Source organism: Manacus candei, unplaced genomic scaffold, assembly GCF_025592945.1.
Source record: "Manacus candei isolate 608988 ecotype Guabito, Panama unplaced genomic scaffold, ASM2559294v1 h1tg000054l, whole genome shotgun sequence".
NCBI classification, from domain to species: Eukaryota; Metazoa; Chordata; class Aves; order Passeriformes; family Pipridae; genus Manacus; species Manacus candei.
Window position 1 is genome coordinate 1,263,920 of NW_026138102.1, and position 70,946 is coordinate 1,334,865.

A 70,946-nucleotide genomic window follows, 5' to 3' on the forward strand; every position below is an offset into this window, starting at 1 on the left:
GAGAGATAGGGGCTGTCCCTGTTGTAATGCCAAGCTACCTCCTACGTACGTTCCTAGGGATGAAGCAGCACCTATTTTAGCAGCAGGACAGACTTAGGCAGGAAGGGAATGGTGACCTGCCCAGCAGGGTGCTCTAATACAAGGTCAGGCCTTTTCATCAGCCCAATTTCTCACTTTTCCCAACAAACACACACCCTTCGACCATTGCTGCCTTCTCCACGAGTCATGGGAACCAACAGCCTGGGACAAGGCAGGAGAAAACTCAAGGGACTAAGGGCTGTCCTACAATGTGGAAGCTTGGACAGGCCCAAGGTGTGTGACATGACAACTCCAGAGCCACGTGTGGAGGGTCCCCACCTCACTTGGCACCACAGCCTATCCCATGGGATGGCCATCCCTGATGTGCAGGGGGGCTGGCTCCCCCATCAGGACAGAAGTGGTGCTGGAAACTGCTACGAACACCTTCTCTGCCCACCCACATCATGGTACAAAGCTATCCCCTGCCCTTCTGCAGGTACTGAAGGTGTCTCCCCAGCCTTCCTCACCACCTATCCCAAGGGATGAACCCTCTGAAGCAAATGTCTCTGGATATCTGCATTTCAGAAGGCACACAAACCTTTGGAGACACCCAACACAGGGCACTGAAGGCATTACAAGCTGGGCAGCCTAAAACCACACAAGGTGGATGACCAGCCCTCCTTGCCCAACAACTGGGATCCTTTGCAGTTGAGGGTGAGCAGCAGCAAGTCCAAAGGATACCTGGAGCTTCCATTGGGGCACACGTGTGCCCTGGTGACAGCGGATGGCAGCCAGCTGGGACCTGGTGCTGGGGATCAGTCTGGGGGACCATGGGTCACCTCCTGGGCTCCACTGGGCAGTGATGGGAGAAAGAAGGGCCAGAGGACGTGCGGAAGACAAACAGGGTATTTTTTAGAGTTCTTTTTTTTCCTTTAATTAGCAAATTTCTTTTCATCCTTGTTAAAACAAAAAAAAAACCACCACACCCCCTGTGTGCTCACTGCTCCAGCTGCTGCAAGCGTTCAAAGGCAGAAAGTTGAGAGATGTTGAATGTCCCAGCTAAGGGGCAGCTCTGAGTCCACCCCACCAGGGCAGACACTGGGGGGTTTCGGGGTGTCAGGCGCCTCGTTACAGATATGGAAAAGGCAGGTGCAAAATTTGGTGATGTGCTCTTGCCAGGCACACACAAAATCCCCTAGGAAGGATGCAGCCCAGCCACTTGGCCAGCAAACGCAGTGGTGGAGGACATGGATGTGCCCTGAGATGCACATTGTGTCCTCAGGGCATTGCTCCCAGAACTGGCATTTGTGCCGTGACTCAGGGACGGGGACATGACAGCAGAGAACCCACCGCCCTGTGCATTGAATTTGGAAGTTATAAGTAAGAGCATCCAACACTTTGGGGGATTCAGTGCTGACCCTACACTGATCCTGGTAAAGCTGGTGCTTCGAAGCCCTGACATGACCCCAAGGTCCCCAGTGGCTCTGCCTTCACTGCAGCAAACCCCCAGTGAGCCCCATCTGCAGCATCCCAGCTGGCATTGAGGCAACAGGGGGATGGTGAAGTGGCAGAGGAGCCAGGAGAAAGGGAACAGTGCTGGGGATCTTAGTTCAGCCCTTCCCATGATCACAAGGCCAGCACTGAGCTAAGAGCCCCTGTCACCTCTCCCTGCCATCACCACCTTCCCCTGAGGCCACCACGCCATCCCCACCTCCCTCCCTGCTGCTGCAGCCCTTATTTATAGGAAGAGGTGGGGAAGAGTTTTTCCAGGGGTGCTCTGGCCCTCCTGCTCCCCCATCCCTTCTAAGCTGGCACAGCCCTGCCTGCATCACCCCAAACCAAGCACCCTTCACCTGCCCCTCTCAGTGCAACGGGGAGGTGAGAGGGAGGAGGAGGAAGGTGATGAAGAACTGTCGCACGAGCTCATTGCCTGCTAATGCCAAGAGTCAATGGGCAGAGCTGCCTTCCTTCCTCGGGGCTGCAGCTGGAGAGAACAGCCTTTTCTGGGGCTGTGCTGTGGGTGCTGGAACACACTGATGATGCTCCGTGTCCCCCACCCCAGCCCTGGTGGTGGCGGGGGGAGCGCAGGGCTGGGCGAGGGGGTGACGGGGTGGGATGTGTGCGAGTGCCCGGGTGTCTGTGTGCACGGGTTTTGGCAAGAGGTCATTGAGGTTACATGATGCAGCATTTGTTCTTGTGGTTGTGAGGGTCCTTAAATCGGAGTCTCTGCTTTGGTCGGTATTTTTCCAAGTACGTCAGCTGCTTGCTGTTGATGGCTCCTCTGCGCTTCCTGCGGGGACAGAGAAGGGCCAGCATGGTCAGTGGGGTGGCAGGAGACCTCCCCATCCCAAACCACCCCTGTCAGGGTGCTGAACTCGCCCTGCCTGGAGCAGGAAGGGATTTTGGAGGATGAGGACACGTGCATCCTTCAAGGATGGAGAACAGGCACTGCCCCCAGCAGCTTTTCTCTCTCATCCGCCCTGGAAGTCTCAGGACAATGGAGAGACTCTCATGGAGAGTTGGGGAGGAAACACGTGGGGCAGAAGTGGTGACTGCCAGAAGCCCCCCAGGGAGGCTCCCAGCTGCTGCCACAGCCTCCTGCAGCCCTGATCCAAAGGTACAGAGTGCTGAATACAAACACCTCCCTTTTCTTCCCCCGAAAGGAGAGAAAAACAAAAACCCCAAAAAAACCCCCTGGGACACATCAGATCTCTCTGTTTCCTCACAGAGGGGCTGTTTTCTCTCCCAGCAATGAAACACCACCCGACTTACTGTCGGATGAACTGGATGGCATCTTCATACTTCATCCCGCTCTCGATCAAGGCCAGTGCAACAAGGACAGGAGCACTGAAAGGCAAAGATGATGGTCACTCCTCAGCCACACTGACATCACATCATCTAAACTCCAAGGAGAAGCTCAGGCAGCTCAGATCCTGTCCTGTATTCCAACACCTATTCCCACTCAGGTTTCACAAAACCCTGCTCAGAGGGGGACTGGGGAAGGGAAGGAGCAGTGCAGGCATGGTTTCAATAAGGTTTCACAAAACTCTGCTCAAAGGGGGACTGGGGAAGGGAAGGAGGAGGGCAGGCATGGTTTTCCCTCTTCTCTCTGCACGGGTGGGGCGGCAGGAGGGATGTTCAGCTCGGACTCACCGCCCTAGCCCAGCCACACAGTGCACGGCCACGCAGCACCCGGGGTCCTCGCAGAACTTGGTCTTCAGCAAGTTGAGCCAGTCTTCTACTATCTTGCTGGGAGGAGGTGCTCCATCATCAAAGGGCCAATCCTGCAAGGTCAGGGGAAGAGAGAAACACTGTCAATACTCTCAGGGGCTGTTTTTTACTCAGGGTAACAGTGTTTGGGCCCTTGGATGACTGTGTCAGGAACTGGGCTCACAGTGCAGCTCTGTGGGGCTCTGTGGCACCATCCAGCACACAGGAACTCCCTGGCTGCATTAGCTCAGGGTTTGAAGCCATGCAAGTCCAGGTCTGGGGTCTTCCCATCTCCTATGGACACGTTCAGTTTTTGGGAGCACCCACAGGATCTACAACACGGTCCCCACGACCCCCCTGCCTCTGCAGACCAGGATGGCCACACCCTGCACCCTCCCTATTCAGGTGACCTCACTGAGCTTTGGGGCCACGTGCCTCCCACCCTCCCCCCCTCCTGTCAGTTCCCATCTAATTCCAGCACTTGGGAGTGCAAAGACACGTTGTAGGGAATTTGAGCAAAGGCAGCTTGGAGATGGCTGAAATCTCAGAGCCTGATGTAGTGCCAAAATTCAGCTTCCTGAAACACATGTATGGGAAGGGGAACACCCAAGTCCCAAAAGAATGGTCTGGGAACCCCCTAACACAGCCCTAGAAACAGTGACAGGGAGACAGACCCCTCCAAATGAGGCCATTTAAACATAAACCTTCAGGAAAGGCTTTTAAGGGACAAAAAAAAAAAAAAGCCCATCTTCTTCCAAACTTCATCCTCAACCTGCAGGGGCTCAAAATTCGAGTTTGGTGAGGAAGTGGATAGAACCAAGTGTTCCAAAACAGGGATTTTTGCCCCCAGAATAAGATCTGGCAGAAGGAGCATGGCCACTGGCTATGCAGCAGCGGGAGAGGGACAGGCAAGGCAGCATCTCCTGGAGGGCTTGGTGAGCCCTGAAGGGTGGGAGGCCAGGGGCCTTAATCCTAGTTTTTCAGGAATAAGTCACTGAGTTGTTGTGCTGGAGTCATCCTTGGTGTGAGATGGCAAAATAAGCTGCTTCATTTCATTGTTTGAACAGCTAATGTGATTTCTGCTGGGATTTGCTAGGAGAGGAGCATGCTGGGCTTCAGGGTACTGTAATGCTTGAGCCAGCCCACCCTGCACAGCCTGTGCCTGTCCTGCAAGGCCACCTCCTCCCCACAGTGCCAGCAAAGCACCACTTCAGCCACGAGTGCAGGTCACGAGGCTTGCACTGGGGAGGACGCACCACACCACAAAATCATTGTGTGATAGAATGGGTTGGGTTGGAAGAGACCTCCAAATATCACCTAGTCCAACCTCCTGCCATGGGCAGGAACACCTTCCACTTAGACCAGGTTGCTCAAAGTTCCATTCAACCTGGTCTTGAACGCTTCCAGGAATGGAGCATCCATCATTTCTCTGGACAGCCTGTGCCAGTGCCTCATCACCCTCATGACAAAAACTTTCTTCCTTATGTCTATCTAAACCTGCCCTCTGTCAGTTTAAAGCTGTTCTCCCTTGTCCTGTCACTCAGTCTCCATGTCAAAAGTCCCTCTCCAGCTGTCTTGCAGCTTTAGGCACTGGAAGGTGCTCTAAGGTCTCCCTGGAGCCTTCTCACCTCCAGGCTGAACACTCCCAGCTCTCTCAGCCTGTCTCCATAGCAGAGGTGCTCCTGCTCTCTGGTCATTTTTGTGGTCTCCTCTGGACCTGCTCCATCATTCCAGCATGACTTGGTGACTGCCACCAGCTTTAGAAGCTGCTTGGGATTCCCTGTGGCACATGGAGGAGCTACAAGCACAGGAAGCATCCAACCACTCAGTGAGTGTGCCTGGGACAGGATCCCTGTACATGTGGGGTGACTGTGGCTGTGGGTGCTGGCACACAGGCATGCTACAGCAGTCAGGCCTCAGCTGGCTTGTGCTCTATTCCCTGAAGAAAGGAATGGGATATATAGGCATAGTCTAAATATAGAATCACAGAATCATTAAGGTTGGAAAAGCCCTCTGAGATCATCAGTTCCAACCATTAATCCAGCACTGCCAAGTCCACCCCTAAACCATGTCCCTAAGTGCCACATCTACGTCTCTTAAATCCCTCCAGGGATGGTGATTCCACCACTTGCCTGGGCAGTCTGTTCCAGTGGTTGACAAGCCCTTCAGTGAAGAAATTTTTCATAATATCCAATTTAAACCTCCCCTGGTGCAGGGGGCCATTTCCTCTTCTCCTATTGCTTGCTACCTGGGAGAAGAGACAGGACCCCACCCAGCAAAAACGTCTTTCAGGGTGTTGTAGAGAGTGAGAAGGTTTCCCCTGAGCCTCCTTTTCTCCAGGCTAAACACCCTCTGCTCCCTCAACTGTCCTCATAATTCTTGTGTTCCAATATATATAGATATAGAGATATATATGTGTCAAATACATATACCAAGATACATATATATAAAAAAATTATATATAGATACACCAAAAATGTATATGCCAAGATATACATATCTCGAATATGTATACAGATATATATGATATAGTTAAATATAGAGATATATCTGTAGCTACATAGATACATCTGGCTATAGATAGCTAGGATATAGATATCTCTCTATATGATTTGCCTTATATGGTTTCTATATGGTTATAGAAACTTTGATATACAAGCTATTTAGTTTCTATACAGTATCTTATATAGTTTCTCTAACTCCCTGTATAAAACATATCCTAGACACAGATATATCTCTGTGTAAGAGATGTATAGGATACATATATCCTAGATATAGAAACTCTGACTGGAGGACTCCAGTTAGAAATGGGGTAAAAGGCAGAAAATTTGGCGTGTAAGTGAGCAGATATGATCTCCACCATATGAATTCTGTAAGTAGGATACAGCTATCTTTATAAGATATCTTCTATAGAGATAGTGCATCTATACCTAGAGACATCTGTATCTGCAGAATCTGTATCTACAGAGATATAGGATAATCCCTGAGAATCTAGGATATAGTTTGCTCTCTCTCTAGGATATAGATTATGCAGAGAGAGCTATATAAAGAGGACCTACACAGAGCAGACCACCCCAGGAGACATGAGGCACTTCCAAACCCTTCCCTAAATAATGAGCAGAGCCTTACTTTCCAGCTGGAGCTGAACTCCCTGGCAGGGCAATCACGCCTGACATCATCTCCAATTACTTATCAGCCAAGATGCAGCCCAGGCAGCTGCCTGCTCTGCCTTTCCCAGCCTGCTGCCTGCTCCCTTTCATCCCTGCAGCTGCACCAGCCTGCTGCTGGGAGAGCAGAGAACCCTCACACCACCCCCCCAGGATAAGATAACGCCGGGGGTAATGGGAACCACGCGCATCTTCCATGTGGGATCAGGCACTCTCATCCCTGGATGCTTTAGAGCCTGAGCAACAGGCAGGGAAGGCAGCTGCCGACTCAGCCAGATGAGTCACAGTTTCGGGTGTGTGGGCAGCACTTCTTTTTTTAAAGCACCAGCCTCATCTCGGCTCAGCTGGCCTTCAAACTCTGCTCCTGGGCGAGCGTGATGCTGCTTTGGTCTCTCAGGGTGTTCAGCAGCCTCGAGAGATGAGATATTTAAGCACCCTCCTGCTGCCCACCCACCATGACAGTGATGCCATCCTTCTCCAGGGGGGTCTTGTCATAGGTCACTTCACACACTCGCACGACTGTGGTGGCACCGTATTTCTTCAGGTCCTGGGGAGGGAAGGAGAAGGAGAGGTCTGAATAAACACTGCCAGTTGCACCCCAGTTAACCCCAACATATCCCAGCCCTGCTATGACCACACAGACAACTATGGACCTTAAAGTTATACCATGCCCCATCTCTGGACCCTAGAGTAAGCCCCCTATGGTTCATCCAGCCTGAGAGGCACAAGGAAACATGAAATCCCAGGACACCAAACTCAAGTGGCCACAGTAGGATTTTCAACCAGCACGTTCATGACTCCTTGGAGTCATGAGTGCCAGTGGGGCAATTTATTTTTAAGCCCTGACAGCCACACCAGTAGAGACATCACACCCCAGGCAAAGAAGCATCCCCAACACGAGTGCAAGTTCCCTGAAGGAGGAATTATTTGTGCCTGTTGATGTCACACTCCTGCTGCAGAAATGGCAGAAATGCAGGTGGGAGGTGGCTGGGGGGTCATAGGACACCCTGCCGATCACACTCAGCATCTCACAGATGGCTCAGGGCCTCCTTCCCAGCCTCGCTGCTGTATCCCATCATCGCTCCAACACCCTGCAGGCTCAGGCGTGGGATTTGGGCTGTTTCCAGCATGGCTTGTTGCCCGGCACAAGGATTGCCCCCAGATTACGTGCCGGTGTACCGACCTCGCACCATGAGATCATCCCTGTCCATGATCCACCCCCTTTGTTCCCCGTGTGAGCTCACCAGACCGTGCTGAACCCCCCGCACGCTCGGCAGCTCAGCCAAAAATCTGAGCAGCCGGAGGAAAGGGGAATTTTTCTCCCTTCCCACTGGTGTGGTCCCCACAGTGTGCAGGGTATGGGGTAGCTGTCCCCAAACCACAACCACCTTCCCATGGCTCTCTGAGCCAGTGGCACTCACACAGATGCTGAGCTCCCAGGCAGGACACCATTGCTGGCTCATGCAACAACAAACTCTCCAGCACTACCCAACATACTCTGGGCATTGGAAATACACTGGGATACTTCGGATGAAAAGTCATTACTGAGGTGCTGGGAGATGCTGGGGATTGTGTGTGTGCATCTACATGCATTGCTGCAAAGCCCCATGACATGATGTCCCAGTGGACTTGGCAGGGGTTGCAACAGGAATGGGGAAACTTTCTCCATCTCTACAGTGCCCAAACATGATGCTTGGGGTCCTCCAAAACATCCCCCCCCAAAAAGCTGGCAGTGATTACACCCACTGCCTCAGGATGCCACCAGGGGCTGTGGTACCAAAGGGGAAGTGCCACTGCCTCATTTACACAGGATTGATCCTGGTTGCATCTCAGCATCAGCTTTTAGCCCCAAAAGGTACAGCTGGACCCTGGTCCCCCTGTTCCAGCCTCCCCTCCTTACCTCCAAGAAAGTGTTGAGTGTGGCATTGGTGGGGTTGTGGGTGATGAGGAACCTCATGTTTTTGTAGCAGACCTCCACTGGCGCAGGGCGGTTCATCCGGGCCATGGTGGGACAGGGGGAGGGTGAGGTGCTGCTGACAGCGGCGGGGGAAAAGCCCCAAAAAAGTGTGGCTTGGAGGGGCAAAAAACCCCAACCCCCCCCCCCCAGCAACCCCTTAGCGCTTCAAAAATAAAAATAAAACAGGATCGAGAACTCAATATACAGACGTTGTGCAAATAATCCCAGCTTGTGGGAGCGCGCCGGCTTCCTGACACACCGCAAGCCCCCTCCCCAGGGAGGAGGGAAAAGCCAGGCAGGAAAAAAAAATAATATTAATGATAATAATAATAATAATAATTAAAAAAAAAAAAAAAATGCCTTTGCTGTAGTGTCGGTGTCCTCGGCGTGTGTGTGCGACGGCGAGTGGCTGCCGCCTTCGGCGCTGCGCGCTCCCGGGCGCTCTAGAAAGGCCTCTGCATATGGGGGGTGGTGGTGGCGGGAGGGTGGCCTCCGTCACGTTACCCCATCGGGGTATGTGGAGTACTTGGGGGTGGCACGGGGGGCCGGGAGCCTACGGGGCGGCGTCGGCGGCGTCCGGCAGCGGTGCCTCGCTGGGGCGATCCATGCACGGGAGCCGTGAATGGTTGAGTCGGAGGGTCGGGATGCCGGGCGGGACGAGGTGAGGGCGGCCGGGCACTGCTTCACAGGGCGCGCTGCCGGGGGCTGCGGGGATCACAGCTGCTCCTCAGCACCTCCATAAATCCCAGCGGGGAGCGAGGCTGCAGAGGAGGGAAAGGGAAACACTGTGGTGAGAGTGTGCTCCTCAAGGAAGCCCCTGCTTGGTAGGGGTACCTCTGAAGGCACCATCACCCACCACAGCCCATACCAGTATCACTGATTGCAGAATCACAGAATCAATTAGGTTGGAAAAGATCTCTGAGATCATCAAGTCCTGCCTTTGACCCAACACCACCTTGTCAACTAGACCATGGCACTAAGTGCCACATCCAGTCTCTTCTTAAACACCTTCAGGGATAGTGAATCCACCACCTCCCTAGGCAGCCCATTCCAATGTCTGATCACTCCCTCTGTAAAGAATTTCTTCCCTATATCCAACCTAAACCTCCCCTGGCAGAGCTTAAGACTGTGCCCTCTTGTCCTACTGCTGGTCGCCTGGGAGAAGAGATGGACTCCCTACCTGGCTATAACCTCCTTTCAGGGAGTTGTAGAGAGTGAGAAGGTCTCCCCTGAGCCTCCTCTTCCCCAGGCTAAACAACCCCAGCTCCCTCAGCCACTCCTCAAAGGGCTTGTGCTCCAGTCCCTTCACCAGCCTTGTTCATCCTCATCTTCGCAGAAGATCACAGATTAGAAAGCGAGGTGGTATTTAAAAATAAAACTGAAATATCATCTGAAGAGCTGAAATAGCACTGGAAAGCCAGAGGAGGTAACTCACAGTTAGACAGAACGGAAAAGCACATGGCAGGGAAGGGCTTGTTCTCTCTCCTGTGCCACCCAATATCTACATCCACTGGAGGATTTAAGCATCCAAGCCACGCGAGCCGACCCTGACACCCACCCTGTCCCCCCAGACCTCACCTTTGTGTCCCTGGAAAGCACAGAGAGTATTTCCACCCCAAATGCCTGCTGTGTCCGAAACCAGCTGCCACTGCCTCTAATCGGCCACATGCTCCCGGCACTGCTCGAGCGGCTCATGTCTACCAAATGCACCTCTAATGCTCTTAGGAGAACTAAGCCGCCTGCAAATGAGCTTTCTTGGGGAGGGGAGGCAGAGGAGGGAGTCACATGTGTATGATTTCACTAGCTTTAGCGGTGGATGTGTCTCCCTGCTTGCTCATCTGCATCACCATACCGCCGGCACATCGCTCCCTATAAAGTACTCCAGCTCTGTACCTGTGGCATCTTTGCCTTCAAGGATGGCAACAGGAGGAAATAAAAAAAAAGAATAAATCAATTCCCACTGCGGAAACGCCAAAATCCAAGAGATGATGGGCCCTGGGTGGAGGTGAGGGTTCTGCCAGCCCCACTCAGAGTTGAGGGAAAGCTGGTGCCTCCCCAGGTTGTTACCCACCGGACTCTTGTTTTGAAGCTGCTCCTTCCCCTGGTCAGAGGCTGCTTAGAGTCGCCTGGCCAGAGCCTCAAAATAGAACATAAGCACATAAGTAACTCGAGCCAGGCCAGCAGGCACCCCCTCACCTCTCCTCATGATGCCCCAGCAGACAGAAACTTTCCCTCTGGATTGTTTTACTCTGATGTAACGAGACAGGTGGGATCAGGGAGGTGAGCTGAGCACTGACCAGCTCATCACAGCACCTGGGTGCTGACAATGGTATCCTCCACGCCTGAGCAGCATTTACAACCTGCTCGCCAGCTTCTGCTTCTCCTGTGGCACCCAGGAATTAAAAAGTCAAATAGCAAAGGGGGAAAAAAGCCAGGTGAGGATTCAGAGGAAGCAGGGCTGCTCTGCTGAATGTGCCCAGTCTGGCTGCTAAAATCATGGACTTTTCCCATCAACCATGTTCCATCACTCCTGACTAATTTTTTTTTGCCCAGAAAAAATGGGGTAATGCTACTCCAGAGCCCTGCAGGGATATTCTTGCAAAGTTCAAACCCTACTTAGGCTGCAGGGGATGAGTGGGACATTCTCGGGGCAAATTTCCAGTTCCCATTGAGGAAATCAGATTTTAGCAGCTGATGGAGGCAGAAAGCTTGGCTGAAGGACGGGAGCAAGGCAGGACCTGGCTTCCAGCAGCACTTTAGGTGTGATTCAGAGCAGACAATGCTGAAACTCCCAAGGTAGCTGACCCTCCCTACCTGGACCACAGCAGCTGGAATCTTTGCTCAAACTTTGCAACAATCCTGCATGATGGGCTGGGAAACCTGCTCTTCCCCTGGTGTTCGCCACGCTTTTCCAGTGATGATCCCACCCATCACTTTTGTTTGTGGGGTCTGCTTCCCCCTGAGATGATCTCACCATGGCTGGATAAGACTCCATATGGTATTTCTGGAGGGTAATTTTGGGCTAGTTTTGGCTATGTGGCTCCTACAGGTCCAGCTGCTGAGCTGTGGGCCAGCACAACCATGAAAAGAACCAGCCGCCCAGCTAGTGGATGTTTCCCAAAGAAAACCTGCTGGCAAACCCCTCAGCAAGGTTCATCTTTTTCACTTAAAGGAAAACAGAGGTTAAAACCCTCCAGAGGGATGGGAGGTGGGAGGGATGGGCAGCCACAGGTGCCTGCTCAAAGGGAAGAGCTGATGCAAAGCAGGTATAGCCCCAGAACATCCCCTTGCAAACCCAGTTTCTCAAACAAAGGACTCAAGGATCTTTTGCTTTTCCTTTTAAAGCCTTTGGCTCTTGGCTCTTCCAACTTCCCCTTTGCCTAATGATATCTTGCCTTCTGCCCCTTCAGATATGACACACTACATCAGAGGTGCTGAAGGAACAACAGCAAATTCTCCTTCCAAACAACCCCATACCTTGTTTTAAGTGGCTGCAGAGACACGTTGATATGAACTGTGCCCATGTTTAACTGTGTCCTGGATTAATCCCACCCGTTGAGCAACCCTGTGGGACTGGGAGCTGCTGTGAGCACCAGTGTCCACCAGGAGCAGTGGCTCACTCCCTGCCACCCATCCAACACACAGTTCATGCTCCATCAGCGCTCCGGATCCCACACAGTTTTTTACTGGCTTGGGTGTGCTTGCTGCCAGTAACAGAGGTTCAGTGGGAACCGCCTGCGTACGGGAACAGCCAGTGCTCCTTTCCCACAAGGTCTCTTCTCTCCAGTGGAAGCGTTTCAAGTATTTTGGCACTTGCACGTCTCAGCAATTCAGCCCCGAAGCCCATAAATCCCTAATGGATATTCAATCGCAAATCATCCCCTGCGCTACAGGCTGAGGCGCTGATCTCCATATTAAGCACTGCAGAACAATGTGGAAAAGGGAATTTCAGCTAATATTAATAACCTGCCAAGCATACATAAATCCTTCTTATTTGAGCGCTATGGGGGATCCAGAGGAAGCATGTGAGGACACAGTGAGCAAGCCCTGGATGAGGATGCTCAGCAGTGCAGTGCTGGTCTGTCAGGCTCACACCCATCAGGGGGAAGCCTGAGGAAAGGAGGTTGTAGCCAGGTGGAGGTCAGTCTCTTCTCCCAAGTAACAAAGTGACAGGGCGAGAAGAAGCAGCCACAAATTGTGCTAGGGAAGGTTTAGATTGGATATTAGGAAAAATTTCTTCCCTGAAAGGGTGGTAAGGCACTTGAACAGGCTGCCCAGGGAAGTGGTGGAATCACCATACCTGGGATGATCAAAAGGTACATGGATGTGGCAATTAGTGGTGGACCTGGCAGTGCTGGGTTAGTGGTTGGACTCAATGATCTCAGGTTTTCAACCTTAGTGATTCTATAATTCTTTTTGCACCAGGACTGTGGAAGTTTCTGCTTCTTCCACAAGAACCTGAGCAGCCAAGAGCCCTGTGAGGATTCAGTGAACACACTTTGGTGTGGCAAGGGAACAATGAAGGATGCTGTTCTGGAGATGGGGACCACTGAGCCATCATCTCCTTGTCTTACACCCCAAATGAGAGGGGATCACAGGGGTCTCCAAAATACTCCTTTGCAGTGTGGCAGCTCCATTACACACATGTCTTGGCCTTGTCCCAGCTGTCCAGGGACAGATCCTGCAACAGCAGGGATGAGGCTGCTCTTCCTCATGGCAACCAGACGCAAAACGAAGGTCAGGTCTTCTTCACACAGTTAATGGAAGAGCTTGGCTGGAGCAGTGAACAAGTGCCAGACCTGAAGGCTGTGCTGCGGGTACATGGGGTAGCGGGATGCAGTTGCTGGAGTCAGGTTCTTCTAAACACAGCAACTCCCCAAGCAAAGGAAAAGGAAGCTTTGCAGAGCCAAACTGTTGCTCCATGTGGGCTTTAGCAGCGGGACTCGGAACAAAGACTCTTGCTCACCCAAAGAATATGTATCTCACCCGTATATAAATATAGCTGTCTCTGAGTGAGCACATCCCCCATTCAAAGCTCACCTTCAGAGAAATACAACAAAACACCCATCGGTGTTGCATTTCCTTGACCTCTCTCCTGGTTCCAGCCCCTGTAGCAAGACATCAACCAGCCTTTTCCCCTTAAGGCTGATCAAGTCCTGCTCTCCCTGCTCCCAATCCCACCTCTGCAGTAAGTACTTCCACCACCCTGAAAACTGAATGCACGTTTCTGAGCAGTCCCAGTTATTACCACGTAGCAGTTCTGCACAGGACTGCTGTCACTGGTATGTGTGACCATGGGCAGCAGGTCTGTGAGGCTTGGCTGCACACTAGATCAGCACCACCACCAGCACCACCACCACTGCCCACCAGCACCACTACTGTCACCACTGCCACCAGCATGAGCAGCACCACCACTGCCACAAATGCCACCAGCATGAGCAGCACCACTGACACCACTGCCATCAGTATCAGCAGTACCACCACTGTCACCAGCACCACTGCCACCAGTACCAGCAGTACCACCACTGCCATCACCGCCACTACTGCCACCAGCAACACCACTGCCACCACTGCCACTACTGCCACTGCTACCACCAGCATGAGCAGCACCAGCAGTCACCACTGCCACCACCAGCACCAGCATGACTGCCACCACAGTGACCATTGCCAGCAACTGCTACTACTGCCACCATTGCCACCAGTGTCACCCAACTCTCACCGGTGTCACCACCAGCACCACCACTGCTGCCATTGCCACCAGTGTCACCACTGCCACCATTGCCATCACTGCCACGGAGGACAGGTCCCAGGACGCAGAGAGCCACAGTGCTGTCCCCAGCCTGTGACCGCAGCTGGGACACAGCCAGAGGAAAGCCAAGTCGCTGAGATTTCCTCTGGTCGCATCTGCACAGAAGGAAACAGGAAAGGTCTGGGAGGAGAGCGACGGAAACAAAACCCCCGGCAGGAGCCGCATCTGGGGGCAGAGGCATCAGCAGCCACCGGCACGTCCCGCTCCAGGTGCAGAGCTGGACAGAGCACAGGGGGATGCCCCAGAAAAGCTGTGGTGGATGTGGGGTATCTGCTACCAGGAGCGGAGCAGTGCCCGGCACCATCTGCCAGGGAACCATGGTGGGGTTTTCCCTCCAAGGGGTCATTGTTTTTTCTCGTTGTTTCTTTTGCTGCAGGTGATGTTTTCTGAGCAAAGCAGCAAGGAGGATTAAAACTGCAGAGGGAGAGGAAGCCCACCAAAACACACCTGCAAGATAAACCAGGTCATGCATATTCCTCCTTTTTGGTGGTAAATGCTGGCTGACATGTGATTTTGCAGAAGAGAGCTGTACAGCTTCTGATTTTATAGCTCCAGTTGGATTTGAATAGTTTGGTAGTATTCAGGCAGCAGGGAAAGGTGCCAGCATGATGCTGGTATGGAGATTTGCAAGTAGTAGGCACTCGGGAGACCACGAAAAAGGGAGGAATAGGGAAGCTGAGGCAGCGAGCCAGCCAGACTGATAAAAAGAAGAGCACAGTCTTCCCAGCACTGTGCAAGCTGGGAATGCACCAGAGGCCCTGGTAACATGATCGACCCTTTCTTATCTTTTATTTGCACCTCTTTTCTTTGAAGAGAGGCTGAGGCACAGTGTGGAGAGTGCCTGTAAAGGTTGTTTGGGAGTTGTTTTTGCCTCTCACCCACTTTGGTGCTGGTACACAACCCCAATGGGACATGGACCCTGTGCTGACATGAGGATTCCTGTGATGCCACTGGTGTTGGGGCTGCATCTCCTGTCCAGAGCTCGTGAGGCAATTCCCCAGAGGAAACAAAAGGTGCTCCAGGCATCCCTTCAACATCTCCCAGCTCCTTAGCTGGAATTCCAGCTTTTCCCCTCACATGCAGACCCCAAGCATCTCCAATTTGCAGTCTCCATGGATGGCTTTTTCTAACCTAACTCCTTCTTGAACCGTGAGAGATCCAGCTACCAGAAGAATATCATAAAAACCTCAGAGAGGCACCAAACCTTCAGCACTGAGGGGGAAAAGGAACCCCCCCAGCTGAACACAGCCCTCACACCCTGTCCCTGGTAGCAGATGACTCATGGGCAACAGGCAGTGGCATTGCTTGCAGAGAGATCCTGGTTTTATGACTCAAGATATCCCCTCCACCACCTTCCTCAGCAGCCATGAGGAGCTTGGTGCCGACTCAGAGGCTTTTCCTGGCTTGGATTTGAAGGGAAAAGAAAGAAAAAAAAATTTAAAAAAAAAGGGAGATGGAAGAGAGGCCAACTCCACAGGGAAAAGTAATAACAGGCTTGGGGCTGGCTGCTTCCCAAATCTGCAGAGGGTGTGCCCTGGAGGGTTTTTTGGTGGGGGGGGTGAAAAGCTTGGTCATTTGGGGACGGACAGTCCCCATGCTCCGGCGCCTGATGCACAGGGAAGTCAGGCACCGCAAATACTGGGGTCACCTCCCCCCCATCCTTCAGGGATTTCTTCCAGCTAGAGGAATCAGGGGGAAAAAAAGCAATTCTGCATCTGACTGGGCATTTCCAGGATTCCTGCCTTGCCCAAGAGCATCCTTGGAAAGAAATGAATCCCAAAGCAGCATCCTTGTCCCAAAACATGCACGGGGGGGGCAAGCTGACCCCAGTGGTCCCTTACAACAACTGTCACTGCCACTTGTCTCTCCATCCCGAATATCTGATGTGGCTGAACACCTGTTCATCTTTTCTTGTGGTTTCTCACAGCATTTTGAGTGAATTTAGTACTTGTGGCACGTGTCTGAATGGCAAAATTTGGGGGTGGGGGCAGAACAATGCCTCTTTCAGGGTAAACAGGTAGCAGCACCCTGCTGGGGAGGGCATGGAGGGGATGTCATGACCTCCCCTCGGAAGTATGACTTCAGCCTGTGCTGGGGTGGCTGGTTTTGGGAGAAGTGCAGCCTGCATTAAGTGTTTTCCACTGCTTATCCCAGGACCACTATTTTGTCCCCTGGTCTTCAAACCCTCTGTGTTCCACCAGACTCGGACTTTGCTCTTCGGCGTGTTCCCGCTCAGTGGTGACATTCTGATGGGAAGATGTCCCCACACCACCTGGTCCTACCTCCTCCTCAGGTCAGCAGCAGCCCTGACCAAAGGCCATCATGGCCCTGTCTGCGTCATCGGTGTCCCTTGCACAACCCCCAACGCTGCCGGGCTGCGGTGGCTTTGATGGACATCTGCTGATGAAGAATAGGGGCTCCGGGGGACTCAGTCTACCCAACAGGTGGATTTTGACCTGCAGACAGTGTTGAAATAGTGCTCCATGACATGCTGGGGATGCAACGTGGGACAGAACATTCTCTGCCTGTGATAAACCCCATGGACGCATCGTCTCTGGTGGCATCCAGCTATGCCAGCATTGTCCAGAAAAGCCACGCTCTAGAGAAAAGCCTCTCTTCCAAGCCAATGCCACCAGGTTTTAGATGGAGTTTGTGGGTCACTGAGCTTCCTCCACCATCCAGACCTTGTGCTCTAAAGGGCTGTCCTCCCAAACCATCTCACTCTTCCTCTGCACTATTTGGTCTACACATTTCACCTGATGGAGATGGGGTCACACATATCATGACAGGATGCTGGGGGATGGCAATGCAACTGGCCCTCTCCCTTATTGTGGTGGACACCGAAGCACTTCTGAAGGCAGCCACCATCCTGCATGGAAAACCCTGAATTGGCTCCTCCTCATCCTCACCAGCCCTGACCTTAACAGCAGAAACCACCGCTTGAAACAGCCCTTCCAGGGATGTCCCTTTTCCAGCAGGATGGGACAGAGATGCTGAATGCAAATGTCCCCTCAGGGATACTAATAATATGGAGAGACATCGTGTGGGGGGAAACATGATGGGTGTCAGCCAGGACAGTTAAAAGCCATGGAGCAAACAGAGGGAGATGGGAAAACAGCCTGCTCCTGGGTGGGATGCAGTGAGATCTGGCAGGGGCCAGGCTTGCTGTAGATCCTCAGCACACTGGGCTCTTGGCTCATCCCACTGAGCCCAGGTTCTGCAGAGATGATTTGCCCAGAAACCTTCTTTCAGGAAACTCCTTAGCTCCAGCAAAAAGCCATAGCACAGCTCCCTAGTTGCCACAGGACAAACGCTCTGCAAAAGCAACACGTCAGCAAAGCTCTAGGGACAAAGGTGGGTACCTCTGAGCTGCCAGTTTTGGATGCATGACTGTGGCACAGTCTGATCCTGTGCCCTCTCCCACCCTCCTGCACCCAGCCACCCCCAGCAACAGGGACAAAATCCTTTGGTCCTGCCGCCCTTGGGCAAAAACCCGGAGCCAAAGGATGCTGTGCCAAGAGCTGACCCCCACCCGTGGGAGCTTGCAGAGCAAATAAAGGTGGTTTTTCTTTCAAATAAAAGATCAAAGGGGATGAAATGCTGAAAGCTGCAGCTGTTCTCGCTGGTGGGACATCAGTGTCTCCACTCGATCTGCAGAGCCTGCCTGGTGTGTAAAGCACTGCCCCATGTCCTCAGCCCAATTCACACCAGGGCAGATGGGGGACCAAACCAGAAGGAGGAGAAGGAAGAATCGAGCATTACTTCAGAGGAAGGAGATTAAGGCAGTGCAGAGCTCAGATTGCTCAGCATCTGCAAATTAGAACCACAGAATTGTGGAATCATTCAGGTTGGAAAAGACTTCTAAGATCATCAAGTCCAACCTTTGACCAAATACTACCATGTCCACCAAACCGTATCACAGAGTGACATGTCTACTTGTTTGTTTGAACACTTCCAGAGATGGTGCTGTTCCAGTGCTTAACCATTCTTTCAGTGAAGAAATTTTTCCCAATATCCAACCTGAACTTCCCCTGGCGCAACTTGAGGCCATTTTCCAGCTATGGAGCTCCTGAAATTCAAAGGCCCTGGAAATGCACCTTGCAGCTGGGCTCATAGGGGCTTAAAAAGTTGAGGATGCAGCTGTGGCTCTTCCTCCAGCTCAGGAATTGGTGGCCAGGGAGATCTTATTGTGGCCTTTCAATACAGTAAAGGGAGCTTATAATGAAGACAGAGAAGAATTGTTTACTATGGCCTGTCATAGTACAAGAACCAACAGTTTTGAATTGAAAAAGGGCAGGTTCATATTGAACATAAGGAGAAATTTGCTATGGGAGTGATGAGACGCTGGAACAGGTTGCCCAGAGAAGCTGTGGATGCTGCATCCCTGAAAGTGTTCAAAGTCAGGCTGGATGGGGCTTGGAGGCAGCAATCTGCTCTAATGCAATCTGCTCTAATGCAAGGTGTCCCTGCCCATGGTATAGGGTCTGGAACAACACCATCTTTAAAGGTTCTCTCCATCTCAAACCACTCCCTGATTCTATGAGTGACTGACAGTCAGGGTGGTCAGGTGGCACCGTGACCCCTACCCAAGGTTCTCCACATCAGCTTCCACCCAGCTCCCAGCCTGCCTCTTCATCAAGTGGAATCCAAACTGGATTCAAGTTTAATCAAAGTATTAAAAAACCTCGCTGGAACAGGACTCTCTGAAAATCGGAAAAAAGGGCTGAAAAATCCTTAGGACCAGAGTCCTACAATGCTGTAGCTTGGGACGTGGTCTCAGACTGCCAAAATGGGCTCCCCAATTACTAGCAAGCCAGTTCCCTTCTGGTCTGAACACCAGAAGCAGAAAGCAGCTGCTGGTGCTCCAGACAATCATGTTTTAAATCACATCCTCACTCGTCAGGCAGTGATGCTCTGGCATGCCAAGGCTGCTCCCAGCCGCTGTTTGAGGCGAAACCAGCTAAAAAAAGAATGGCAAACTATACAGATTCTGATGCTTCTTGCACTTGAATGAACTGTCTTTCAATACAGAAGATGAAAAGTCATCCAATCCTATTTCTGTCATTCGCAGGAAGGATTTCCAGCAGCGGCTTTGTAAGAGCCAGCAAACGCCCTGGCTTCTCAGGAAGGGAAATTGCAATGATCTGCATGAGCAAAAATCTCATGTCAAAGCTGCCGTGGGATGATGATCCTTTCTCCTCTTTCTATCCTGGCAGGGAAAGCAAGGAGAAGGCTGTGCAGCACAGCCCAGCTGGCTGCATGGACTGTGCCTGGGTGATTTTGGAGAAGGACCACATTCTCAAGGGAATGGTAGGACAAGGAGGAAATCCATCCTGTCCACAGTGCTACTGTGGAACATCACCCGAACAACACAACAAGTGGGGATGTCACACCCCATGGAAAGCAAAGCAATTCCAACAACAGGGGTGTTTCAACCCCAAAACATCGTTTCAGACTCTTGGGACAATATGGAAGTGAAGTGATCATCACACAGTAGTATTTTGGGGCCAGAGGAGCAGTTGGCATCGCCATGCTGCTTCTCCTCAAAATGCCCAAAGGTCAGAAAGAGAGCGTCTGACTGCTCCAGAAGTGCCCAGGAATGCTTACTCATGAGCACGCTTTGGCTTTGACTCTCTTTCATCTGGATATTTGCATAAATCCGGTTGCTGCCCTTAGGGAGATGCAAATTCCCTGTAGAAAGGGAAGCGTTTGAACGTGCTGGCTGCTCAGACAGCGCCAGGCAGGGAAGCGAAGCTTTTATCACCTGAACATTAAATAAAGGCTGAGATGTGAAGCCTCCCCACCCTGCTAAGCAGGAAAACTTCCTCGGCTCTTACGGCCAGATCCAGCAGGGATGGGACAGGCAGGATGCAGTGTTTCATCCGTGCTCTGCACATCCTCCCCAGCCCCAGGGGTGAGCTTTAATGGCCTGGAGACATGCAAGCTGCTCCAGCTCCGCTTGGCTCCCGGATGGTTTCAGAGGCATTTTGACACCCCGGCGTGGGTGGCATTTCCCAGCCACCCTTGCTGCACTGGAGCAGGCTCTAATCAAGCTGAAAGCAAATGAGCTTCCCTGGGTAAATTAAGCTGTAAGCCCAAATTCATCATTTATGATGAAGCCAACTGGTGATAGTAAGTGTTTTTGGAGATGCACACGCACACATTCTGCCTCTCGGCAGGGAAAAAGGCAAAGGAGGTGAATGAAAAAGCAACACCAGTAACAAGCATAAAGCTGTTCATCCATCTGGGTTAAATATTGGCTTTGAGATCTGGTCAGAATGGTCCTTACCCTCTGTTCCTGGGGGCACACAAGAGGGTTTCAGCCTGGGCAAGGAGGCAAGCAGCCATCCTCAATCCTGCATGTCATGGGTGCATCCCAGGAATCTCTTTCTCATGTTGTTTCCTAAAGAGCCAGAATGCAGCGAGCAGAAAATGCAACACCAAGAAACACCTATGGAGGCCTTGCAGAACATCCAGTGCTGACTTAAGGCTCAATTACAAGCTCCTGTGGTACAGAGAGGAAGCTAAATGAGAGCGTGTACCTGGCTCCCTGCCAAAATCCATACTATTGCAACTATCTTGGCAGAAAAACCCTATAGGTACAGATGTGCACACAGTACTCCCAGCAGTAAGCACAAAGGGTATTTTGATATTTCACAAATAATTTAAATTTGGCATCACACATGACAACCAACAGCAAAACCAGCCCAGGGATGGGCTGGATCGCAGTGGGACATCCCAAGGGATACTCAAGATGTCCCCTCCAGCCACAGGACATGGGGTTCATGTGCTCCAGTGCAAAGCCAGCAGGTATCCGGTTAGACTCGGCCCTGCCAGCAGGAGGTCATCGTGACATCAATGGCCATCTTGGCAGAGGCACCATGGAGTCAATCTTGCCTTGGGGGAATTAAAAAATAAATTTAAAAAAGTTTATTTTCAGTTTAATCCGTTCCCAGCTCATCTCCCTGCAAACAGGCAGTGGTGGCACGGCACTGAGGGCAGCACTGGGACAGGCAGCCAAGGGTTGCTAAATGAGCCCTGTAATTCAATGCCGAGGCACGGGGTGAAACTCTGCTGCGTGTTCCCATGTGGGAATTTCCCTGGCATTCTCTTTTATCAGCTGGTCGATAAAATATCCCCACCCATCCAGATCTACTGTAAGTGTCGATCATCAAACAGATGGAGCACATACTCTGCTGTCATTAGAAGTCCTGGGCTGGCATTTACTGGAAACACAGCAGAAGGACTTCCTTCAAGCTCTACTGGATGGTGGCACCTGAAGGTCTCTGGGAACCTCAGCAAGGGGCTTCCCTGCACAGTCTGGAGATGCCAACTGACCTCTCCCATGAAGTTGTACCTGCAGCCTCCCTGGAGGGCTGGCACAGTGTAGGAACAGGAGATTTTAAACACTAAGGATCAACTCTAAGCTCACCCACTTCACTGGCACAACCACGGAGAGGGGCTGGGTAGGACCATCATCGCAGTGTCCCTGCCTCCAAACTGGTGATGCACCATCAGCTCCTCACCAGGAGCACATCCCAGCCACCCTTCCAGCTTGCAGCCACAACACCAAGGACGAGGATGATTCCCAGTATCCAGGACTGCTGCTGCATCCCTTTGATGCCAGGGTGCTGATAAAGCCCTGGTTCTTGACCTGTCCGCTTCAATAAAACAAACAACAGCTCCATGAATTCCCAGCTAACTTTAGCAGATGCCAATTTTAGCACCTCGTGGGAGGGAACTGCTGCCCAGCTGCCTGCATGACGCCTATGCTGCGTTTTTATCCCCAGCTTCAGGCAGATATTCTGGGTTCTGTAAAGCCTGAAGGCAGTTTTGGGGAAAATACAGCCATTTTTAAAGCAACAGCAAAAATAAATCAGTATTTTAAAGGGAAACAGAGTGGGAAAAAAAGCCTTGCTCTGGAACAGCATTGGCAAAAAACCCTGCAGTAGTAAGATCTGCTGACAAAAACTGCCCCCACATGTGGTCCATTCCTATTCCAACCCCCACTCCAAAGCTGTGCCCTGAAATCACAAAGCTGGACCATGGGCTGCCCCACTTGCCCACAGTTCACTGACAGCCTGGGCTTGTTATCTTGGGAGGAATAGAATTAGATTACATGGCTGTCCTGTGCAAAAGCTTTTTGCACATTTGTCATCATTCAAATGGGCTTAAAATCTGATTATTTTTTTCAACTTCCATTTTTGGAAGTGATTTATCATGCCCCTACATTTCAGTAAAGAGCAGTAAATGCATGGAGGATGCTCAAGAGCAGGTCTGAGACACACAGAAGATATCTTCATGTCACATTAACCCAGCTTTGTAAAATCTGAGAATTTGAGACAAACTTTTTCTCCAAATCACGCCTTTTTCAATGAGATCATTTTCAGGAATCTGTCCACTCGCCTCAAAAAATGTTTGTCTCTGGCTCACGTCCACGAAACCAGATAATTGGGAGTTTATAAGTTCATAACTTGAACTGAAGTCAGAAAGTTTCGTCTTTCGTTTTCCAGAGCTGATTCACGGCCAGCCTGGACTGAAACATGGGCTTGCTTCTAATTTGCTGTCATTTCAGGGTTCACTTGCAGTTTAAGTGATTCTCTGCTGCTGCCTGATGTCTCCTGTGCTGTCATCCCAGCTCAGTGTCGGCACAGCTCATATCTGCACTCCCCAAAGCCTGTCTGGGCCCACTTTTTGACCTTGATCAAGTGAAATGCCCCTGGATTTGCTTCTTTGCTAGAACTTCAGAGGGATGTCAAGCAAGGATTTTGTTCCTGGGGCTGCCCAAGTGATCATCCCCAATGCTGAGCACAGTCAGAGAGCACCACCTTGGACTTGTATTTTTATCTCCAAAGAGACATTTGAGCTTTTCAAAATTGAGCCTTTTTTCCCTCTCTGCTACACCAACACAAGAATTAGAGCTTCATTATTTCACTGAACCCAGCTGTATTTCTGGTCCTGCAAAGTCAACAAAGAGGAGCAGCCAGTTTTTTTGGCTCCCTTGGAAACTCTGCAGTCCAAGAAAATCAGACGAAACATTTGAATACACTCAAGCTTGTTCGTCAACAGTCTGATTTCTGAGGGACCTGACCCTGCGTTCGGGCCGACCAGCGTTGCACTCAGCAATATTTTTGGGTCCTGTGTGAAATACTCCTGCAATGGTCCTGCTGCCAAGTCTTGCAGAAGTTCCCAGGCTGAGGGGCTGCTGCTGCTGGATGTGAGGAAGGAGCCTCCCCTGCAGGGTTCGTGTGAGTTGCTGAAACATCTCAGGTCACCAGGGAAGGGTCAGGAGTGGGGAAGGACGTGCACAATGTTAACTACAACTTTAGAAAAGCACCAAAGTAAATACAGGCAAGTGTCTGACATCTCACATCGACTGTCACAGAAGGGTTGAGGTTGGAAGGGACCACCTTCAACCTCCCCAATGGCTGAAGCATCACTATGAACCATCAATGCTTTCATTGGCATCCTGCAGGTAAGATGGTCTGCAGTCACACATCACCACTATGTCTTGATGGATGGATGAGATTCCTTGTGCTGGCTACTTGGATTGTGCTCCTCCGAGAAATTTAGCATCTAATGAGGTCTAGGGTTAAAGGACATAATTTCCTCCCTTTGCCCCACCCAAGGTCACTGGAGAACATGGACCTACATAGAGAGCATCCTAACCCATTTCTGAGACACAGATCTCCCTTCACAGATACCTCCTCTCAGCTCCAAGCAGCACCAAACTCTTCCCTTAGGGTCCTTCAGAGATGGGAAAAGCACCCCTGAGCCCCAAAATGCTGCCATCACCCTGAACCCTCCAAGGAGGCTTGTCCACAAAGCCCATCTGAGGCCTGGTGCCTGGCCATGGCCCGGGGATGAGGCATCTGGCGGAGCCCACAAGGTGGAAAGTTCAAGTGGCTGCTGTTTATTTGGCTTTGCAGAGAGCAGTCGCCCAGCCTGAACGTGGGCCAAGCACCTTCCCATCGCAGGAAGCGCTGCCGGAGTCTTTAAATAACCACCAGTGGTCAGGGCTTTGGTTTACAGCTTTGCTGGATGGAAAACCACCCCTCACAGCACGCCTGCTTCAGCCCTCTCCTGGGTGTAACAGCATCTGCTCACCTCCCCACCTCCTAGGTCTTCAGGTCCCAGCCCCACGAGCTTCATGGAAGCTTGACAGAGGCAGAAAAAGATCTCCCAGCATAGGCATAAAAACACGTACAGGCTTCTCGTCCCTTGTGAGAGATGAACTTCATGTCCTACAGTCAAAGTTTCGCTTTGCTTTCTTGTAAATTAGTTGTTCCTTGGGGCTCTCCTCACCCTCCCCATCCTGCTGTTAAGGTCTATACACATCTCACCATACTCCAACATCGACCTGCACCACCATAAAGTGCTCCTCACCTTCCTGCTGTTGGACTGGTGTGTTACCAGTTCATATGGTTCAAACCGAGAATAAAATCCTTCCTCCAGGGCAAGCAGAAAATGCCAAGATCCCCCCACAAAGGCTTTCTCAAGAATTTCCCTGGGGGACTTGAAATCAGAAACCTTGCCAAGAACCTGGACCGAGCGGGTCACCCAGCAAATCCTGCTTTACTGATGGAAAGTTCCCAAAAGCTTTTTCACTGGGAAGCCTGGCTAGTTTGGGATTTTGGCAATGCAGGCTTGCCAGGACTCTGGGGAATATAAATGATTTTTTTTTACCTATAGCTGTCATTAACATATTAACCTAAAATGATGACTGGAGAGAGGAAGCTCCATAAACAAGCAAAATAGCATTTTACAGTTGGAAAATAAGACCTTGCCCTGACCTCCTCTTGGGCAGATCCACTGGTGCACAGCAAACCAGTATTTTATTTTAAATTGCTCTTGTAAAAAGTAAAAAAAAGCTGCTTCCTTGACACTTAAGTCAGGTAAGGACACAGCAGGCCAATCTGCCTTATAAATAAGTCTGCTCTTGTATACACATGTTTTAAAATAGGTTTATGAAATGTAAACACATGGGCTTTAACAAAAAATAATTCAGCCTCACTGAAACCATTTAAGCAGGGCTGAGCCAGGCTTCCTGAGCCAGGCCTCAAAGATCTGCTTGAAGACCCAATAGACCCTTAGAGGCATTCTCATAAACACAGAAAAAGGAGCAAAATTCAGCATATTTTTTAAGGATCATCCCTGGAGCTGCAGCCCTGCCTTTGTTTTGAAGCATGAGGTTATAGGAAGAGATTAGGGTGGGAAGGGTTTCTTCTAAACTGTCTCTAACGTGGGCATGTTCCATGCTGCCCACCTTCTCTGTACCATTTAGACAGACAATTTTTCTATTTGTCCCCAACCTCTCTGCCCCAGGAGAGGAGCTAACTACCAGGAAACCTAGGCTTTAAAAATAAAATGCAGTCTTGGCTTCAGAGTGGCAGGTGCAAGGAGAAAAGCTATTTTTAACCCTCATTCTGCAAGAGGGGAATGCTGGGACCCCTCTGAGCAGGGCTTGTCCGAGTTTAGGAGATTTATTTGGAGGCAGTGAAGGGGTCTGACTGGTGGTTAATCCTGGGGCTGGGCGCTGGGAAGAGGACATCAAAGCATTCCTGCATCTGCTGGGGAAATGGGAGAGGCAACAGACAGAGGCTCTGCCTCCTCCCTGGGCGGCTGCTGGGGCGACAGGCGGCACAGACCTGGTGCTTGTGGCTCTCTCCATGACCCAGAAAAGCTGTGGAGATGTCTGAGTAAAGTCCTGAGGATGGATCTTCCCACTTGATTTGTTGGGTTTCCACCCTGCTGCAAGCACAAGCCAGGTAAACTGCAAGGAGAGGTGTTCCAGCTCTCTGATCATTTCTGTGGCTTCCTCTGGACCTGCTTTAACAGATTCATGGCTTTCTTGTGCTTAAAGACCCCAGACCTGGACACAGTACTCCAGGTGGGCTCTCATGAGGGCAGATTCTATGATTCCATGAAGATGAGTTCCCAGTAAGCTCAAGACACCACTGGCTGGTGTCCCTGTGTCCTATCCATCCTGGGATCCACAGTGGAAGCTTTTCCTACCGCAGATAAGAGGATGGCTCAAACCTCTCGTGAGCTGGTGTGGCAGCAATCCAAGAGTTAACATCCGCAGATGAAGAGCACGCTAAGGATTTAGCAGGACCTGACATCTCACAAAGGGTGGCTAAGGTAACTTTGTCAAAGGCTGGCATTCAGGACTTCTCCACCCAAGGAGCCAAACAGCCTCAGGCAGGCTGTCTCGGGGGACTTCTGGGTACACTGCATAAATCTCCAATCTTATTAAAGCTCCGAAGACCAGAATCCAGCCCCTGACCTTCTCTGGAGCAGAAAACGACAAAACGTTTCCTGTTATTTATAGCAGCTGGAGAGCCTGATGGGAAAACCCCACTTGTGAAACGTGGGCTGCCTGCCACGGCTGCTCTGCAGAGAACGGTCAGGCTGCTCCGAACTCCAGCCTCGATGGACCCTCCACCCCTGCAGCCACTTCACCCCGGGCAAGACCATGTCCAGAGGCAGCCCAGCAGAAACAGGCATATGGATCTCGCTCCCACTGGCTCTTCCAACTTGAAACAGGCAAGGCTGAGCATCCCAGAAGAGGGGGCTTCACCTGTGGGCTACAGGGACCTGGCAGCCCTTGAGGTGCAGAGTTCACCCATACAAGGCTCCACCTAAACGTGGCTGACCTTACCTAGGAGGTGACTGTCAGCTTTCAGGGAAACTGAGGAGAGGGCACAGCCCCTTTGCCCACCTCCACCAGATGCTATCCCCCTCCTCAAAGCACATCAGGACACGCACTGGCACGTTTTGTGCGCTGACAGCTGAATTTCCATCACCCTGGCACGCACCAAGGGTGCTTTCTGGCACACTCAGCCACACAGGTGCAGGAAACCTCACAGTCCAAGGTGAGCTCTTCCTGCACCGGTATGGGCTTTACCTCAAAGAGAGCCTCCCAGCTCCGGCCCTGTTCGAGAGGATCTTTTGCTGTCACGCTGTCGAGGAGGATTCCCACAGCTTCTGCGCTGGGCCCGCGCCAGCGCGGGTGTTCCGCTCGCTCCCAGGCCGAGGGAAGCAAGCTGCTCGTCACGCACTGCCGTGAGAGGCTGTGAAGGAACTTGCCAGCCGTGACAGGAGCAGCCGGCTCTGGAGCTGCCACGGTGGCGGCTCCTCTCCGGTTTGAAATGCTGCGATGGCACCCAGGGACATGTACAGACCATGGCCCTGCCACGGTCTAAAATAAGCCACCAGGGTGACAGGGAGTGTCATGGATGTCAACGCAGCAGTGAACAGCTGCTGGGGTTTAGGACCATGCTGGGAGCAGCACAGGTCACACTCCTGAACTTCACCTTCACCATGAAGCTGTTGCTCCTGCCCAGGCAATGATGCTGTGGGTAGGACTCAGCTTGAGAGCAGAAACCTCAATTTAGGGACCCAGAAGCCTTGTTAGAGTCATAAAAATCACAGAATGGTTTAGGTTGGAAAGGACCTTTAAATGTCATTTAGTCTGCCCTCCCTGCAATGAGCAGGGACACCTTCCACTAGATCAACAGAGACCTTTTAGACTTGCTCTAAATGAGTCACCTGATGTCACCTGGTGGCCTCCTCCTCTGTTACAGCTCTGCTGCCAGTGAATCCCTACAGTCCCATGGCCACTGTGGGAGACTGACACACCTTATCCTCAGCAACAAAACCCCAGATCAGAGCCATGGCCAAGCCCGAGGCGCATCTCCGAAGAGCCCAGCCAGATATTCTCCCAGGGAGATTTTGGCCCTCGTGATGGAAAAGTTCCTTCTAAATATCCCCAGGCAGTTTGCCTGCAACTCCAATTAATAACACTGTATTTTGTCAACAAAGTCGGGTCAGCGGCAATTCATAGACTTCACGCTGGTTAACCTTTTTCCACCAAACAAGCCCAGGGATATTTTGACTCTCTGCCCTTGAGAAGTTTATTTGTGTGGGATCTGTCCACTTACCAGCTTCCGGCAATGAAAAGACACACAAAAAGTGCAACCGCTTTCTAAAAGTCAGGGAAAGACTTGATGGTTGTGGCCAGGGCTCCCCAGCACTGGAGCCAGAGAAGTAGAGTTGCCAAAGCCACCTAAGAGAGGCCAAGAGGCTTGTAATTAGCCTGGGAGAGAAACCAGAGTGCAACAGCCTGACCATCATCCCCATATGCAACAAGATCTTCTGCAGAGAACTTGTAGGTGTTCTATTGCTGGAGGCAAAACACAGGGACTGGGATTGTGGAGCCCCAAAAGAAGACTCAACAGGGAAGTTACATCGGAGAAACCCATCCCCACTTTCAGCCTTGTCCATGTCCCATCACCCAGGAAATGACTCAACATCAAACCAGTTCAAGCTTCCCCAGCACTTTCCACTGCCCAGGACCACACTTCATCATCTGATGCTCACAGCATTTTGTAGCAACAGCAGATGCAAAGAGTAGGATCAGGGAAATGGAATACCTTAGCCTTGGCCTGGCGAGGATTTCATGCCTTTCAGAAGCAGAAGAACCAAGGAGAAAGATTTCTCCACCTTCCTCCTGAGACGTGTGGGATGTATCTCTCACCCTGGGACCACGGGCTGTTGCAGCCCACAGATGTTTGTGCTCTGGGTAGCACAGAAACCTTCACCGTGATTAGAAAGGATTGGCCAAAAGGGATTCAGCTTGAGACTCCTACACTGCCTGGGCTCTCCTGGCAAATGATTTACAGATGCTGCAACTGGCTGGCGTGCTCTTCACCCAGACAGAACAGCATCTGGCAGGCCCATTACTGCCTTGTGTGGAGGGTGTGCCCTGGAGAGCCTGGAGATTTATTGTCCAGATATAAAGTGACTGAGATCTGTCCCAGGAGCAGCTCCAGGGAAAAGCAAAGAGCTTCTTCATAAAAGAGCCTGCTTATCACAGTTGCAATTATTTGCACATAAAGGGGAGGCCAGGAGGGCAAACGAACTCCAGGGTGGTATGGGGAGGTGAAACTGTGCTGGCTCCAGCGGGTGCTGCCAGCTGGAGGAGGGTGTCTGGTGTGGTGGAGGAATGGTTGACCCAGAGAGGGGCAGGGAAAGCTGTGCCTTTTAACAGCAGTTGGGATATTTTCTCCAGCACATTCCTCTCCCTCCAATAATCTTGTGGGAGCCTGGAATTGTGAAATGCAATTCCTCCCTACTGGCAGCTCTGTGGGGATGCCAGAAGCCAGAGCAGCTTTGCATGGGGGAGGACCAGTGTCCATCACATTGCAGACACGAGACACCAATAATTACACTGTGAGGTGAGGAGAAAGCCTTTCCCACCACATACCTCCTCCCTGGCCTGGCTTGTCCTTGCAGCAGGGCAGAGCATCTCAGACTGGGGCAAAGGATACAGCACGCTCAGTGTGATGCAATATTTACCTCTTCTTGAGATCTGAGTGAGGTCATGCATTTGGATCACTTTGGGCTGTATTTGCTCAGGGATAGAAAGTTAAACCCTTCAGATTTCAGCGTAAATCCCAGCAGGGAGCAGCAGCTGGGAGAAAAGCCTGGTGGGATGCACGGGCTCCCGGGTGGCTCCTCCAGGCCACATGGGACCTTGGGTGGTGCCTGATATCTCCATCTATCCCATGGATGGCAGGACACTAGGTTGCATCTGGCAGTCGTTTGTGAGGCCCCTGGTCACAGCCATGTGCTGGGCTGAGCCGTGCAAACCATGGTGCACGTCTGTGAGACGTGCCTTCACCCACCTCTGCTTTCAATTAAAGCCACTAATGATTTTAGCAAGGAAAACCCTGAACCAAGCACACTCCGTGGCGGGCTCGCTAATGCTGGCCAGATGTGCTGCTCCTGGCAGGTGCCGTGGTGGCCACAAGTGTGCAGGTGGCAGAAGGAAAATAAGAAAAAACAAGTTATGGGTCACTGCCATCAAACCAACTCTTCTGGGCTCAGGAAAACTGAACAGAGCCGGTCCTGGATGCTTTGCGGTCTGGGCTTGGGTGAGGCCCCAAGGCTGCAATGGTTTTATTTAGGGCATGCAATAACCTTTGGCTCCTATTGTACTTGTGTTTGCCAGAAAGGCAGTTGGTCTGGCTGGATTAAAGCTGGCAGTAATTACATGCCAATGCCTCCTCTGTAGCGAGGAGGGGTAAAACCTAAAAAGAAAACCACGTGGGCATCCCCCTACTCGCCACTTTGCATGGAGATGGCTCCTCACCCTCCCGCAAGCAGAAATCCAGCTCATGCCCAGAGTTAACACTTTGGAAAGTTATTGACAATGCAGTCCAAAAGGGAGAGGAGATGTGGAAATTGCTCCTGGTGTCAAATGTGTTTCGTAAGCCACCAGCTGTATCCCCTGAAGGACACTCTTCCTCGCCCAGCCACCAACCCAGCGAGCAGCCTTCCAGCCTTCCCTGCTTCCCCAAGTACCAAACACAAACCAGATGCTCCAAAATGCCTGGTTGAAGACATTCCCTTTCATCTGGTAAGTGCTGCTTCCGAGGGAGAAGATCATAAGGAGTCCTCAAACCCTCTTGAATGACCCAGTCGCCTATTTTTGTCCTTTTTGGGCTTCAGAGTGTCTTTGGCTTTGGCATCTGAACCACCCTGCTGCTCCTCATCCCCTCTTCCTGGCAGCTGATGGCCAGACTCAGCCTCCTTGACACGATTTGGACCCTTGGGACTGGTTTATGGTCACCCACTTGCCATCAGCCACATGCAATCCCACTGCAAGAGGTGCCATGATGTCACTAAAATGGGCACCTCTGCTCCCCCAGCGTCAGACAGGCACGGTGCAGGAAAGCCAGCCTGGGGGGTGCAAAACTGAGGTGCAAAAGGCAAAAAACTAAGATGCTTTTTGCAGTAATGGCAGTGATAACAGCTCCATCTAAAACTGGAGCAGGAGGAAATCCACAGCCCCCAAAATTTGACCTACACGAGCCTAAACTTAAATGAGGTACGTCTGCAGCGAGGATTTCCTCTTGCCCTCTTCAGTCACTGCATTTCTAGTTTTGACTAATAAAACAGCCAGTCCTCAAACCTCGAGCTCTTTATTGCTTGTGGTTCCTTCCCCTTCGTTTCTAAGAAATGAATAACAGGAGCAGAAGGTTGCAAAACACACAGTGGACTCTCCTGGCTTTAAATACAGTGAGAAACCAAATAAACGGGGAGAGAGGAACAAGGAAAATCGATTCCAGAGAGAAAACGCCCAGCTGCACCCACTGTAAGTGTTGGAGGCTGTGGATGCTGGTTTAGGCAGTGAGAAAACACGACGCAAAAAGCAACAGCAGCGATACCGCCGGCGAGCGCAGGATGCTGCAGCTGCAAAGGAGCCCACGGGCTGCTCAGAAAAGATTCAGGATGGAAAGTTAATGCCCAGCGTGATGTACTAAACAACCATGGCCTGGAGAAGAGGAGCTTGGGGTCAAAAAATCACTTAACATGGAAAGATATGATGGGGTCTGCTGGTTTCCTGCTTGTATCTGCTGCTGATGCTCAGTGCTGCATCAGTATCGCTCTCCCCAAAAGCCCAGATGAGCATTAGGGGGAATTTTGTTACAATAGCCCAGCAGTTTTGCTGGAAACTGGGAAAGATAAGAATAATCCTGCTAATAACTGCAGAGCCCAGCTCCTCCTCAATGATGCCAATTTATGTGTGGTTTAATGAGGGCATGGAATGATGAAAGGACACTGCAGGGGGATATAAAATCCTGCCTCAAATGGACACACGCTGATACAGTTTAGATTAGGCAGGATGAAAAAAAAAGTAAACAAAAATATATTTGTAACTAGAGGAAAACTTGGAGGAAATAAGGAGCTGGTGAATGATGGCACCTGGAGCATCGTTCCTTCCATCAAAGGAACCAGCTGAATTCTGCCTGCCAAAGACAAGGAAGGGGTCTAAATCAAGATGGATAAACCAGCACCTCAGCATCACTGGGAATAAGCACAGAGCTTCAAAAGAAAGCACATAAAAGGCATCAACCTGCAAAGAAAATTCATGGCAAAGATGTAGCTGCAAAAAGTATGGGGGAAATGAGTCCCCAAAGTGGGAAATTACCATCCTGGGGGGAGAGCAAACACCTCACAGCTCTTCCCATACCATCCTGGATGGTCCAACACCCCCAAAAGGGGACCAGTAGTAAGGAGCCATGTGTGTATTTTGCACTGATGAACTTTAATGTTGTAAATCCACTTCAGCCTCTGAGCAAAGTGCCTGGCACACCCGTACACTGGAAACCTCTGCTCCACAAGACCAGGGCTGAGATTAGCACGAGATTCGCACAAGATTAGCACAGGCAGGAGTGTGAGCCCCAGTGCTACCCAAAACAAGAGGGAAGGGTGTTGCCGAAGGCTGTATCAGGAAAAAACTCTGATCTTCTGCCCAGACAGCTTTTGCTCCACAAAAGAGAAGTGTGCTACTGAAATTAGATGATGTGTTCAAATCTGAGAGCCTTTGTTAGTAGTGCAAGTCCTTCTGCAGGTTGGGACTGTGCCTGGTGAAGATGTCCAGAGGCAGCACGGTGGATTTTCCCCTGTCAGTGGGAGGGTGGGCTCCAGATGGAGTTGCTGGGGCTGTCTCCACTGCTGAAATGAGGAAGCCTAGATGCCCTTACACCCCCTCCATCCACCCTCAACCAGGAACTCTGAGGTTATTTAGGTTGGCAGACCCAGGGCTCTTGGCACAGCCTGCCAGAGGATAAACACCAGAGCAGGGAAAAGAGCCATCCGAGCTAAAAGCCAGTGCGGGTACAAGAAGAACAAGGCCAAATGGGTACGAGTCATCCACAAATAAATTTCAGCTGGAAACGAGAGCAGTTTGTATCTGTGTGAGCAGCAAGGCTCTGGCAACAGCTTTCCCGGAGGACTTGCCAGGGTCAAACGGCTCATTAGTTTGAAGAAGGAAACTGGCAGGGGGTTTGTGTTGAGGCTGCTTATAACGGTAGGGGGGGGACCAGCCAAAAATCGGTGGTGGTTTTGGGGCTGGATTCAGCAGGACATGGGTCTTCTGCCACAGCCATCCCATGTGGCAGCTGTACCTGTGCTGGTAAGGTACAGAGGGGTGCAAACCACATCTACTTGCTCTTGGAGAGAGCGGCATGGGGAGGAAAATAAAAAGGCACCGTTGTTCCAGCTGACAGGAGCTTAAACACCGGCTGGGAATTGGGCTCGGGGCCCTGTGTGAAATTAAACTTGGCTTGTCTTAAGACAGCGGCTCTACTCCCCGAGCACCCTACGAGCATTTGGGTAATAGCAGGGGGAATCAGACCTACTTGTCAAGCGTGTTGCTATTTGTGCAAACGCTGCGTACCGGAGGGAAGCTTGAAGAACAAGTCCCCTTTTTATAGCGCGTTGGATGCTGGCAGCGAGCCTGCAAATTAGAAGGAATTCAGAGAGGAGCAACAACAACAACAACAAAAAAAAAGCCTAAGGGGTTGGAGGGATTAGTTTTGGAGGAAAGGAAGAAAAAAGGGAGCTAAGTGTGTGGTCCAGTGGACATGACTTTGGGCTGGGTCTGCACCCGGTGTTGTCCCATCCACAGCAAACCTCCTTGTGCCATGTACAGGTTTCCCAACCCGACCTTAAGAAGCAAGATGTATTTCCTGCCACCTCAGGAGACAGCTCTGTCATGTCCACAACAGAAAAGAGAAATATTTTAAAATCACATACACGATAGAAAGTTCATTAAGAAGCTGTCAGAGCAAAGGACAGCCCACAAACAAAATGGGTTTGAGCTGGGAACAACTTAGCTTTGGCAATGAAGGGTGTGTGGGGACAAACTCCCCGCTGCAATGGGTTTTCTAGGGTGGTTTTACACTAAACTACTCAGTTAATTCCTAAGCTCCTTGAATGAGCTCATAGAGGTGTAATATCCCTGCCTGGATGCAGTCCTGCTATCAGCATTCCTATCGTTTGGGGCACTGAGAGGGGCAGGAGTGACCTGGATCATGGGTTTAATTACCAGCCTTCAGCCTGGCTGCTCTTGCACTGGTGCCAGGGCCCAGTGGAGAGGGGACTTGGGCAGGAGCCCAGCACTGTCCCTGCTGGGAAAAGCTTGGCTGTCCCCTGCTCGGGGTACCCAGTCTCATGGGGACATCCCTGGGACCAGCGTTGCACCAGACATGCAGCACCCTGGGGAGCATCAGCTCAGGCACATCCAGGGCCTTTCAGGCATGAGACTAATTTTCCTGTTTGTTGACCAAACCTCCCCGTTTTTAGTGCCTGTCACACAAGCACAGATGAAGCTGTAATTTGCCATGACGGGATGTAAGGAGAGGAGGGGACACAGAGGCTGAGACAAGCCTTCCCTTAAATGCCCCCTAACGCCACCTTAAAAAATAATGAACCGGGGGCAGAGGAGGTTACTGGTTTGGTATGAGAATTTTCATAAGCATGAGAAAAAAAAAAGACCACATTGCTCCAAAGTTGGTGTTGTTTTTTTTTTTTAAGCAAGCTTCAGGGGCTCTGGGAGAGTAAAGCTTGCTGCAAAGTTTGTTTTCTGTTGTGCCCACGTTACCAAGCAAAGTCGGATGAGGAATGTGCGGCGAAGGGCACTTGGTTGGGCTGCACCCCTAGGTAAGCACTGGTGGTCAGGTATGATGGCACAGTGAGGGTCCCTGGGCATTGCCTCCAGCCCAGGACACTGCTTAGCCACCCACCTTCCCAATTTAAAGCAAACTTAGCTTCCAGCAGCGTGCCATTTCCAACCATTGTGTTGCACACGCAGCTAATAAACAAACATCATACAGACATTAAAAAAAGTGTTTTCTAGATGTTGGGATAATGAGGGCAATTTCCCTGGCGCCTTTCCCCGGCATGCCAGGGTGCAGCGTGGTAGCCAGCAGCTCCCAAACCCTTCTCCGGAAAAGTTCAAACCCTCAAATACTTGGAATTGCTCTTTGAGGGAATTTATTTTAAAGCCGCTTTAACGGCAGCTGGGAATTACCAGGGAGGCACTTTGCTCTGCAATTTCCCAGCTGCTGACCCCGTTCACATGAAGGGGGCCCTGGGTAGCCACCCAGCTTGGGGACATGTGCCGAGCCAGCACAGCCTGGAGTTGCACCCGAAATTCCCCTTGTCCCAGGTTGCAGCAAAAGCACAGAGAGGGGCTGTTCTGCATGGCAGGAGCAAGAAAAATTAACTCCCACATCCAGCAGTGTGAGGGCGTGAGCTGGGATGTGGTAGGGTTATTTTTTAAGACCCTGTTCCCACGAGGGATGAAAATTGCATCCAACCATGTTGCTTCTTCCCTGGAACAAAAGCTGAGCTGAGAGGCTGTGAACCTCTCAAAAACCAAGTCAACATCCCAATGTGCCGGTGGCATGTTGTTTTTTAAGAAGCATTTTGGTCTTAAAAAGAAAAGAGTTATTAAGCAAAATCACTGACAGGAAGTCAGCATTTAAGTGTTGGCAGGACTGTGAGCCACAGGTCCTGCTGGAAGGTTGGAAAATGCCACCACCAGAGCTGTGGTTGCTTTATCTGCAAACTCTCTATGTCCCCATTGCCCTGAGAGCGTTATGGAGCCCTTCCCCTTTCCACACCTCCATGGGGACATCTTGGTCACCGTGCCTGGGCTACTTGACTCAAGCCCCGGAGATGAGGTGGTAGCCCTAGAAGAGATGCAGGCAGGTGGGATGGGTCTGGTGGCAGACAGAAGCAGCTCCAAGCCCAACTGCTGCCAGATGTGAACCCACATGCAGCTGCCAAGTCACCCAAAACGAAGGGGCCCCCAAAGCCACAAGCAAGGGTTGGGCTGACAGGCATCAGCCCCCCATGGCGTGGCACCCGTGGCCCTGTGCCAGCTTTCTTCTCCTTGCTGTCATGCTCAAAAGACATTTGTGGAAAAACACAGCAGAAATGAGAGGGTTTGAGTGGCAGTTTGGAGAAGGAGATGGGGGAAGAAAACAACTTGGCAAGGAAGGAGGGGCTGAAGGACACAAGTGTTCCCATTTTGGTTTATAACTCCCAAGGGTGCTGCTCGGAGCATTTATTGACCAACTCGCCCGCTCTCGATGAGCTGGCCTGGCAAACTGTGGCAGCAGGGAGGGAGGCTATTCCTGGTCAAGGCGTGTCCAACAGCAATGCTTTCTTAACTTAAAATCAACTAGTGACATGAATGGGACTCAAAATGCACAGTCAAGGACTTTCCTCAAGAGGCTCTGGCTCTGCAGCCACTGCACCTGTAGCATCATCTCAATGTCACCACAAAAAAGTCATCAAGTGCCCTCATGAAATGTTTCAGGGGTCCCCAAAAAGGGGGGAAAAAAGAGCCAAAGCCCAGCCAGGCAGACACAATCTGCTCAATAAAATCAAGGTGGACCCTTGACTCCAACAATGCAGCAGACAGAGAGGACTGATTTGCCTCTCTCAGTATTAGAAGGGAAATAATAATCATGGTCATAATAAAAAAGAGTGAGATGCAGCCAGGTCAGGTTCATTAAGGGTGAAAGGCAGTGGTTTGACTCCAAACCCAGCTGTTCTCCACAGCATTGATATGATCTTCCCTAGCACAAGTCTGTGCGGGAACTCGTCATCCCCAGTGTTCCTTGCAACATGATAACACGCCACATCGCCCCCAGCTCCCAAGTTAAACATCTTATTAACTGAAGTGACGTAAAAGAGGAAATCTCTGAGAACTATCGCAGAGATGAGAGGGAACACATTTACCATCAATAGGTGATGGTACCTCTGCAGAGAGATCTGCACATAAACCAGCATCCAGCCCCTCCTTCCCCTCCCTCCTCTAATCACTCCATGTCATGGGAAACTAAACCTGACATCCAAACAGCTCCGATGTGAGAAACTTGCTGTAAAAATATTTTTAAGACTGAAAAACAACAACAACAACAACAAAAAAACTTGCCTTCCAGGAACCCATTTGGATACAAACCCTGTGCAGCTGCAGCCACCCTCCGTGTCCGCGTTCATCCCTCCTGCTTCGGCTTGGAAATCAGGCAGGGCGGGGAAGCGGAAAGGAAATACAAAGACCAAAAAAAAAAAAAAAAAAAAAGGAAGCAGGATGGTGGTGGTGGGAAAAGCAGCGATATCGCAGGCGATGAGCCGCGAGATGCTGTTGGCAGAGCGGTCCAGCAATCCCCTGAAATTCAGACGGTCACGTGCGCTGCCTGTCTGCAGCTCCCGCGCAGCCCGGGCTCAGCACTTCACTTCGCCCAACTGCACACGCAGCACTTCCCCGCGGAGAGCTCTCCCGCCCCACCCCCGCACGCCTCCCAGCCCATGCCCCATCCCAACCGTACCCAGCAGGTTTTGGCACTGCAAGGTGACCTAGGGCTCCACGCCGAAGCTGCTCTGGCTACAGAGGTTGAAAAGCATCGCCGTGCTGCAAAACCACCCTCCCTGGCAGCTTCTCCATCTAAATCCCAGCCCTGCAGGTAGTGCTGTCTTCTCCACCAGGATGTGCACAGTGGCCACCTCCCCATGGCATCCATCTGGGGCTGGTGGGGGTTCCCACTGGCATGGAGGAGTGCCAAGAACATTCTGTACCCAGCCTGTCCCTGGGCAACCCTGGGCATGTCCAAAACCAGCCCCTGAGCTCCCTGGGCAGTTGAGGTTGCATCAGAGAACAGCGGGTGAGCCCAGACACCTCTGGGGCAAGGTGGCAGCCAGCTTCTTTCTTTATTTATTTTTTTTCCCCTTTAATTTTCACCTGGGACATGCTTTGTACCAAAGGGATGCTTTAGACTCCATCCTACACTGCCCCGCAGCAGCTCCTGGGGACTAACTGCGACCAAGCAACCACCAAAGGTCCCTCTGCAAAGGCCGTGAGGCTGCAAAGACCCAACCTCACCACCCCAACTCCAAAAACCTCCAGGACAACTAAACCGAATTTTTTTTCTCTGCTTGCACCCATTCCTCACGTAAATTAGCAAGAGGAATTAGGAGACTGAATGTTCCATGCTGCCTCGACTTCACTACCCTGCCAGAGATGCATCGCATGGCACTAAAGTCAGGCAGATACAGCGAGACTAAAAAAAGAGTGTGGTTGCTTTTTTTTTCTTGTAAAGCTGGACTGCCTTTCACGGCGACTGTATTTATAGGTAGAGCTGTTGAAATTTTAAGGGCTCCTTGCCACAGGAATCCGGCCGTGTCTCACGTTCGCAAAGTGGCGTAACTTGGCAAAAATGAACATACAACCGATGGCCGATGGGTGCTGCTTCCCTCCCTCAATTTTGGGTTAAATCAGAAGGGGAAAAGAGAAGATGCAAAAATGAGCCATGCACGCCACTGCCATGTGCCACAATATGTATTTTCCAGATTCAGAGCGTAATGAACACGGGACTTCACGCCCGCCTCTGCACCGGCACTTTCCTTTTCTGTCAACGACCAAAAAAAAAAAACCAGCTTTCACGGGTGTTTATTTTTGCTTTCGGTTTGGCTACCCATGGCACACATAAAGCCTCCTCTTCACTTTGTTTTAGGGCTGAAAAACTCTGGCAGGGTTCAGCCCCAGAGCGGTAAAACTCGCTCTCCCCATCCAAAGCCGCCCGGGAACACCATCCACCAACACACCACAGCACATGATGCCCAGAAACCACGCGGTCTCAGCCCAAAAGTTGGCAATTTTCTTACACAACAGCACTGCTACATAGCTAAAACCCTTTTTAATTTTAATTTATGCTATAAAAGTACACTACGCCCTGTCCAAAGACGCTACCACCCCGCTGAGCACGTCTGGATGCTAAACTTTGATTCCCTATGGCAACGTGCGTCTATTTAAGACAAACCCCAAACCATAATTTAAGACAAACCCCAAGTTATTGATAGGAGCCCATGTTTACTGTTTGCTATTTTAATATCAAGTGCTGTTGGCTTTCAAGCCACTCATTTCCATGGCTTGCAGGGGAGGATGAAGCTGGAAACATGCCTAAACGTCGGGGTTTTTGACGTTTCCATGGGCACTTCTGCTGTCAAATCAAAGAAATGCACTTAACAGGCCGATCCCAGCGGATGCTTCTCATCCAGGATTGCCTTGACTGGAAGCCGGCAAGTGATTTTTGAGCTATCAAGGCACACACAAAAATAAAACAGCTGTAACAAAAGCTTTTTGCTTCTGCAAGCAGCCCTCTCCATAGGCAGAGCCAACAGGGTGATGGCTCGTGGCACGCTGATGACACGATTATTTCCAGCCTTGTGGAAGTTAATGTTCCCAAAAGGAACAAATTTCAGATTGCAGCACTTACCAAAGGTTAAAGTCTCTTGCTTCCCTTGCCCAAGTGTCAAATTTGGTCTTTGCTACTAGCACCTGACATCCCCAAAAAGCAGCTGTGGGGGACTGTACCCCTACTAGCCAGCACCTGGAAGGTTAATTCTGAAGCCTAGTGACAACTCAGTGTATATACATCCTGGATGTATATAAATATTGGTGCAGAATATTGGTGGGTCCACAAAGCCCTGAGCTTCAAATCCACCTGCAACATTTTAAACATACACTATGACAAAAAAATTAGTAATTGTTGTAACAGTGGGATTTAAATCCAGCTCATAACAGGGGAGATTCATGATATTTCGTATTCAAACAAGTCACCAGCCCCGTTTATCCCCACTACTCTTTTTCCATTGTTGTGGAATAAATACACGACTTCATGAAGGCTCAGTTTTCTTGCTGATCCTCCTTGAGCCAGAAGGATGCACATAAACCCAACCCAGCAGCTCTAGATGCGAGATCAACTCATTTATGTTTCAGCTCCTTTCCACAGAAAGATGAAGCTGTAACTGAATTAACTGGAAATTGGCAGCGGCACAAACTTGCCAGATTCCAGCTAATTGTCTGGATTAGTAATTCCTGTTGTATGCAAAAATGCACCTTACCTACGGCAGAGAAAGGCATGGGGTGTCCTCCTGATAGGTGACCTGCCTGCTCTGGGAATGGGAACTACTGGCATTCCCAAGCCCCCACCAGCGAAAGGCTCATCAGCCTAACGAGACATGCTCAAATATCGAATCACTGAATCATTAAGGGCGGAAAAGACCTCCCAGATCACCAAGTCCAACCCTCAGCGCAGCAGCACCACCACGTTCACCACTGAACCATGTCCCCAAGTGCCACATCCACACGCTTTCCGAACACTCCCAGGGATAGTGATTCCACCACTTCCCTTGGAAGCCTGTCCCGAACATGCCCCGGGAGAGGCCGTCCCTGCCGCAGCTGATGCAGCCAGCGCAGCCCCATCCGTCTGACGCGGAGAGGTGGGAAACATCCATGGGGATAGCGAGTCCAGACAGCCTGGATGGAGCATGGAAGTTCCCCCCTGGGGCCCCTTGTGACACCGAGTGCTGCGTCCGGCGCCGGGAGGGGTGGAGAGGCCCCGCGGAGCCCCCTCAGCGCCCGCGCCGTATCCCACCCACGGGGCTGGGATGGGGGTCTGTGGGATGCTCCGAGTGGTACCACAAGGCGGGGGACTGCGGCATCGCGCGTGGCCTCCCCACGGGGGTATGCCGGGCGAGCAGCAGCGTGCGTGACCCCCCTCCCCCCGCGCTGTAGCTTCCCTCCTTTAATTTTGAGTTAAATCAGACGGGAAATAGGAAAGGTGGGGGTCACGGTGCGGGGAGGGGGGTCACGCACGCTGTTGTCCCGCCGCCATAGCCACGAGATGGCTGCACCGGGGCCACCGCCGCCCAGCCTGCCCAGCCCCGCTGCGGTGGCCCCGCGGCCGGCAGCGCTCGGACCCCTCCCGCCCGCATTGTTGCGCGGGTGGACCCACGTGCCGCCACCGCCGGCGCTTCCCCCTCTCCCGCAGCCCCGTCCCCAGCCTCCTCCGCCGCGCACTGACCTGCCCGCTGCCTGGGCTCGGCTCGGCTGTGCTGTGCTCGGCTCGGCTCGGCTCGGCTGGGCTCTGCTGCACTGGCCCCCGCCCGGCTCCGCTCGCCCCCCGCCCGCACGTGCGGCCGCTCCCGCTCCCGCCGCCGCCCCGCGCGCGCCCCCACGGCCCCCGGCCCCGCCCCCGCGCGCGCCCCCGCGCCCTCACGTGCCGCCCCGCACAGCCAATGGGGACGGGGGGGAGCGGAGCGAGGAGGGGGCGGGGCCGGGAAAGGGGCGGAGCTAAGGAGGAGGGGGCGGGAATGGGGGCGAGGGGTGTGAGGGGAGGGGGAGAGGGAATGGAAAAGGAAAAGGAAATGAAAAAGGAAAGGAAAAAAGGAAAGGAAAAAGAAAAAGAAAAAGAAAAAGAAAAAGAAAAAGAAAAAGAAAAAGAAAAAGAAAAAGAAAAAGAAAAAGAAAAAGAAAAAGAAAAAGAAAAAGAAAAAGAAAAAGAAAAAGGAAAAAGAAATGAAAAAAGAAAAAGAAAAGGAAAAAGAAAAAGAAAAAGAAAAAGGAAAAGGAAAAAGAAATGAAAAAAGAAAAAGAAAAGGAAAAACGAAAAAGAAAGAAAAATATAAAGAAAAAGAAGAAGAAAAAGAAAAAGGAATGAAAAAGAAAAAGAAAAAGAAAAAGAAAAAGAAAAAGAAAAAGAAATGAAAAAAGAAAAAGAAAAAGAAAATGAAAAAAGAAAAAGAAAAAGAAAAAGAAAAAGAAAAAGAAAAAGAAAAAGAAAAAGAAAAAGAAAAAGAAAAAGAAAAAGAAAAAGAAAAAGAAAAAGAAAAAGGAAAAAGAAATGAAAAAAGAAAAAGAAAAGGAAAAAAGAAAAAGAAAGAAAAATATAAAGAAAAAGAAGAAGAAAAAGAAAAAAGAAAAATAAAGGTAATAAGAAAAAGGAACAGGAAAAGAAAAAGGAAATGAGAAATGGAAGACAGAACAAGAAGGGCTAGAGCCCTCTGCTATGAAGACAGGCTGGTAGAGTTGGGGTTGTTCAGTCTGGAGAGAAGGCTCAGGGAAGACCTTAGAGTCCCTTCCAATGCCCAGAAGTGTTCCAAGAGACCTGGAGAGAGACTTTGGACAAGGGCATGGAGAGACAGGACGGGGGAAAATGACCTTAAGCTGAAGGAGGGTAGATATTATGAAGAAATTCTTCCCTGTGAGGGTGGTGAGGCCCTGGCACAGGTTGCCCAGAGAAGCTGTGGCTGCCCCAGCCCTGGAAGTGTCCAAGGCCAGGTTGGACAGAGCTTGGAGCAACCTGGTCTAGTTGAAGGCGGGGCGGCCCATGGCAGGGGGATGAAACGAGATGATCTTTAAGGTCCCTTCCAACCCAAACCATTCTGTGATTCTAAGAAGAAAATGAAGATGATAAGAAGGAAGAGGAGGAGGAAGAAGAAAGGAGAAGAATGTGATGATGACAAGGAGGAAGAGGAGGAGGAAAAGGGGGAAATAAGAAGAAGGAATGACAAAGAGAAAGATGAGGAAGGCAAAGAGGAGGCCTTGAGGAGGGACAGGGGCAGCAACACAGGCCAAACTCAGTGCAGCATTGACCGTGAGCAGATATCCATGGTTTCCCAAAGGCCAGGCTGGATGCAGGGAGGAGGCTGCCCATTCCAGGAGCTATAAAGGATATATTTAACATCTCTCATTACTGGTGCTGCGTACACTACAGCAGTGGTGTGAGGCACAGCAGGGTCACCCAGTGGGTCACTCCCTCAGGATTTGGAGTGATTCAGGAGCTGCTGCTTTACAGCCAAGGGTCTCACCTTGGTTTGTTGACCTTTCTGTCTATAAACTCCTGTCTAGATCTGTGGTGTAAAGAACTACCATAAATTCAAAGGAGTAGGAACAGAACACCTGACGTCATCACAGGTTACCTTTTTCATTTATTTCTGATTTATTGTGGACTTTCTTAGCAGAAATCACCACAGAGACAGCCAAGGGCATTAAAAGAATCATAGAGGTTTTGGGGTGACAGGCACTGAGGGATGAGGTGATTCCTCAGGAGACACACACAAATACGTAGAGATGAAGATCAGGAGATCCTCAGATGTTCTTGCATTTCAAGGATATTTTTTACTCTTCCCTGAAAGGCACTAAACCAGTGCCCTCTAAGCAAGAACAGTCTGACAGTGCTTCATGTTTCTGAGAACATTGTTAAAAGTTTGCACAGCTCTTCTTTGGTTAAGGAGCAACCTGGAATCATAGAATCACTGAATACCCTGAGCTGGAAGAGACCCACAAGGATCAATGAAGCCCAGCTGCTGGCCCTGCACAGCACAGCCCCAAGAATCCCACCAAGTACTTGAGAGTGTTGTCCAAACACTTCCTAAACTGTCCCAATGCCTGTTCCAAATGTTGGTGCTGTGACCACTTCCCTGGGCAGTCTGTTTGGGTGACCAGCCACCCTTTGGGTGAAGAACCTTTCCCTAATATCCAACCTAAACCTCCCCTGATGCATGTTATGTCATTACATGACGCAGCTGTGACCTGTCACACGACCTGTCATGACCTACAGAAAGTCCTCCAGCAGAACTTGAGAAAGGCTGGTTTGGTATATGATGGTTTCCAACAGAAAAAAAAGAGGGGAAAAGAAAAAAGGAAACGAATGGTTCGGAATTTCTTAATACACTAAAAAAAAAACCAAAGCCACAAACACCACAAACAACAACAACAACAACAACAAACACCAAAAAACACCCCCAAAACAACAACAACAAAAGTTAATTTTACCAGTGTTTCTTAATGCGATGAATGTTATGGAACTACAGTGTATGCGCGTAAATATATAAAATGGATCCTTGGATAAAACTTTGGAATGTGTTGATTGATTCCAAAGGATATTCAAGACATTTGGTGTCTGCAAGTTTGAAACCCAGAACTGGATGAAAGGTATTTTCATTCTCTCCTTCCCCTTCCCCTCTCCAGGCAGAGACAAAGCATAAGCTTAACCTTGGTTAGACATCAGCAAATTCACACCTCGAAAAGACATCTACTGAGAACAGAAATAAAACCTGTGACTTCCCTCGCTGCTGACATTTAGGCTCTGCTGTCTGAGTCCCTGCTCCTTTTTCAAAGGGAGAAAATTATCTGTTATTCACATCAAAGATTTTAATGAAATACTCAGAGTGTGACTTTTGGTGGTGTTAGAATCAGTCTAGCAAAGTCTAGGGAAAGCTCTGGAGGGCAGAAGTCTTCCTGCTAAAGCTGGTGATGGTAGGACAAATGGAGAAGCCTGCCTGAGACTGCTTTCTTTAAAAGCCAAAATATTGAAAACTGAAACAAACAAACAAAAAGAACCAAAGAAAAACAACTTTGCAGCTGCTGTGCTTGGTTGGGTATTTTTGGTCAAATCTTTTCTTGTTAAAACAGCATGACCCCTTTCCCTTCCACGGGGATTCCCAGGCATGATGGGGAACTGCGTTTGGCTCCGAGGGAATACGTTTGTTTTTCTGTATCCTTTACTGTTTGTAAAAATGACAGGCCCGCCTCTCCTTCAGACACAGCAAATGCCAGCAACCTGGTTTTATTTAGCAGAGAACCTGAGAGCAGTGGTTGGCAGAGCTGTTCTTTGCTTCCCATCTGAAATGTCACATGGCAAAAATTGCAGCACTCAAGCACAATCTCAGCTTGACAGGTCTGGCAGAAGAAAAAGGGGCAACAGCATGAGGCTCCACCACATTCCCTCAGAAGTACTGTCAAACCCCAGCTTAATCCCTCTTGCATGGGTGAGGCTGAAGGGTTGCTGTGCTTGAGAGCATGGCTTCTTGGCCAGGAGTGTAAATTCATACCAGTTTTACTGCTGCTCTTTGGGTACCAAAGAATCAGAGAATATCCTGAGCAGGGGAACTTCTATCCACTGTAAGCTTGAGTGGGGGATGTAGGCATTAAAAATTGATAGGCAATGCAATTGAGGAACACCTTCAGGTCTCCTGGCAAGACTTAATCCATCTTCACCCTGCTTCACTTCTCTGTATTTTAGAGAAAAAGCAGAGAGAAGTGTTTCCACAATCAGGTCACTGCCTTAAGAGGATCAAGTAGGCATCATGTTAGCTGTAATTTCTGAATTTGAATGGATTTTCAGCACAAATATCGACAATCTCCTGTGCACATGAGCATCCTTGAGCATGTTTTTCAGCCTAATGCACTGAAAAGCAATGTGGAAGAATTGTAACCTCTGCAGAGATGCTAATCCCACCAGGCTGTGTTAGTGGAAAGCCTGACTATGTTTTAATGTGTGCTTGTCAAAGTGCTTGTATTACAGCTGGGACACTTTCCAGGATGAAGCCCTCCATGTTTGCAGAAAGGATGGAAATGAAATCCATACACCTGCTTTGTCTGAGTTTCTGTAATCTTTTTTTTCCCATGGTCCTTCCCTGCCCCTTCTGTCATTTCCATTTCAGCCAAACTCAGCTTTCTTCAAGCCAAGACACTGAGGGAAAAAATGATTCTGCTTTTGCCACCTGCAGACAACACCTCTCACGGCTGCTGTGTTAGAGGAGGAAGCAGTAGAAAAGTGATAATTCTCGTCTGGAAAGGTTGCAGGAGGAACTCACTCCTCCAGGGTAGGAAGTGAAACATGAATTCTTGAGATGTCAGTGTTAATGTTCCACGTTGATGCCTCCTGCCCATCCACTAGCTGTTCAAATTGTACAAGTCCTCCACTGAATTTCTCAGCCACTGGAGCTTGTGTATTGACTCTACACCAGGTACTTCTGCTCCTTTGGTGAAGTAGTTATCACATCATGTTCCTCTGGGACTGCAACATCTGAATGAGATTTCCTGACACAGACATCACATTCATAGCATGAAAAGCAAACTGGATTTCTCCAGCTTGCAGAAGTCCCAGAAGCTGCTGTGTATTGACTAGTGGATGCTGTTTCTTTCTGGGAGACAAAAAAAGGCTTAAAAAAGCCCCCAAGCCCCCAAAACAACATACACAAAAAAACCCCAACACCCCCCCAACCCAAAATCTATGCAATAGTTCTGATTCAAATTTTATTTTATTTTTTGAATTTAGCTTTTCCTCCAGGAGAGACTCAAAATGGAGCACTTAGCTCCATTAGAAGAGTCATTTAATAACTGGACCAGCACTTGGAATTCACTTGAAGGCACTGACTAATTCAGCACATGAGCGAAACTGAAGTTCACTCATACATGGTAACGCCTTTCTTTTTCCCACACTCATCAAAACCTTGTTTGCCTACTTCACAGGTTCCTCAGGTATTAATAGCCAGCGAAGACTTCAGAACAGAAAGAGCTGGGTCCAGAGACTCAGAGGTTGCATTTGCATGTCAAAGAGACGGGGGAGGCTGTGAAGGGAACTCTACCGCTGCTGCAGATATCCTGGCTTCTTGCAGCTGCCCTCCTACACAGCTGAAGCTCAGTCCTGCTTTCTCAGGCACACGGCGCAGTCCAGGGCTTTCCTCTGGGCTGAGAACGTGGTTAAATCCTTGCAACGTGGAATGGCATTTTAACCACATCAGGGAAGGTAGGATGGGTCTCCCAGGGCAGGGCTCCTTCACATGCGGTCCCTGCACTACTGGTGGTCCCTGGTGTGCCTGAAGGTGGTCTGCAGAATGATTGCAATCAAGAAAATGAAACCATACACGCTGCATTCCCACGCATGCAAGCCAGCAATCAGAAAGGAGATGAAGTAACCTTAAGAGAAAAACCTTTTGAGTTTTAGGTCCTGGTGATGGTCCTTTCAGTGATGTGGTCCTCAAATTTTGTGCTTTTTTTGTAAGAGAAGGTGAGTTGATAATTCGATTTAAGGAGGTTGGTGTGGGGCAGCTGGTTGCCCCACTTCATCTGGCACTGGAAACCTGGGATGGTACATGCTGTAAGAACTCTGCTGGCTGCCAGGAGTTACCTGCAGCCAACCCCACATACCTATTCAAAGCGCCTTCAGTTTTCCTCATTAAAGGACATTCTTGCATAATCTTCCTTGTATGATAAGGAACAGTGCCTACTTTCTATCTCACACCCAGGCCTCCAGACTTAGCCAGGCCTAAGGAAAGGACTATTCTGCGTAACCAGCTCTGCCTGGGAGTGTAGACACATCCTAAGGGACATGATACTATCAGAGTGAGGGGAGAGGGTGTTGCCCCAGGCATCCAGCAAAGACTGGGCACTGGGGCTGACAAGCTGGTGTGGAGACAGCAGTTGGAAAAGGGTGAGAAACATGCCACTCAGAAATTTCTCTGTGCCTCAGAGGAATTTGATCTCTTGGTCCCATGAGAAAAAACCCCACAGTGCTTAATTTCTTTTGTTTGGGTGACTTTGCTGTTTCCTCTGGGAGGATTTTCAAATTTTGCTGCTAAAAATTGACTGAGGGAAGGGAGCTTGCCCACCTTCATCTTAACCTCAATAATGAAGTGTCTGGATTACCAGGTGAACCTCAAATGACATGACCCGACACCATTCAAACCGGTAGAGTCCTGAGACTGTACGTGGAGTAGATCCCTGGCCCCAGCTCCGATTTGCTCCCCTATGAGATCCATGGGATCTCACTTGGCTGGTCATGCATTCATCCCTGTGTGGATGTTCTTAGTATAGATAAAAGCATCTTCGACGGGGTTTAACTTAGACTACTCTGGTGAAACCCAGAACTTTGGTAAATAAACAGCACCTGAAGCAGGCTCTACCCCTTCCAAGGAGGTTTGTTTGCATTCAGCGACGAATGTGAAGGAAACTCATGTTTCCCAGGATGGTCAAGGCAGGGGATGAATGAATCAGTTTGCAGTTGGGAGCATGGGGGGTAACAGGGCTGTTTTCCACTTGCAGAAGTGCTTCTGGTGATCCACCACAGGTCTGCACTGTTCCAGGGGACAATAGCGACTGGTCCTTAAGCTAAACTGAAAAGAATCTTACTTTCAGTCCTCACGGGCCATGATTTAACATTGGTGGTGGCAGCAGAGTGACCGAGCCTTCTGCTGGTTTCCTCTCCATTTCATGGAAAGTGGAGGCAGGCAGAGGTTAAGTGACTTTCTCAAGGTCATGTAGGAAATCAGTAGGGCAGGAGCCTGGTCATTAGGACATCCTTTCTCCAGAATATAACAAGAAGTGGACCAGAGGTTCAGAGAAAGAATGGGACTTGCCCGAGGTTGTGGGATCATCCAATCTCCTGAGGCACTTGCCCTGGCAGCAAGATTATCACATACTTCCCGTATTTCCACAGCAAGAAGTCAATGGGAAGGGGTGTGTGGGGGAAACAAGCCGGTTGCTATTAATTCAGTTTAGCTTGACTGGACATGCACAAGCAATCTGGAGAAGGAAATAGCTCTAGTTCTGTCTGGTTCAGCAGAAACTCCGCCCACAGAAGCTTTCCGGCAGGAAATCAAGTTACAAACATTAAATGATCTGAGCAAATTCTCATACACTGATCCTGCCCTGGGGACAGGACACTTTTGTGAGCTGCTTATTGAGGCTGTAGTTTGAAATACCTTAACCCTTTCTGGAGAGGCACTTTGAGGCCATCACGGCTTCCCGTGCTGGCCAGGCTGGAGAGATCACAAGCTGGGAAAAAAAAAATAGGATTTACAGCTGTTAGGGTCATTCTTCATCAATAAAGAAGCCTTGAAAGCTTTATGTGGAGGGAAGATGGGGAGGGCTGGGGAGTCATTCTTCTACTTGCTTTTCTACTGAAAAATTGAGATCTGTCGACAATATGTTTCCTGGAACACCCTAAAGATGACCAAAAAATGTGTGGTTTCTGGCACTAGCCTGACGGTACAAGTGAAACCTCTCAATGGAGAAAGGAACCAAATTGTCCTTGTGCTGTTTCAGATCCTTTGTTTTTCGTTAGCACAAATGCCTGCAAAACAATAAGTTGTCATCATAAAAACTCACCTACCCGCTTCAGCTAAGGGTTAAGATAAATTGTAATCTGCATTTAAATGATATAATGAACCTTGAGGAAATAAACCTTGCTAATGGCCCCGGGATTTAAAACGAAAAAGCATAGAGGGGAGGGGAGTTTTTCTTTTCACAGAATAGGAAGCAAAAAAAGCACAGCTCATATTTTTCTCTTTATCCAATTACCCGTAATGCAGATGAATGTCTGACACTGAGAAAAGGGGGGAGGTGGAAACTGCCTGCAGAGACAGCAAGGCTGTTTTTCACATGCTGGCTGGTTTTGGGGGCTTGCAGCCCCTCAGCACGTTTCTGGAGAGTGGGAAGGTGGGGATGGCCCCTGCTAACAGTGCTTCCCTCCCGAGCCGTGCCTCAGGTTTCCTTTTTCTTGCTCTAAGAAGCATCTCCTGATGAAGGTCACAGCTTTGATCCCCACGGCTGGCTCTCGTGTTTATGGATGGCCATTATTAGTAACACAGGGTAGTGCATGCACTGCTCTGTGCCTGCCCTTGTCTGGCTGCAAGGGAGCAGGGGCAGGATAACAAAAGGAAGTATAAATAGAGCCTTTTAAAAAGCCTGTTAAATGGGAATAGACTTTTAGGGAGGAGTGAGAAAGAATGAGGCGTGTTACCATGGGAACTGCCAATAGTTTATTTAAGAAGGGCAAAGAAACAAACACCACAAAAAGGCGAAGCCAAGAGGAGTTGGAGATTGCTGTAGGAATCTGTCAGGAGACAGACATGGAAGGGCCAGGTAAGAGCAGTGAGTTTCTGCTAAAGCTGTGCTGAAAACATTCATCCCACTTTACCTCTTGCAAAGTGGTCTGGAAAATGTTACAATGATATGTGTGTTTCCAGTTAGGGAAACTGCATTTCCAGGGTTTTTTTGGGGTGGAGGCTGGGGAAAGGCAGGTGAACAAATGTCACATTGGTGAAATCATCAGGAGTAAAGGGCCACATTACCTCTGTCCAACCTGAACCCACTTAGTGCAAATCCAACTTTGGGTCATCTTGATGTTCGAGGAATAACAGAGGACATTGCCTCATGTGGACATTGGAAAATTATTATTATTATTATTATTATGTGGATGCCCCATCCCTGAAAGTATTCAAGGCCAGGTTAGATGAGACCCTGAGCTACCTGGTCTAGGGCAAGATGTCCCTGCCCATGGCAGGGGGTTGGAACTAGATGTTCTTTAAAGTCCCTTCCAACCCGAATCATCCTATAATTCAATGATTCTATGAGCCAGGAACCAAATTCAGCCTTGACATAGGTACACCTGAGGAGCAGGCACTGCTGTGATGTTGATCCTCCTCCTCCGTCTGGATCAAGTGTTTTGAAGACTTTGCTTCTTGAAGTAGCTCTTACATTTCTGTCTGCAAAGTCGGGTCGTTGCAGCAGGCACAAGTGTTCAGGCTTCTTCATGTCTTTCTCCAAGCTCCAACTCCATAAAAAAAAAAAAAAAAGCTTTAATCATAGGATCAGGGACATTCTGGGCTGGAAGAGATCATCTGCAGCAGAAATAAGTGGCAAAACCATGTAGTTTGCAAGGCAACTTTGCAGGATTCCTGGGAATGACTAAAGATCAATTGGTCAAGCAGATCAGGGCTCATGTGGTCTGTGTGTATTGTAAGTGCAGGATAAGGGGCTGGGCTGCAAATCCCAGCTCAGAGGGACCTGATCTGGCAGAGGCCAAGAGCAGACATGTCTGAGGGCTGGGTGGGGGAGATCTGACTGGTTTTGGTGGCTGGATGTGATGCTGTGCAAGAATGGGGGAGCAGAAGCTGCTCCCAATCCTGGCACAGCTTGCCTGTGTCTGAGTCAGCCACATGACTGGGAAGCTCTGGCTCCATTTCCAGCCTTTCCATGGCATAGTGCTATGGAACCTTGGGTCACTTTCACCCCACTGGATCTGCTTTATCCACTAGAAGAGGCAGGGGCCATTTTTCCATTTTTCTGTTCCGCCTCAGAGGTGTGTGGGCTGTAAACTGTCTGGGAGTGGGAATATCTTCCTGATTGTTGGTATAGTGCTAATCAAAGTGAGAACCTGATCAAGAGAGGGCTTTCAGGAGCTCACACAATGTCAGTTATCAAAAATTGGATCTGGATGCCCTTTTCTGTGTGCATCAGCAATGTGGGAATCATCATGGAAAGGCTGAGAGCATTGGGGTTGTTCAGCTGGGAGAAGAGAAGGCTCCGGAGTGATGTTATTGCAGCCTTTTGGTATCCAAAGGAGGCCTAAAAGAAAGCGAATGAAGGTTGTTTTTTTTTTTTTTTTTTTTTTTTTCTAGAGCATGTAATGACAGGACAAGAGGGAATTGCTTTAAACTGACAGAGGCCGGGGTTAAATTAGATGTTGGGAAGAAATTCTCCCCCGTGAGGGTGGTGAGGCCCTGGCACAGGTTGCCCAGAGAAGCTGTGGATGCCCCATTCCCGGAAGTGTTCAAGATCAGGTTGGATGTAGCTTTGAGCAACCTTGTCTAGTAGTAGGTGTTCTGCCATGGCAATGGGTTGGGATGAGATTATCTTTAAAGTTCCCTTCCAATCCAAGCCATTCTATGAGTCTATGATTCTGTGTTCTTTATTGTTCCTTTTCCCTCACAGGAAAGCTGTCAGGAGCAGATACCAAAGAATGAGAATGCAGGCAGCTGTTATGGACAAGAGATGCTGTCTGCCTCCCCTTATCCCATCTGCTGTCTTGATTTCACCTCGAGTGTTTTTGCTGAGATTATGTATTTTGTAGGTAAAAGGGCTGATTGTAACAATTCACATTAATTTTTCCTGTGCCCGGAAGAGGCACCTTGTCCTAAATGCTTCACATTCATAGGACAGAAAGATGCTTTCTGCCCCAAAGAGCACTCAATACCAGAAAAGAAACAGCAGATAGAAGAGCAGGTGTGATGATTCTTGGAAATGCCGCAACGGGACTGTCCCGCTCTTGACCTTAAAAGCTCCATGACCAGAAGCAACTCGAAAGTCCCTGTGGTTCGGCTGTCTTTTGCTGTTTTGTTTTTAATTTTTTAGTTTCTAAATCAGTGTAAGGACTTCTCACTTCCCGAGTCATAATTCTGAAAGCTTTGGGGATGGTACTGCTGGAAGAGTTCAAACGATGGAGAAGCCACAAAGAGAGAGCAAGTGTCCCTGTGAGGAGAGCTAAGAATTGCAAAATTTATTATTTCTTCTAAAGACTGCACCAACAACTTTACCAAGGAAAGATAAGCAGTTGCAAAAGTCTCCTGCCTCTCTGCAGTGGAGGGAAGACACTGGACTTTCCCATACTCTTTGGCTTCGTGTTACTACGTAAAGCAATACCATGTATTTACAGGACAGAGCAGGAGACTTAATGTTGGGTTTCTATCAGGAGGCTTGTTCTTCTTACTGAGAAGGAGGCAGATCTTTTTAAAGCTCTAGAGTGTGAGCTGAAAGTCCTGTTTCTTCTTAGAGTAATCATAGAACCTTAGAATGGTTTGAGCTGGATGACCTTAAAGATCATCTGCCAGGAGCAGGGACACCTTCCACTAGACCAAGTTGCTCAAAGCTCCATCCAGCCTGTCCTGCAACCCTTTCAGATGAAAAGTTTGTCCTCAATTTCCTTTTCCAACACCCCTCTGCTCACTGAGTGCATCGCAGCAGCAGTACCACAGCAGCAGCACCACATTACTGATCCCCTGGATGAAATCTGATGCACAGCTTGAAAGGCTGATGTGTCTGTGAGCCCATTAACACAGACATGTTTGCCAGGGGATGGAAATGATTTAATCCAAAAAAGGCCCTAGGCTACCTAACCCAGGCCAACTTTTGCACAAAACCAGACCTATGGGTGGCATATTTATTTTTAGGGTTTGAGCTAAATTCTCTCCGTTTTTCTCCCCCAGAGCAAGAGGCAAATCAGAACCTGACTGCTCCACTTTCTACATTTCCCTGACCCTACAGAGAATTATCCCATATGCCCACCCATGCATGAGAAATTCAGGGTGAACATTTTCGGAAGGTTTCACACAGCCTTTGATGTCTCCTAGCCTGGGAAATTGGTCCTCCTCCTGCTTCCCAGCTTGGAAGGTCTCACTGTGGTATCTGGAAGAGATAACGCTCCCTTTCGCTGTCTGCACTCTGTGTCAGTCTGACTGTGCCTCTCTGCTGCAGGACTGCAAAAGGGATATTTCCCTCCAGATATTGCAGAAGGGCCCTTTTGGAAAGGCTGGGCTGCCTGCAGAGCTGGGCAGTCCATGCCACTCCTCTCTTCTCACAGAGATTGAGTTATGCCAGGCTTTGACCTAAGTGAAACTGCTGACGGTCACAGGGATTTGACTAATCTCCTTAGGTCGCTGTGAAATTTGTGATTCCTTTTAGGGAACAGAATTTTTTTTTTTATGAATTTTTTTTTCCCTTCGGTCTAACTTGCAATGTAAAAATAAACTGAAGCCCACGGTGGGAGATTAATTTCCTCCCAAACTCAGGAAGGGCAGTCAGTCAACACAAGATCCTCCTGGCCCATCCCAGGAGGATGCTGCTTCTGGATTCATTCCTGGAGACAGCTGCTGTCCGACCTTGCCGTAGGACTTCCTTCCCCATCGCTCTCCTCCTGGCCCTGCTGTAGCCCCATGGGGTCTGAGTGCAGCCTGTGGGCACAGCCCAAGACATTTCCTTCCCTCCTGGCTCTGCTCTGCCTCAGAGCCCTCTGCTAGCAATAATTCTGGGGGTGGGGAGCTGAAATGAGAAAACTCTAATTTCTAGTTGTATTTGACCTATCTCTTGGTGAAGGGAGAACCCCCATCTCCCCAGGTATCCAGACTTCAGGGGCTTATTAGTAATTTTATCTCCATTTTCATGGCTCAGAGAGCCTCTTTGCAGCCTCCTCCCAGGGTAATTTTGTCCTTTCTGTGCAGAAAACCCCATTCCTGTGGTTTTCCCATCAGTCCTGCTTCCAGCATACTCTTGCCCTTTCCAGAACATTGGAGGGTTTGCTCCGTGCCTGTGATACATCTCCTACTTTGATCAGCATTAGCCCACTTTTCCTGGCTTTTCGATCCTTCCTGACCCAACTTATATTTTAGGGTAGTTTCATTATAAATTCCTCAAACACCCTGAAAAGAGTTGCATTTTGGCATTGTGCTCTTGCACCCAAAACACTGCAGAAACACCCGACCCACCTTCCATGTGGAGATTTGTCCATGGGTCCCCGTGGCAACGAAACCTCCGCAGACCCCTCTATGCACTTGGTTGCTGTACAATGCCAGTATTAGTCAAATAATTAAGAACTGGTTGCTCACACAAATGTCAGACCTTGGCTCATTTTTTGCTGTGCTCCAGGGGTTCCTGTTTCTAGACATTCCCATGAATTAAGCTGAGCAAGCTGGCAGGAGAGAAACAGTCTCTGAATGTTGGCATGAAAAGCCCCACCACAAATTCAGCTGTCATTGTCCTTCTGCTTTGAAAGTTTTAAGCCCTTCAATTAGGGAGAAATGACAATACCCAGAGTGGGATTCCTTTGCTCTTATTTTGGCATGTAGGATTGAGATGTCTGGCTTCAGATGAACCAGTCATCATCGGCTCCCTTTGTTGCGGATGCAGAGAAATAGGAAGAACCAGAGAGTGATTCAATCTACAACAGTGTCTGAGAGAGGTCAAATGAATCACAGACTGCAAGAGAAGCTGAAGCTGCATGGCTAGACATAAGATTCTACGTTTTAGAGGTCTAAATTTGAGTGAAATAAATTCCACCTCTGTGACTCAGGTGGTCAATCACACTGCAGTGACAAACTGACCATGCTGAGTAATGCAGCTCTGATTTCGTGGCTCACCTTTTCTCACCCCTACCTCTTCTTTTTTGCCTGTGTAAAGGTGCAGAACTGTCCTGTTGATTCATTTCTTAGCCCTCAGTAGCAGGACTGTGCTATGTAGCATCCAACTGGCCCTGGATCATGTGCTTGTCTTCTGGGGGTGCAACCATGTGGCCTTACCTTGTGCTTCCAGGATGCTTTATTTTTTCTCCTCTTAGGCAAAAGATCTTTGAATTAATAAAATTGCTAATGGGTAAAGTCACAGGCAAAGTCTAAAGAGCTCAAGACTGCAATGCTGAGGTCAAGAACAGGCTGAGGGCTCACGATGGCCTGGGAAGCTGGGGAAGAGGGCCTGGGATAAGGGCAAGGAGGGGAATGTGGTGGGGATGGACATGTGAACATGAGTAATTTCAAAAATTAAAAGCACAAGCTAACATGAGAAAATTCTGGAATCATGAAGTGGAGCTGAAAGGTGGACTCAGAGACACCATGTAATCTACCCCAACACAGGGGGTCATATTTGGGTTCCTAATGCCAAGCAATGAAAGAGATGACTTTTCTAGAGATTTTCCTGCTTGTTTCCCGATCCTTAGATCCGTGTCCAGTGGTTCACATGGTTTATTGTGTAATGAGCAGCATTGCCTCCCGGTGAGCTGCAGTGCTGGGGATTTTATTCTCACAGTGCATTGCTAGAAGTTCTTTTAAAGTTTTCCCTAGAACTCCCTGGCTAGGTTATCCCTGGAAATCACCAGCTGGGAAGCAGGATTAACAAGCAGTTGTGTCCTCTTTCTCTGAACCTCAGGGGCATGTCACTGACGCCACACTGCTCCAGGGCCCTGCTTCCCCAGTGGGAATCTGTTTCTTGTTCCCTGTGATATGTGGCAATCCCCCGCGTTTGAAATAGATGTGCCAGACTGTGACAGGGAAAAGTGCCTTGGGCAGGGCAGATTGGAGAGAGCTGGCAGGGACCAGAGTCACAGGGTGTCTCTTGGGTGCATTTCTACCTCTCCTGCTTTTTCTGACAGGGAGAGAAGGTCATGGCTCAGGGCTGTGCTTCTCTCTGAGATAAGGACGTGGAGAAGCTGTGCCTGTGCCTCTGGGGATGCAGTTCCAGCTGTGCAGTTAATGTTGGTGTACAGAGCAGGCACATAATGGTGCTCAGTGTAGAGAAGAGGATGGCAGAACCTGGCTAGGTGATGGTAGCAGGCAGCACTGTCCCAGAGGGGAAGATGGCTTTGCAACAGGTATTAATGGGCCCAAATTTGGAGGTAACCTGATCAGTGAGGAGCCTCCGGCAGGATGGAGATCCCTTGGTGCTAAGAATTATGCAGATGCAGTCAGGTTTTCAGATGGAATTGGAAAACATAGCATCATAGAATCATAGGTTTGGGGTGGAAGGGACCATTAAAGATCATCTCGTTCAACCCCCCTGCCATGGGCAAGGAACCTTCCACTAGACCAGGTTGCTCAAAGCCCTGTCCAACCTGGCCTTGAACACTTCCAGCGATGGGGTATCCACAGCTTCTCTGGATAATCTGTTCCAGTGCCTCGCCACCCTCATAGTAAAGAATTTCTTCCTAGTATCTAATCTAAATGGACTCTCTTTCTGTTTAAAGCCATTTAAATGGCCTCTCTAGTCACTGAGTCCTCTCCTGGTTAATGCCAGCGCTGTCTGCTTGTCCTTGCAGTGCACCTGAACTTTGCCCATGGTCTGGGCCAGGTCCTGTCTAGAAGTTGTGTAGCCAAGTAAGTGCAGTTGTTTGCCTTAAGCGCTCAGAAACAGGGACAGCTGGGCTAGGAGGATGCTACACCATCTCCTATTTTGAGGTCCTTAAAAAAACCAGAAAGCTTGCTTCTTCCACAAAGCCTAAGAGACCCTGAATACTTTAATTCATGCCAGCTATTAGTACAGTGATAATTAAATAATGATGAATGCTCCAGAGGGATGTGCTCAGTAGCTCCATGACCTTGCTGCTAGAAATTGTCCCTTCCTTTCTGCTCATAATGCTGGTGTAGCTCAAATTAACCTTTGAACTGCTGAATAGATCCACATAATCCCAAAGAGACTTCCATGCCAGCATGGTAGCCTTATGGAGACTTATGGGAAAGAGCAATGCCTTGAATGGCAAGCTGGTTGGGATGGGAAAAACTCCTTCGCATTTCCTCATTCTTTGTAGCTTTGAGATGCTGAATGTCTAAACATATGTTGGGTGGTGCGTTAGCCTGTGGTGATGCTGGAATTTTATCCTGAAATATATATGCGGAAAGAGGAGCATTATTCATCCCTCCATGCCATACCTGCTCCTATGGGCCCACCTTGTTTTCTCAGTGGGTGCTGAAGGCGTGGAGAAGTGAAGAGGTTTGGACCCTGGAGGAATGGTTCAGCCTTGCACTGAGTGCCGATGGTTTGTGGTACTCCACACCTGAAATCGACTGTTCTCAGGGTGATGAGATTCTGAGTGCATCAAGAATTCAAAACACTTTTACCACAGCTCATGATAGGCAGAAAAAGGACCAAGGTTTGGAGGTTTGGGTTCTGTGTCCAAGTACGCTCTGTGTGGGCTGGGTGATGTGTCTTTAAAAGGCATCAAGGTCCTGGTCCAAGTGTTCTTTTCTCACAGCCATAAGATTTGAGTGGTTATTACTGGGATTGCTTTACTGCCCAAGGGAGAGAAAGATCTGGCCCACAGGGAAGGTTGGGTTAACCACCTCCACCTGAAGGCATCAGCCCATGCAGAGCAGTTCAGCTGGCAGGAGAATCTCTGCGATGGAGGCAGCGAGTTGCACGTAGAGATTTGGAGCTGCTCAGCCCGAGCTCCCGTGTGTTTGTGTCTCCCCTCAGTTCCCACGCCTCTGCACTTCCTTGTTTAGCCCAGGCCCGGAAGCAAAACTGCTGAAATGCAAGGAGGAAAGTTATTCTCATGGTGTTTCCAGTCCAAACAGAACCGGGAGGGAGAGAGGAAATCTTGTGAGAAAGGTTGACAGATTTCCAGCCCAGTCCCACTCAGGGCCATGGAACTTCTGGTGTTTCATTTGAGCCTTTGGGTCCAGAACTCTCACCACATTTCCATGTGCCTGGAGGTCCCACAGCACCAGAGTGACCACAATGCCAGTGTTCAGGGCCTTCCTGCAATCCCATGGATCACAGCTTTACTCTGATCCAGCCCCAATTCAGTGAGGAGCAGTGTATTTACTGCTTGTTCCCACCATGGACGAGGATGGTGGGGCTGTGAGTGACTTCTGTAAGCTGGAGACTTTTCTGGCAGATATGAACCTCCTTGTTTTTTCACCCTCAGGCAGCATATCCAGGAGATAACCAGAGACTTTGAGCTGGAAAACAAGTCCAGTGCTCTGCAATGGCACCAGACATCTGGGTGTCTTCTCAGATATCTTTGTATTTCCCCATGTGAGACATGTGGTCCATCAGGGAAAGAGGTGGGTTGGGAGGGCTGTCCTGGAACAGCTCTTCTGAATTTAGAATCTTAGAAGTTGGCACCAATGCAGCCTCCTGACTGCATGGGAGCAGAAGATACCAGGGGATAAGGTGGATGTTGCACCCAGGCACTGTCAAACATCATTCTAGAATGTGGGAAGAGCAAGAAGGACCTGTTTGTCCTTGGATGGTGCTTGCTGATGCCAGGAGGATCAGCTCTGGGCGTTGCTGTCTCACACAGTGCCACCCTAATTTCCATTCTTGCTCACACCTTTTGGATACCTGGTCTCGTTTGCCCTGATTCCCTTCCCAGCAGTGGTCTGTGCTGCTAATTGCAGACTGTGCTAAACCAAAAAGTGTTTCCTCATGTATTTGGCTTTAAATTTATCACTCCTTGCTGAGTGATGGTAGTAATTAGGAGTTTGTTGCATCCCCAGCTTTTTGTTCTGCAGTGCAGCCGATGCAGCAGCAATTAATCCCCCGGCAAACCCAGCGGAGGTGAATTCAGCAGTGCTGGGGACAGAGATTATCTTGGGATAATTTATAATTGCAAAGCCCTGCTTGGAGCAGGAGAGACCTCTGGGGCTTGCTTTGCTTTTCGTTTTGGAGGGAAAGCTGACTGACCGACACAGGGCTGGCACTGGCTGGTTGATTTGTCCTGTTGTTTGCATCATACCACTTCTATTTTCTGGCAAGGAGGGACTGGCTTTGGGGTCAATTTTGTCTCACACAGAAGAGATGAGCAGTCTGAAGAAGGTCTCAACTGCGCAGTGAGAGAAATGCAAGCTCTGATTCCTCCTCGTTGCAACCATGAGCAACTTGCTCCGAAATAATAGAGAAAAACCCTTCCACTAACAAGGAGGCTGGAATTCATGCTTGGTATCTTGAAGATCTATAAAGAAGCCCCAGGAAGGAAGCACTGCTATTTCTTTGGTTGTATAAGGATCCCAGGGAGCGGCTTTCAATGTAGGTACTTCTGTCAAGTGTGTTTGAAAGTCCCCTGAGGCCACTTTAGCACAAGTCTCGATAGCATCACCAGATGCAAAGCAGCTTCCACACATAAATCCTGTGGGCTGCTGCTGGAGGGGGAGACAATTCTTCGTTGTATTTGGATTTTCTCCTTGCTCCTCAGCCCAGCCTTCGTGGTAGTGTTTGCCCTCCCAGCAGGACAGGGGTATGGGCTTGGCTGGGAAGCACTGAAGGATTCCTGGGTTCTCATTTCTCCAACAAGGTGAACACAAGTTGTTTCACATGTGGTTAGAACACCACAACCTATTCCCACTGCTTTTTCTCTCCTAGGGAATGGAAGTTTTTTTTGGGTTAGGAAGGCGACTTCTGGCAGTGCTCATCCAACTTCCATTAACCACCTTGAGAACTGCATTTTGTACACCACAGCTCTGGGTTGGACAGATGTCAACCACTGGGACTGGGTGATTCTGGGAGAGCAGACAGTGTCCATTGTAATTCACTTTGGTTAAGCCTTCTTCCTGACTTGTAACTGTTGGGGAGGAGGTATTTCCAAGAGAATATTAGTAAGGAATATTAGGAGGATGCTTCACTGCCAGCTCCATCACCTCTGAGCATCACAAACCTGCCCTGGCAGTCCTGGGCTGACCCACAGTCCTGAGCATGAGAGCAGGATTTGGCTCATGTCTTGTCCCTCTGAGACTTGGAAGCCCTTAGTCATGTGTGAATCCATTTCACAGGTGTTCCTTGGAACAGATAAGCATCACAAGCATTTTTTTAACCCACGGATGGAGACATTTAGTCTCGACAATGTTACAAGCTGGAGTCAAAGCTCTGGAGACCTTTAGTGAAGCTGGTGATGTGTTACTTGTGCACTTAAAGTGTTATCTTAGGGCCTAATGGACTAGGGTTAGGAATGACACCCCAACTCTCACTGAAGGCAGTGTGAATATTTAGAAGACATGTTTTAGAGAGGATTTTTTCCCCTAGTGACCATAACAGTGTTGTTTCATGCTAAGGATGAGAGATGATGAGATAGAGTCCCAGTAAGATTGGGTGTACAGTGAAATGGGAGAGTCAACAGGGTAGGAAACACACAGTTTGGCAAAAAACAAGCGAAGGACAGGTAATTAAAGGACCATTTTACAAACACATGACAGGTATCAAGGTAATGAGTATCAGCCATTAGGGGCTGGTCAAGAAGAAACATTTGGATCAATCAAATTTTCTTTTTGGGAGTTGTTCTGGAAAGGGAGATGTGTCTCTGCTCCAGCAAGGCTTTCTTCAGGGATCTTCTCCTAAAACAAAGACTTGGATGCTTGTTAGTGGGACTCCTGAGGCGGGAAGGTGATGGTGAGGAGGGGTCTGCAGGATGGAAGAGTGAATCCAATGGAGAATTATTGGATCTGCAGGCCATGTGGAGTCTGAAAGGACTGAGAAAGGCATTGGAGGATGACACTGGGATGGAGGGTGACCTCAACTTGGTGGAGGAATGGCCTTCCAAAAGAGGATGAGATTCAGCTGAGAGGCATGTGGGGTGGAATAAGGCAGGATTATCCAGATGCACAAATACAGAAAGGGGGACAACTGGTTTGGGCAATGGGTTACTGGGAAATGTGAGTCAGGAAATCCACACTCCTCTGGAGACAGCAAAGAACATACTGGGAGGTGTAACCAAGCATTTCACCTACCCTGAAACTCAAGGTTTACTACTCGGAAGTGGGACAATGTATTTCTGAATCTAGGTCGAGAATAGGGTGATAGAATGATCTCAGAAGTCTAACTTGGGAGGACAGGTTTAAAGAACTGAGGTCTTTAGCTGAAAAGGAGAAGTACAGTCTCCCTGGATCATCATGATGGTTTAATGATGTTAAAAGGCTGCTGTAAACAAAAAAGAAATGTCAATACTCTCTGTTCAATTTCTATTAAAAATGTATGCTGCATTCTCCTGAGTTTAAATATAGCTCAGTTAATATAAAAGGACATTCTTCTGGGAACTGGAATTGTATACACTTAATTAATGATAATGAACACTGCTCAAAGATTTTGACTGCAAGGTATTCCAGCAACACTTAACTCCTTCTGGGCATCTGTGATTTGATAAAGTGGTTGCCAAACAGGGGTGGAGGGAGGTACTAATTATATAGACTACAATAACTTCTATTCCTGCCTGTGTTCAATATGATATTCACTGTCAAGAGCTGAATATGATATTCCAAGAGCTGAAACCTCTTGGAAACCCTGGTCCTTTCTTTTATTGAATCTGTCTCTTTAGTGGCTATTAAACCAGAGTTATATTATTCATTCTAAAATGGCATGTCCAGTAAATGAACTTGTGTTTTTCTTTAGGTCTTAAATGCAGTCTGTTATGAATTAACTTGCAGTTCGGGATGGCTCGAGCAATATGAGGCAATGTTTTGGTAGGTAGTTTGTTTTTCTGCCTGCAAATGTTGATAGATAAATCAGGGTGTGGAGTGTCTGTCCTCATTGAACAAGTGAAATGGTGAGGACAGGGAGTAGCTGTACTGAGTACTTTGATGAATGGTGAGCAGTGCTTCTCTGTAGATATTTATCACAGATTCACAGAATAGTTTGAGTTGGAAGGGACCTTAAAGATCATCTTGTTCCAAACCCCTGCCATGGGCAGAGACACCTTCCCCTAGACAAGATCACTCAGAGCCCCATCCAACCTGGCCTTGGACACTTCCAGGGCTGGGGCAGCCACAGCTTCCCTGGACAGCCTGTGCCAGGGCCTCGCCACCCTCACAGGGAATAATTTCTTCCTAATATCTAAATTAAATATACTCTCTGACTGCTTAAAGCCATCAAGCCGTTGTGAGTACAGGGTCTTCACCGAGGGTGCAACCAAGGTCACCCAGGGCCGCAAGTGTGAGATCTTGTGATCTCGCAAAGAAAACCTTCCTGACTGCTGTAAGGCTATTGTCCCTAATCACATGAAGAGGAATGTGAATCATTTACTGCTGCATGGACCTGCTGCCCAAATCCTGCTCAGGTGGGGTCAGCAGAGGAGAGCCCCATTGTGCCCACTCTCAAGAGCTCTTTGCCATTCTAGGATGTGTTGTAGTGGTGTCCAACACCTTCTCATCAAAGGAGGAGCATCTTCAAGCTGTTGCCAAAACCTTTGACAGCCTCACTGGGGAAGTGGCATCTCGGGGCTGGGAGTGGTGGTGATGGCAGCAGACTGATAAAATCACAGAATCATAGAAAGATATGGGTTGGAAGGGACCTTAAAGATCATCTAGTTCCAACCCCCCTGCCATGGACAGGGACACTTTCCACTAGATTCCTTGGATGCTTGGGGTGCTCTGCTGCCAGCCCTCCAGACACCCAGGGGAACTGCACAAGATGACACCCCTTGGATGGGTAAATAGGAGCACAACAAATTAATGGTGTTTAGAAATCAGAACAAATCAGTTTGAGATAACTGAGTATGAGCTTTATGCGTGATGAGCACGTTTGTAAGCGTCTGTTCTCAGTTGTCACAGCCAAAAACTCTGGTGTCCACTGTGGTGTGCTTAACACTAGATGTGTGCAGAAAACTTATTTCCCAGGTCCTTTTCCCTCCCTTTGCTGGTGGACTTCACTTGCTGAGCTTCTCTGAGATAAAACAGCAAAGGGAGAACTCTCCAGGCTCTCCTGCATCCCACATGGCCTAGCATAACAGCGCTGCTGTGCTCTGGCTTTTGTTTGCCAGTGGCAGTGGAGAGGAGTTGACAGAGCCTTGGCCTCATCTGCCTCCTCCTCCTCTCATTCTTCATCCCCAGGAGCTGGGACTTCCTGTGGTTTGGCAGCAGTTCTGTAAACATGTTCCCCAAAGTGCCTCCCCCTGCCTGCCACCGCCTCACGCCCTTGCAAGAGAGGAAACACCGCAGCCCGGAATGTGGAAGGGGATTTCCATGGCTTTAATGAGGTCGGCCTCCTTCCCCCATCCGTGGAGCTGTGGGATGACGGGATTCCTGCTGCCAGACCCTGTCAGGCCTCATGGAGATCCTGCCCCACTTGGTGTAGGGCTGGGACAGTGCCCAAGGGGCACCAGGGGTGGTTCCCAGCGTGGGGCTGCTCAGCTGGCCCCATCCCAGCTTTCCAGCCTCATGGCCACACTCCAAGGGTTTTGGTTCCCCTCCTTCAGCAAGGGAACGGGAGGGCAAAGCAGTTCTTGGAGGAGAGGTCGTGTGAAGGAGACCTTCAGCCAGGGGAACAGGGTTGAGGGGTGCAGAGCACCCTGGCTGCCTGACAAAGTGGGGCTGATCCAGGCACCCCTGTGCCATCTCTGTCTACAGTCTCCTCTGAGAACCTATTCCCTGACCATGGGATGTGTGTGGCACAGAACATTTAAATTCCACACAACTGTACTCTCTTCTTGCTGTATTAGGGGTGCATCCTAGTGGGGACTTGTCTCCAAACCTTTCAGCCCCCCTCAAAGGGTGCCCAGGCATGAGCAGTGCTGACTGGGATGGGTCAGGGACTGTGCTCAGAGTTAAATATCTGCACCTTGGACCCTCTCATGAGTCCTGGCTCTGCTGGGTCATTGCCAAATACCCACCTTGTCCTTGAAGGATGAGAGGGTGTGGGTTCCGTTCTCCAATCCCATCTTCTCCGGATTGAGAAATCGGATCCCCAGCTGCGGGCATTTCTCCTGGCACTGAGAGCATCTCAGGTGCCTGGCCCGTGGGACCTCCTGAGATTCCCCCCCCCCCCCCCAGCTTGAATCAGCAGTCCTGGGATGAGGGGGGAAATGGGATGTGCGGGACTTTCCCAAGTGAGGATCATGAGGGGGAACAGACACTAAATGCAGTGCGTGGGTGACATCTAATGTCCTATTCGGGTAACACAGACTGGGTTTTCCAACTCAGTCCTACTAACTGTAGGGTCTTTGGAGCGAGCAGCGTCTTTGCAGGGAGCAGAAAGATCAGAGCTATCTGGCTCTAAAGGGGCACCTTCTTTCCCGGGAGAAATAAGGATCTTTTGTTTCCAGGTAGCAAGAGATGCCTCACAGCATTTCTCTCCCAGCTTTATGCCACGGAGCTGTGATCCCATCATCCTGCCCTGCACACAGCCAAGCTGCTGTGCACTGCTGAAGTTCTGGTGGGACTTGCCCCAGATTCTCCTACTGGGGAACTGTCACCCTTCCTCAGTGGTATTTGAACACCAGGCTGCCTCTTCCTTCCCACCTCTTCCACATCCCTGTCTGCGTCAGCCCTCACCCCACATTTGTAGCAGTAATTGACTCGTAAGTGCTAATTTTTCACCAGCAGAAGGTGAGAGACCTCCCAGCCTGTTTGTTAGGGAAGGGTGAGTTTGAACTCTCCCGTCTTCAAAACATTTTGCAGAGATGAGAAGGGACTTCAAAGGCTTTATACTTAAAGTGTTCATCTATAAATGCCTTTGTACTTGGAAAGCTCAGGTTGTATTTTGAAATAAAGGTTTTTTAAAGTCTTGTAAGGGAAATTTCAAGATTGAAGGTATTTTGCTTGATTAGCTCCACTTTTCAGACACTAACATTTGAAATTTTGCCTTGTTTTGCTAGAGTATGTGCATGAACATACATATATAAGTATTTAACTTAAGAAACTGTTGCAAGAGAGGAAAGAGCTGTGAAAGAGGACTCCTTTGCACTGTCTCTTCCCAGGACTGTGGGAATAGCTCCTCGTTTTTACTGTTACCACCTTGGAAGATGTCCAGGCCAAAGACTATTCCCATCTCCCTGCTTCGTTAGGTCTTCACAAATAGACACTAATCAGCAAGACTATTTTCTTTCAGTTGTCCAATTGGGGAGTGCAATTAAATTTGAGCTGTGGTTCCCAGCCTGCACTTAAGCCTGAGCTTGGCTATTTTCTTTTCAACCCTGAAGAAAATTTTTTCTTGATCTGCAGGCCCTGGTGGTGCCACGGTGAGGAAAGATGCCCATCTCTGGAGCACTGTCTGGGAAAGGTCCTGTGGAGGATGGACCTCTGCAGACTGCAAATAACAGCATGTTCTTGGACCCCACTGTAATTTCATAGGGTCATAGAATAGTTTGGGTTGGAAGGGACCTTAAAGATCATCTAGTTACAACCCCCCTGCTATGGGATCAGCCTTTCTGGTTGAACTTGCACAGACCTGTTGAGCCAGCAGCCTCTCCTGATGTGAAAGCTGAGGGTGACAGAGAAGCTGTTGTTCTCCCAGGCAGATAAATGTTTATTTGGGCACATCAGAGCTTGGATCCTCTATTTTGTAACACCCCTGTGTTCACAAAAGGCCTGTCTGCCATCAGAAGTCCCTATTCCACAGATGAATTTAGTAATGTCCCTATCTCTGATCCTTCCCTAAACCATTCCTAGTTTTTGCCCAGGACCTGATTTTTGGCCAGAAGGTACAGGGCAAGCCTTGACTCTTTTTCCTTAGGCTATGTTCTTCCTTCTCTTTCCTTCCTTTGAAAAACAGGTGGTTTCCCCCATTCTTCCTGCACTAGCCTGGATCAGTGATGAATCCATTCCCAGTTCCCTGCTTCTAGGACATGGCTCCAGGTGCTGCACCAGAGCCACCATGATGCTCGTGTGACAACATTAAGCTTGCAGGGCAAATCAAAGGGTGGATAGGGATGTGCAGCTCAGCCCAGGCACTTTATCAGCCTGGAATAACGGGAATAAATTTTTCTTTCCCCCAGCCACATGAGAGGGAGGCTGGAGCCTTCACTTTCCCGGAGGCTGTTGGAGAGCTGAATTAATTTGTTAATGCTTGTATTTTCAGAACCTGCTGCAGTGCTTTGGGGAGTCACTTAGAGCCCCATCAATGGCTCATTGACGCCGCGGCTTATCCAGGAAAACAAGCACCATTAGGACCAAAGCAAACCCGACTGCTCCTCTCCTGCATAATGATAGTAATTAGTGCTTGCTGACACTTTGCAAGCACGAGTTAATTACTCCTCAGAGCTTCCTCAGGGAGGAGAGTTGCTATTTTTAGCGTGTTTCGAACCGAAGGAAACTGAGGCAGCAGATTGGAGGTTGCTGAGGAATGGAGGGAGACGGGGACAGAGGCCAGAACTGTGACTGCAGCTCCTGAACGTGCCCAATGCTGCTCCCTTTGCCCTAAGTCCGCTGAGACACGTTGGACTTGCACAATCAAATCACATAATTCCTAATGCCAGAAGGTTTGTTTGGATTGGACACAGCATTTTGTATTTCAAAATGGGGCATTTGCCTTAACCCACTAAACAAAACAATTTTTTTTTTTTTTTGCTTCCAAACTGGCCATTTTTGGAAAATGAAAATCAAGGATATTTTTGTCTTTCCCGTTGCTGATCTTTTATTCTGCCTTGTCAAGGCAAAACTGAATAAATTGAGAAAAGGATACAACTAAAAATGTCCAAATGCACAACAAATAAAAAGGGGGTTAAAAATGCTTCATGTGCAGAAGGTCATTGGGATGCAAACCCCTGTTGTCCCAGAGCCTGCAGACTGAAATCAGCTATGAAGTTGCTTAATTCTTCCCCAATGGTTTTTAAGCAGCTCCAGCATTTTGCAAGGCAAGTTTGTTTTTTTTTCTTTTTCTTCTTTTTTCTTTTTTCTTTTTTTCAAGCCAGTCATTTATTGCTCCTTATCTGGCTTTATTCATCAGGGTTTTACTGTTCCGTAAATTCTCTTAGTTGCTTGAGAGGACAGATACTTGCTAGATTTGTCTAGGTGAATGGAGAAAACACAATCATTTCTTCTTTGTAAAGATGCCAGGCACAATGCTGTTGTGTTACTGTTAGTTTTGCAATATGTAATTTTTTTTCTGATACATCCAGCTCCTAGGACCCTCTAACCCATTATATTCTCAGACTTCATGATCAAAAATAAGCTCTAGCTGAGAAATACAAGCTGGCAATACAGCAGAAAGACAAGGGTAAGACACCAAGGTTGTTGCTGCTGCTGTTTGTGTTATTATTATTCATAAATGTCAAATTCTCTTGTGGGTTTTCAAGAAGGGCATGTGGGTTTTAAGGCCTGACTCAGGATTTTTCAGTGTCTGGAGCTGACTGGATTGCCTCTGAGTGCCAGTCACCACGATGGGAGCAGTCAGCCCAACCAAGCACAAGTTCTAGTTTTCATCAGTTATTTCTTTCTTGGCCTATAGGTTGATAAATATAACATTGCTGATCATTAATAAAACATATAAATCCTAGGGTTCATATAAATGTGAAAAATTTCCACTGAACTGGGCTTGTTTACCAACAGGCAACCTTAAATAGGGCTGCTACCTATTTCCAAAAGTGTGAAAGATTTTCTATAAAATTAGTTTTTCACTTAGTTAATAGGCTATGGCATTTTACTGGAATCATTTATTATACATTCTACACCCTCCTCAGACAGATATACTTAGGATTCAGCATAGATATCTGTCTATCTGCTCTCTCCTTTCTGTGGTCTTCTTATCTCTGGTGCACAAGTCTCTGCCAAAATCCTGGAATCAAACATCTGCCTCCTTGAGAAAACACAAGGCCAAGCAGGGATCCAGTTGTTTTATTTTCCTTGCAAATGACCCATCTCTGTTCAAGGTGCTGCAAAAATCCCTCAGACCTGAACATCATCATGGTACATCCCCAAATCATGATCTTAGTCTTAAATCCTCTGAGTTGGCCTCATGAGGGGTTTGGAGGGTCTTTTTAGAGCTGGTAAAACCCTGAGGGAAGACAAGGAAGATACAGAGCCATCCCATTGGAGAGCAGGCATGCCCCTGGCTTCTCAAGAGATGGTGCTTCTCCTACCTTGAAAACATCCTGTCTTGCTCCCTTCCCCTCCCTCCCCACTGAAGTTTCTGGCTGGAGTTGAGGCTATTTTCCCCAGTTTGTCCCAGGTACTTTGGTATTTGCAGAACTCAGCTGGGAAGAGGTCACAGCTCATGCCTGTGATGTGACAGCTCCTGTCTGCCTTCATCCTTGGTCAACACCACTACTGTACCTCTCTGGAGTGCCAGCAGTCCTTCCTGCACACTCCTCACTCTCTGCATTCCCAAGTTTCCAAGAATTATTGCAGAGCAGATGTCAAGTATCTTTTCTCCCAGGCCTGAGCCATAGGGCTGATGTGGGGAAAATATCACTTTCCTGCCCAAAATGTTTTCTTTTTTTTTTGTTCATGAACAGCAGTTGTAAGTATCCAGGCTGGGGAAAGGTTTTAAACTGTAAGAAGAGAGATTTAGATTAGATGTTAGGAAGAAATTCTTTGCTATGAAGGTGATGAGGCACTGGAACAGGTTACCCAGAGATATTGTGGATGTCCCATCCCTGGAAGTGTTCAAGGCCAAGTGAGATGGGCCTTGGAGCAACCTGGTCCAGGGGAAGGTGTCCCTGCCCCTGGCAGGGGGTTGGAACAAGATGGGCTTTAAGGTCCCTTCCAACACAAATGATTCTATGATTGTCTGACTTTCAATAAGAAGTTTAGCCATTTGAGGGCTACTGTAAAAGCTAAACATAGTTCAGACCTTTTACACTGTGATAGTCTTTACCTCTGCCCACTAAAGCTAAGAAGCCTCCAGACTGGACTGGACCTGTGTTGGAGGAAGGAATGAATTGCCACAATGCACTTATCAGTTTATCATTTTTCTTTAAACTAATTTCCTTCCAACCCATAAGTAGAGTGAGACTAAATCACTACATGAAATGTTATTCTGCAATTCAGTATTTGTTTATTTTTCTCCTTCACTGTCCCAGAGACAGCAGCCTGGTCTAGTGGAAGGTGTCCCTGCCCATGTCCAACCCAAACCATTCTTTGATTCCGTTAATGACAACTATAGTAGTGGCTCTTCTTACTGCAAAACGAGACTGTCTCTATCTCTGTTCAGATGGAATGGCTTTTATTGCTTTTATTTATTTTTTACACATCTATTTAGGTGGAGAGATAATCCTCAGACACAGTCTGTCCAGTTCTTCCTTGAATACTTCTTAGTTTTTATCAATAGGTTTCTCGCCAGCTGCTGAATGTAAATCAGAACTCCCCAGGGCAATTTTTTTTATTATCTCCAAGAAAGAAGAATCAGTCTCTTAATATGGAAATCCAGGTATCTTGTTAAAGATAAGGACACCTCTCAAAGGAATAATTTCCTTATTTATTTTAGGCAGAAAATAAGACTAACAGAAGAAAAAAAAGGGAAAAAAACAACTGTGTAAGGCAGAGAGAGTTTGGTCTATGAACTGAGGATGCTAGTGCTTAATTCATTTAATGAATCTGCAAGGGGTTTCCAGGCTGCTGCTGGAAAACTGTGCACCAGACAAACCGAGACTGTGCTCGTGCGTAGGTGAACCACAGCCCAGGGTTATTCTCAGAGCAGGTTCAGGGATTCAGCAACTCCAGCTGATGTGTTTTGGAAGGGGGACAAACTTTCACAGGCAAGGCCTGGATCTGTGCCCAGAAACGGGGCTGGGTGGACGTCAGCAGTTTTGGTTCAGGGAGGAAGGTCGTGTGAAACTGCCTCTGGGCTCTGCCCACCCTGTGGCTGAACCCAAGGACCTGGAGCTAAGGGCAGAGCTCTGCCCATGTAGTGCCCGGGGTTTACATCCTCCTCTGGGATCCTGCTCCGTGCAGGGAGACCTGCAGATTGATGGGGTGTAGGAGCACTTACCCCCCAGAGTACAGGCTGACCTGTTCTTAGGGGACATCCTTTGGTGTGCACCTCCCTGTACCTCCCTGGTGCATGAGGGCTCTCAGGGTGATCCTGCACAGCCCTCTCCTTCCCCAGGAAGAGCTTTCCCCCTCCAGTTTCACAACACTGGCTGCATGTATCAGTGCCTGACAGATTGAATCCCATTTTCACCTCTTTCCCAGAGCCCATTTTCTCAGACAGGAGTTTCAGTGCTAACCCAGCAGCCACAGGCTCCTTTTGCTCCTTTGCCAGGTGTTGTTGATCATGGCTCAGAGCACTTAAGGGATGAAGAAAGGCAGAGCGGCTACAGGGTGGATTTGATGAGTAGCAAACAGGGTCGCAGTGGTTGCAAGGCTTTTTGGACACGTTGAAGAGGAGCAATGTGGGAAGTGTGAAGCCATCCACCATCGCTGGGTGAGTTCTGGTTACTCAGGAGAGAGTGCAGAGCCCTCCCTTTTTCTGAGATGAAGCTGAAAAGCTGGAAAACCCTCTCTTTCCATCATGATAGCTATGTTTCTGTTTTATTAACTCACTACCCCCTGTTTATTGCTCAGTAAAAGGGAGTGTGCTTTTCTTTCCTTCCTTTAATTAGCCAAATTAACTTTATTTGCCAAATAAATCTCTGCAATGAAAGCACAAATAATTTTTGATATAGATTTTTACCCCCAGAAGTTGATCTATAGTCAAATAAAAATGTACAAATGTTTTAACAGCATGGAGGAGAAAGGCATATTATTTTTCTTTGAGTAACTCACGGTGGAATTTCTCCCTTATGCCTCTCCTAATGTACTAGTGATGTCTGTTCAGGCAGCGTATAAGAGAGAGTACATGAAGAAGACATTCAAGCCTACCAGAGTTCAAGAAGTGTTTGGACAATTCTCTTGGGCATGTGGTGTGGTCCGTGGGGCTGTCCTGGGCTGGATCAGGAGTTCAGCTTGATGATCCTTGTGGGTTTCTTCCAACTCAGGGTATTCTATGATTCTATGATTTTTATTTTTACCATGTAAGGGAAGGAGTTTGGCATGTTGTCTTGGAGCTGAAGAGCGGGAGACTTCCAGATCAACCCCTCAAAGTGTGAACTGACTCTATAATGGGGGCACCTCCATCTCTTCCCAGGCTGTTATCTTGACATTGCAGTGAACAGAGCTTGGGCAAATCTGAGTACTGGGCTGGAAGGATGGAGATATCAAAGCTGCGGGAGCTGGACCTCAGATCTCTGAGATGGGCTGTCCTCCCAGTGCAGAGCAGTGGGGAGTCAGCTCCAGAGGGGCTGAAGATTGACCCCCACTCCATGCCTGACATCAGTGAGCCACAGCCCCACAAACTTCCCAGGCTTCTCTTCCCAGAGCAGGGAATTTGAGTGAGTGAGGGCTGTTGTGCCTT

At 49.2% G+C, this 70,946-nt stretch overlaps 1 protein-coding gene across 2 annotated transcripts; it reads right to left on the reverse strand.

Annotated features, from left to right (window-relative positions):
• Positions 1-835: 835 nt before the first annotated feature.
• PTP4A3 (protein tyrosine phosphatase 4A3) lies at positions 836-41,033 on the reverse strand. Of its 2 annotated transcripts, none has more exons than XM_051802076.1 (6): positions 40,891-41,033; positions 8,296-9,113; positions 6,850-6,942; positions 3,172-3,302; positions 2,791-2,865; positions 836-2,308 (listed from the first exon to the last, which is right to left on the reverse strand). In XM_051802076.1, the coding sequence occupies exons 2-6, from the start codon at positions 8,398-8,400 to the stop codon at positions 2,191-2,193; spliced, it is 522 nt and encodes a 173-aa protein (XP_051658036.1). In that variant the 5' UTR covers positions 8,401-9,113; positions 40,891-41,033; the 3' UTR covers positions 836-2,190. The 2 variants fall into 2 exon arrangements, with proteins under 2 accessions (XP_051658036.1, XP_051658037.1); XM_051802077.1 differs by lacking the exon at positions 40,891-41,033 and adding an exon at positions 39,929-40,055.
• Positions 41,034-70,946: the final 29,913 nt, after the last annotated feature.

Bases quoted from the DNA above. Each gene is read 5' to 3' on its own strand.
- PTP4A3 (XM_051802076.1), bottom strand. From the start codon at position 8,400: ATGGCCCGGATGAACCGCCCTGCGCCAGTGGAGGTCTGCTACAAAAAC. The intron at 6,943-8,295 runs GTAAGGAGGGGA...TTCCCTCCCCAG, and splicing joins CACTCAACACTTTCTTGGAG to GACCTGAAGAAATACGGTGC. The intron at 2,309-2,790 runs GTAAGTCGGGTG...CTGTCCCCGCAG, and splicing joins GCCATCCAGTTCATCCGACA to GAAGCGCAGAGGAGCCATCA.